General features: G+C 42.1%; 1 protein-coding gene across 5 annotated transcripts; it reads right to left on the bottom strand.

Annotated features, from left to right (window-relative positions):
* Positions 1-1,440: 1,440 nt before the first annotated feature.
* On the bottom strand, positions 1,441-42,621 carry LOC113011001 (junctophilin-1-like). 5 transcript variants are annotated; one of them, XR_003270412.1, is made up of 8 exons: positions 41,963-42,619; positions 25,475-26,234; positions 19,746-19,864; positions 10,268-10,510; positions 9,413-9,849; positions 6,117-6,213; positions 4,957-5,126; positions 1,441-2,725 (listed from the first exon to the last, which is right to left on the bottom strand). XR_003270412.1 is itself a non-coding variant. In XM_026150360.1 (7 exons), exons 1-6 carry the CDS (start codon positions 42,339-42,341, stop codon positions 6,133-6,135), a joined length of 2,019 nt encoding a protein of 672 aa, XP_026006145.1. In that variant the 5' UTR covers positions 42,342-42,619; the 3' UTR covers positions 1,441-2,725; positions 6,117-6,132. The 5 variants fall into 5 exon arrangements, 2 of the variants coding, with proteins under 2 accessions (XP_026006145.1, XP_026006147.1); XR_003270411.1 differs by having other exon boundaries at positions 4,957-6,213; XM_026150360.1 differs by lacking the exon at positions 4,957-5,126.
* Positions 42,622-60,948: the final 18,327 nt, after the last annotated feature.

Here is a 60,948-nt window from a genome sequence, read left to right as displayed (position 1 = left end):
ACGGCCTGAGAGCCATCGCCAGTCCCCTTCAAGGCCTTCCCCAAACCGCAGCACTAATCACACTCCCTCATCCCTCATTGCTCATCGTTACCAAGGGAGTGGACCCTGCTAGTGAAATACTCCCACATCGTTAGCGCCTCAGCCAATTCTTTCTGAACAATTTGTCCTTCAGGTAACCTGTAGGGCTGTGAGTGCACTGTCACACCAGGACACATTTCAAACTGGAGCTCTATCAGAGAGGTACGGCTGGGCATGGGGAGAACATCTGCAAAATGCTGTTGCAACGCAGCAACATTCACTCGCTCAGCCTGCGTGTGATCATAATGGAGGGAAGGAGGGCCCTCTGACCACCACCAGTAGGCAACGGGTGAAGTGTCTTGCCCAAGGACACAACGACGAGACTGTCCAAGCCGGGGCTCGAACCGGCAACCTTCCGATTACAAGGCGAACTCCCAACTCTTGAGCCACGATCGCCCCTGTGTGACCATGAAGGCTCCTTGCAACCTGCTGAGCAACTTTGAGATGAAAGAAGGGAGTAATGCAAGCACTTTGTCTCCCTCTAGCCGCTCTGCCATACAGGCACTCCTGAAGTTCCTGAGCCTGGAGACAATTTTCTCGTGATAACTTTCCCAGTGCGTGTCTTTGCTCTCAGGTCCAGAACATACTGAATATCATTCTTAGCTGGGCTTGGACCTTCCTCACAGTTTTCCTTAATCAAGCTTCTTGCCGAACAGCAGCTCAAAGAAAGAAAATCCCATGGAGGCCTGGGGCACCTCCCGCACTGCAAGCAACAAAGGTTCTAACCCGTGATCCTGATTGCTTTCATCCCCGTGAATAAACCTATGAATCATGGGCTTCAAAGTCTTATTCCGTCGCTCCACCAGCCAGTCCAGGATTCTGGGGGAAAATCCAGAATTTTAATAAGACTTTAAATTTTCCAAGATGGTTATGTTTGTTTGTCATGTTTGCATGTGTATGTATGTGTGTACCGTTCTGTCTGAAAATACAATAGCTAAAAAAGTGTTGAGCACATTTTGATAAAACGTTGTAGGGTCTAGAGTGGGGTCATGTTAAAGTTTGGGCTACATCCATCCAGGTCTTCAAGGTCAACTTAATGATTTATTGGTTGAAAATTGACAAAAAAACCTCAGAACTTAGAAAGCACAATGTGAAAGAGTGCATTGTCAAAAACTACCATATTTCGAATATAAGGTAATATTATTAAGGTAATATTATTAAGGTAATATTATGTCATATTTGACCTGTGACCTCTCCTTCAAGGTCAACAGAGTAATAGCCATCAAGTGAACCACACATTTAAACTCATTATACAATAAAATGAATGGTGCATGTTTCATATCCACATAAATACAAAATAATTATACTCAAAGTTCTGTCATTTATATTAAAATAGATTTTAACAAGGCAAACAAAAGCCTGCACTTTGCACTTCTTTTTACTGCACTATAAACTAAGGTTTAAAAAGAACAAAGAAAACAAATGGATACATACAAAATAAAATAATATTCCTTTAAAAGTAAATATCGTCCAAAGAGTGAGCTGCTTCGGTGGAGGTTCGAGTGCATTTTCAGCCCACTGGAAGACAGATTCATTTGTCAACTAAAATATTAACATTCAACATATACAGACTGGTATTCAGCCATCATAATGATCAAAACTATAAGTGCAATAAACCAGTTTTAAATGAAATAATGTGGACTGTGAATGAAAATATCGTCTATGGTTAAGTTTTAATAAAGTAAAAAAGCAGGCACTGAGACAGAATCAGATAAAAATGGATGTGAACAGATCACTAAACAGACCAATAGAAATAGAGCTGCTCTCCTAGGAGCTGGCACAGGGAAGCAGCTTGGTGCTTCACATTCCTGTCCAGCCATTCTTACCCACTACCATGTCACTCTGTAAAACGGTAAGGCAGCTGTTGGCTTCCATCAACTCAAAGTGCATCTCTGAACTTATCCAGCCCAACACCTGCCCATCCTCTCACACACAAACTGCTGAAGCACACACATATGTGATCAAATCTGTGCACAAGCTAGATCACAACAGTCTTATGAGAACTTACATGTGAGAGAAAAGGTGAGTTGTTCTTGCTGAACTGAAGCATCAGTGCAAAGTTATCTTCTAGACAATGTATGCTTGGTGCAAAGTAAATGACGGCTAACTAACTGAACAGAAGAGCAACATAACGACTGAATGTCCGTGCTATTGTTCACTGATCATATACAAAACAAATTCTTTACATCTCAGCTGGATAAGGAACAAACTTTTTATTGCAGCATTTCAAAACGTGAAAATTTACTCAGCAGTCAGACTGACTGCTAAACAGGCACATACTCCAGGTTTTTATGGGCAGTCTAGATGCTAGGCCCGACACTCAAATCCACTCTGCTCCCATTGGCTCATCTCGCTGAGGGTAAAGGCCTGGTTTCCAACTAGCTACTCCCAGCTTCAGCTTTCACTGCACTCTGAAGTCACACGTCATCAACAGTCCAATCAGGCTGGACTTGGGCACCAAAGACTTTCACACAGTCCAGGGGTGGTGATGGTTTCATCTTTCTCCCTTGCCACCCCCCTCATTCCTCCATGTGTTTTTATCCTCTCCTCCACCCGGCTATTTTCAGGCCTCCGTTTTGTCTGTGTCTGCTGTTCTGTCTGCTGTCGTTTTTTAAAAAGGCCCCTCTGACTAGTCTGGATGGATCCACTGCAAGGTCACAAAAGTAGCTGTTAGAGTAAAGTCATTCAGGAGTCCGGTCACTGCTGCAGAGAACAAGTTATCAAGTTTTATATGCAATGGATGTGAACAGATCAACAAACACACTCACTCTCCAAGGACCATAAAGAGTGTAAAGTCACTCCTTTTTAAAAATTACATTTACACACACACACACACACACACACACACACACACACACACACACACACACACACACACACACACACACACATATATGTAAATACAGTATATTAGGTTAAAAACAGAAAAAAATTCTAACAAGCTTAAAGTGACTTTTACTCAATACAGACTGAACTCTCTGAAGCACCTTTTGTTCCAGTCTCTGTCAGTGGGATTCACAGTTTTATAATGTTGAGGTCCAGACTGTGGGGAGGCTGGATGATGTCACAGTACTTCTCTTTGCTCATAATTCCATTAATACTGACGAGATCAATGACATCAGTGACTTCAGCCCCAAACTGTGGCAGAGCATCCACGGTGTTTTACAGATGGCTGTCAACACCCACCCCGGGGCCTTTATCTTACCCCCTCCTACAGATTGATGATACTTTGAACCAACAATTTAAAATGTTTCATTCTGAATCGAATTTTTAGTTTTATAAATGTGAAACTGTTTTATATTTGGCATTTTACCAAATTTTTTCATAAATTCAAGTAAAAAATTAGAAGCAAATCATGTTTTTTCCCCTCCAACATGCTGCTGCTAGCAAAGATACATTTTAAAACTGGTTCTTTGCTAAACTGTCTTATGTGTAGACACAGCACTGGTTTATACATATGTGCCTTCCTGGGTATCTCTGGACCACTTCCAGTACAACTGCTATTTTAGATGGCTCAGAGTTCCACTGAGACCACTTTTATGTGATCTCAAATTTGTGGAAGAAGCAAATCTTCTAATAAACTGAGCATTATCACAGGAGATTCATTCACTGCAAACAAGCTCTTGCATGCTGTTGTGTGCACATCCATGGGACCAACACAGCCTTTGCTGCCCCATCGTACTCCATTCATGTTCATCCCCATCCCCAAACAAAGTTCAAGTTAAAGTGTTGTCATCATTGTGACACACTGAATAATATACTGTTCACATCACAGTTTCATAAGCAGACAGAAAGTGGAGTGCTCTTAAAATAGCAGCAGAACTTGATGGTTAAGGTAAATCCATCATACAATAGACTCAAATGTACTTATTTTGCTTCCTGGAGCATCGACCTGCTACCAGCAAAGCTTTGTGATGTTTGTAGTTTTTATGTCTGTCCGGCTGGTGAGACAGAAGACTTCCTTCAACTGAATGCTATAATGTGTACTTGAATTAAGGTTTCCAATTTAAGCCACAAAAGAAAAGAAACCTGTGTATAAATCAGAGGGATCCCATGTCTGCTTTACAGAATGATTCTCACAACTTTCATGTGAACAATTAATTATTTCTACCAACACCTATTAGTTTATTAAAAGCACATAACAAAGCAACACCTGGTAAAGTCTCCTTTCTTTATGAACCATTTGAAAACTACAGTTTGTTTACAAACAGTTCATGAAATTAATAATATCCAAAGCTGCCCTCACAATTCTGAATACTCTAGCTGATACTAATATAGTTTGCTCTTGTGTGTCAGAAATACAGGACTGTCAGGACGTTTTACCTCACATCTTAAATTTCTCCTTAGCTTAAACCCCAAAAGGTTGATTCTGTTCATCTGGATGTAGCGGAATCACATAATTACGCTACATCCAGATTGATTTACTTACCTGGATGAGTGATCGAGACCTTCTTGGCCTAAAGTTTATAGGTCATGATTGTGGGCCAAGAAGCAAGCAAAGCAGCGTAAACAGGACTGTGTCTGAACATGACAACAGCTTTGGTCATCTGTAACTGTTAGACCAACTCTAGAACTCATTGTTTTAAAGGAACGCCACCCAGTGGGACAGTGTTCTGTTTTATGTTCTGTAAAAACGGGAGAAAAGGGCTACATCACCGTTAGTAGCTGTTTATCGTCCTTTTGTAGGACAATAGTAGTAGTAACAATTTTTAAAAAAAGACCAGTGTTGCCCTTTAAACAACCAACTAAGCTTCACTTTCCCTCAGTCTACTTAGGCACTCAGTTCCAGTTATTCACTTGGCTTTCCACAGCATCACAGTAACACTTGATGTGCAATACACTGAAACCTGAAAAAATACAATGATTGGAAAAAATTACTGAATTATTAATTTCTCTCTTCCTCGTAGTCCTTTCACCAGAGGATGAGGCAAGGATGGAGTCTCCATGGATACTCCATCGTGTCCTGTGCATCCGTCAGTGTCAAACATATATTCAAACCAGGCCCAGGGGTCAGTTTTGCTAATTGGAGCACAAACGTTCCAGGCTAACTGAAAACAGAAGAATTACCACAGCAGAACTGTAGAACCGTACCATTGTGAAGGTGCAATGCAGGGATAGAACAAAAATGTGTTAACAGTCATGTCAGTGGAGTGAATACAGTTTTGAATGTAATCAGCAGCCATGTTTGACTCGGACTGATGAGCCTTTAATCCAAAAATGTGTAAAATGCAATGCAATAATTTGCAAATGTTATAAAGCCATATTTTATTCACAACAGAAAATATCATGTTTACACCAACAAATTAAAAATGTGCAAGAACATCAGACGTCATATAGCTGGAACCACATATTAAACACTTTTAGCATTGATGATGGCGTTGCCAATTCCATAAGCACTAATGCATCCCATAGCATCAGATATGCAGACTTTTGAACTGAGCACAGGTAACAAAGCAAGATGGTCCTTCTTTAGATCGTTCGTGGAAAACATGTCTGGACTAAAGAGGGACTCGTGTTCCAAAAACAAGGACCACAGTAACTCAAAGCCCCCCAACCACACTCGGATCTAATTCTGGGAACAGTTTAAAGATGTGCACCTGATGACCTGAGAGGTCTGACACTGTAGTGGAGAGGGGACAAAGCAGGGAAAAGCATTGGGACCTGTATAAAGCAATAGAAGGATTTTAAAGATAACTCCTTTTTGATTACTTGTAAAATGATAATAATTAGTATGTATTAGTAAAATGTTCCTCTTTTTAGTACCACTTACAGTTTCCAGTCTTTTATTGCCACCGTCTTAACTTCTTTATAAAGTAATATTTTCTTAAAGGGGTACATTGTCTTATTGTAAACATTTGCTACTCTTTCTGTTTTCTGTTGTGAATAAATTATAGCTTTGCAGATCACTGCACTTCTGTTTTTATATACAGTTTGTATTGAGGTTGTATTCTAAATGACCGATCTTTCCTGAGTGCACGATAAACACAACAGCAAACCAGTTTCAGTTGTGAAATACTCATACAGCTGCAAATTCTTACCCGAGCCCATATTTGGTCAGGTGAGGAAATGGACAAAAATGATTGCTAGACCTACATTCAACAGCATCACAAGAACCACCAAGATAGAGTTAGGGCCCTGTGGAGACACACAAGAAAGCTCTTTAAGTTATTTCATTTATTTTGCAACATTATGATTACTGACGCTATCAAAATCAACAAGACAAGCAGTGGGCCCCACTGACAGCATGCAGTATGTAGTGGAAACTAGTAAAGATATCCTCTTGAATTCAGTTCAGTCAGATCAGAATACTTTATTAATCCCTCAGGAAATTGTGTGGATTACAGTTGCCCAAAGACAGTAACAGTAACAGACTAAACTATTTAAATAATACAATATGTTACAGAGTTTACCAATTTAAGAGCTGGCACAAATCGCTCAACTATAAGTATGAAGAGTATCACAGAGGTGAAATATATATGATTGACATTTAATTCTAACCTGTGAACTTTTTACTGTAGAGCGTGTGCAACAGTGTGGAACTATTGCAGTGTTTACAGCGTATTAGATGGAGGAGTTGTACAGGGTGATGGCCACAGAAAATAGTAGTTGTCCAAGACAGCTGTCTAGTTCAGAGTTCCCACTTTCTTCTTCTGCAGAAGGTCTTTGGTAACATTTGTTTGTCATCTTCTTATAATCCTTTTGTTGCTTCACCTTTTGCTCTTGTAGAGACTCATATCACCCTGTGTGTGTGTGTGTGTGTGCGTGTGTGTCGTTCTTTTCTTTTTTGCTCGTTTGCGTACAACCTTTATTATACCATTTATGAATTTTGTTAATAAATCTGAACTGCAAATTTTTATTTAAATTTTGCAAGACAAATACTTGTCAAACAGGCCACCACCTACTGAAGCCTACAGAACCACATCATCTGCAAAAAGCAGAGGTGAGATTCTGAAGCTACCAAACTGGAAGCCTTCAGGCACGAGGCTATGCCTAAAATTTCTGTTCATAAAGATAATGAGCAGGATTGGTGACTGAGTCCAACACCTACTGTGAATAAGTCCAACACTGACTGCTGGCAGTGTACAACTGTAGCTCTTGCAACAGTCCTCAATCTGAGATTTGATTAATGGATAAAGTTTCCTTTCCAGTACCCTGGTACAGTCTATCTTCCCAGTGAAGCTGAGTAGTGTGATCCCCCTATAACCTTCCAGAAACTCTTCTTAAAGATGGGAATCACCACTCCAGTCTACCAATCCAGAAGCACCTTGCCAGATCTTCAAGACAGACTTAGAACAACAAGAGCCTTAAGGAAGTCAGAGCAACTCATCCACCCCAGAGGCCCTGCTGCTACCAAGTAGTTGTTTAACTACTTTGTTGATCTTGCCCCTGGTGACAGGCAAATCGTGCCCCTCATCCACACACTCTGCGTCCTCTACAGAAGCAGGTCCTCAAAGTATTCTTCCTGCTGTCCGACTATATCCACAGTTGAAGTCAGCAGCACCCCACCCCCACTAAACCCTGTGTGAGAGAGCACTGCTCCTAAACGGTCTGAAGGCCACATCCGGCCTACGACATAATTTCATATGTCAATATTGTCGCAGATGCCAACAGACTTAATAAACTGATCCGTAAGGCCAGCAATGTTGTGGGGATGGAGCTGGACTCCCTCAAGGTGGTGTCGGAGAGGCGGATGCTGTCCAAGATAAAGACAATGTTGGATAACACCTCCCACCCACTCCATGACATGTTGGTCAGTCACAGGAGCTCGTTCAGTGAGAGACTGAGATTACCCATGATGCACCACTGAACGACACAGGAAATCTTTCCTGCCTGTGGCCATCTCCCTGTACAACGCATCCACTTAACACACTGTTTGCTGCTATAAACTACACATGTTTCTTGTTCAGCTATTTATTTATGAGTGACTTATGTATGTATGTATGTATATATATGTATATACTGTACTATTCTTAGTTAGCGTATTGTCTGTCTTGTCTTAATGTTGGTTTAAAATGGAGCACTGTAACAAAAAATAATTTCCCCCAGGGATCAATAAAGTATTCTGATTCTGATTCTGATTCTGATTAATGGCCTGTTGGTATGTGGCAGCTGAATCTTCAACCCTGCTGAGAATCCATGTAGGAAGGACTTTAATTTGATGGGCACACCATGCAGCAAATCACAAGACTGACTGTAATCATACTGTTATGTGAAAGAAGGGAGGGAGTTAGACGCTTTCAAGACAGCTAGTGTAGTGATACAGGCTAGCTACAGAAAGAGACGAGCGGGAATTAAATGCAATCGCGTAGCGAAAAAGTGAAAAGACAAGCAAAGCTGGGTGCCGAATCCATAAAATTAGGAGCTGCCTAAAGTGGTACCCATATTTATTTGTAACCATTTTCCAGGTTTCATCATCGTCCAGGCCTTAAACCTCATGTGTGTTCTCCCCAGTAGGAGTAAATTCATTAAAAAATGAAAACACTGAATAAAAAAATGCTTCCTTGAAAAAGTCCAAATTTACAGTTTATTACACATATTACACAAAATATACAAAAAGTATGCAGAAGTGTACCAGAGAACCACGGTCAGTGTCTGAGTGTCTAAATGAGTCTCACAGGCCTGGATGTGTGTTTGAAACCATTTATAATTGTTAACTTGTTTGATCTGCTGCTCACCGCAAACAAGTACAACCAGTAACTTTGGACTTTTAACTGGATTTTCACAAGTTTTACAGCATTTCCTTGCAACTTCATGCATGTCTTCCTCCTGTAAAAACAGCTGAATTTCTTCTCTGAGCTCAAAGATTCATTATTATCAGGAAGTCCTAAAAACTCACTGAAAAGCCTTCAGTTAATCCAAAATGCTGCAGCAAGAGTCCTGACAGGGACTAGAAAGAGAGAGCAGATTTCTCCTGTTTTGGCTTCCTGTTAAATCCAGACTCTAATTTAAATCCATCTCATCGCACACAACATCTGGAATAATCAGATCCCACTGAAGGCTGACATGTGGGCCTCACTGCTAAACATGTCTGTCTGTGTGTGTGTGCTAGGGAATGTAAATGTATAGCATTGTTATATCATTAATATCAAAATATGGCACTTTTATATGAGGTAAAAATGTATTGTGGTATTACCGTGGGCACCATGATATGGCAACAGCCCTAATTCTGGACATATATCCATATTCAGATTATAGTTATTGTAACATTGGTGGGAAATTCTAGAAAGTATAAGTCATGTCAGTACAATCTGAACACGCACACTCACTGTGCGTTCGATTCTCCCTGATTGTTAGAATACTATATTATAAAAATATGTGTGGCAACTCAACTCACCGATTTGTCCTCTACAATTTCAGGATCCATTTCCATACTGGCTTTCTTGGTTTCTGCAAGGCTCCTTGATTTGCTTGATTCCTTTTTTTGCGGTTCCTTGGGAGGCTCTTGTGCTTTGGTGCCATCTTTTGCTGGAACTTGTGAAGGGATAGGGGCTGGCAGGGGTTTTGGTGCTGGTGGTTGAATTTGTTTGACAGGTGATGGCAGCAAGTGTACAAGGTCAGATGGGTGAAGATCATCCACTACACCAATTGGTTCTTCAGGGGGTTGAATCTTAAGAGTTGCTTTAACATGGTAACCATGGAACTGGGAGTGAATCTGTCCATTGCTTGAGTAACTGCTGACTGTAGTGGTAGCAGACTGTTTGACTGCTGGAGAAGCCTCTTGTTGCCTTACTTGCTGTCTCAGAGAAAGTTTTGACGCTGCTTTTGTTATGCCTGTACAATGAAAAAAAGACAGGAGTAATGGAGACCACAGTTAACCAAATGACTAATGCGTATACAATATACTGGTTCAGGAGGTAGAATTTCAAGTTTTCAGTCAACCTTCACATCTCAGTTCAGCTTCACAGTATCTGCGGGATGCTGTTAATTTTCAGCAAGACAATAAGCAAAAAGACCCTCCAGCTTCCTAATTGGCAAACCATGGGTCTCTATAACCTAATCCAACCTAAACCCACCAAACACAGATGGTTCAGGATGAGATGAACTACAGAGTCAAAGAAAAAATAACAGCTTTCAGGAGAACTTCCTCCAGACTGTTGGGAAACCTCCTGTTGCAGTAAATATGTAGAAATTAGCTGTATTACTATTACAGCTAATATCTGATAGACAAACATGCAATAAAGTTGCTTACCTGCTGTCAAAGCCTCCGCTGCTGCATCAGAGGCAAGAGTTTTACTGCTGTAAAAAGCCTTTTTAGCAGCAGTAGGTGAAGGACTAGGGCTGGGACCTGGGCTTGCAGATGGAGACTGGGTTGGTGTTGTGCCTTTCCTGTAGAAATGTGGGCTCCCCGAAAGAGATTTCTCTTTTGTCTCCTCTCTGGGCTTCTCAGTTACATCTTGGGAGTCACTGTACTTCTGCAGTGTGTAGTCGGGTCCTAGAAACAAACACACACACACACACACACACACACACACACACACACACACACACACACACACACACACACACACACACACACACACACACACACACACACACACACACACACACACACACACACAGACAGACTTTTTGTTCTCTACACTTAGTTTGAAAGACAGATCAAAGTCAGATCGGACACAGCTGCCTTAAAAAACCCCCCCAAAAAACAAAAAATAATTACAGTTGGAACAGTTACAAATTTGGACACCATGTATCAACACCACTGTGGTGGAGGTGTGGTCTGTAGCTCCGCTGCAGAAGAGGGGTGGCACAGTGGGCTCAGAGCACAGTGCCAGAGAGGCTGGCAGTGCAGCTGGGGCCAGTCTGCTAATCAGGCTCTTCCTTTTTACTAACGCAGGGACCTGGCAGAGGGTTGTTGTTGCCAAGCTGAGACATGTCAGCTGCAAAGCTGCCACAACAAAACTCAAAGAAGTCTTTAAATAAATGGTCACTTACCTGAAAACGCTGTTTACTGGGTCTGTCTATCACAGTTGTCCCGAAAACGCAGGACGCATGTCAGATCCATAGCCTGTACAGCTGGCCCAGCTGCTGGGTCAGATGGCGGCAGAGCTCACAGCCGTGCACAAACAGTACATGGTGGTGCGTAAGGGGAAACTGAAGACACTCCTGGCCACAGCAGAGGGGTGTCAGTGGCCTATGGACGAGTGGTTGCTGCTGCTATGGAGGGAGGCTTAGATGGTGGCCCTGAGCTTGCTGCCGGCATCGCGGTGCTTTCCCAACATCTGCCGGGCCATGCTGGACCGCTGGCAATTCTGGAAAAGTGCAATGTCGGCAGAGTATTGGCCCTTCACTCAGCAGTTCATGGGCCCAGCGGTTCTCTGATGTGGTGGCTGCAGCCCGGGGGATCAGAGGGGGAAGCGTGGCAGTTTGAGCTGGTGGACCTTGAACAATTTGTGGAGGGGTTCCCTGGGAAGACAGCGCAATGGGTCCACTGCCCTCGACCAGCGAGCCTGGAGGTGGTAGTCATGCTGGCAGAGATCCACAAGCAGCATGGCTAGAGGAGACTGAGAGACGCGGCCGCCTAACGAGTGGGATGAGGCCAGTCTCAGCTCCGAGATGCTGGTTTCCCTTCTGTGCTGCAATCACATCTCCCTGTTCTGCCTTCCCAGGCACTGCACCAGGACCCACACGAGCTTGGGGCAGGAGTGTTGGAGGTGCACGTGATAAGGACACATCTGCTGGGAATGTCTATGGATGGAGGTCAGACAGGTGTTCCATGTTGCAGGCCCTCCAACACCCTCTATCCATCTGAGAGGGACGTACAGCACACCGGTAAGTTACCAAGGGGGTATACACAAGGCTATATGGTGGACTTGGGCTGCATCCAGAACCTGGTCCCCCAAACTCTGATCTAACCCAGGGTTGGAGTCAGAGTGGGTGAGTATCTCTTGAAAGCGATACTGACTGACTGACTAGTGCACATCGCTCATGTCTTTCACACTGAAAGAAATGTGCAAATTATTAGAGATTCAATTTATCTGGACCAGCATCTACCACTTTCAGACAGCCAGGTTGGTGGAGCATGTGGGCTTCATAGATAATTGGCAAACCTTCTGGAGGCAACCTGGTCTTGTTAGGAGAGTCGGCATCCATCCCACTTTGGATGGAGCAGCTCTCATTTCTAGAAATATGGACAAATTTATTAAACCCCCCAAAATATGACTATCCAGAGTTGGGACCAGGAAGCAGAGTTGCAGTCTTACATGCCTCTCTGCAGCTTCTCTCCTCCTGCTACTTCCCCAAAAACCCATCTCCATAGAGACTGTGTCAGCTTCCAAACAGACAAAAAACAAACTAAAAACCAGCAACAAACAACTTAAACATAAACAATTACAAAGAAAGAACAATACAGTATCCACATCTGAACCAAAGAGTAAAACAGTGAAATGTGGATTATTAAATATTAGGTCTCTCTCCTCCAAGTCTCTGTTAGTACATGACTTAATAATTGATCAACAAATCGATTTACTCTGCCTTACAGAAACCTGGTTGCAGCAGGATGATTATGTTAGTTTAAATGAATCAACACCCCCGAGTCATTCTAACTACCAGAAATCTCGAAGCACATGCCGAGGGGGCGGTGTGGCAGCAATTTTTCAATTCAATTCAATTCAATTTTATTTATATAGCGCCAAATCACAACAAAAGTCGCCTCAAAGCGCTTCATAGATACAGAGAAAAACCCAACAATCATATGACCCCCTATGAGCAAGCACTTTGGCGACAGTGGGAAGGAAAAACTCCCTTTTAACAGGAAGAAACCTCCAGCAGAACCACTCTCAGGGAGGGGCGGGGCCATCTGCTGCGACCGGTTGGGGTGAGAGAAGGAAGACAGGATAAAGACATGCTGTGGAAGAGAGACAGAGGTTAATAACAGATATGATTCAATGCAGAGAGGTCTGTTAACACATAGTGAGTGAGAAAGGTGACTGGAAAGGAAAAACTAAATGCATCATGGGAATCCCCCGGCAGCCTACGTCTATTGCAGGATAACTAAGGGAGGATTCAGGGTCACCTGGTCCAGCCCTAACTATATGCTTTAGCAAAAAGGAAAGTTTTAAGCCTAATCTTGAAAGTAGAGATAGTGTCTGTCTCCTGAATCCAAACTGAAGCTGGTTCCACAGAAGAGGGGCCTGAAAACTGAAGGCTCTGCCTCCCATTCTACTTTTAAATACTCTAGGAACAACAAGTAGGCCTGCAGAGCGAGAGCGAAGTGCTCTAATAGGGTGATATGGTACTACAAGGTCATTAAGATAAGATGGGGCCTGATTATTTAAGACCTTGTATGTGAGGAGCAGGATTTTGAATTCTGGATTTAACAGGAAGCCAAAACAGGAGAAATCTGCTCTCTCTTTCTAGTCCCTGTCAGGACTCTTGCTGCAGCATTTTGGATCAGCTGAAGGCTTTTCAGGGAGTTTTTAGGACTTCCTGATAATAATGAATTACAGTCGTCCAGCCTGGAAGTAATAAATGCATGAACTAGTTTTTCAGCGTCACTCTGAGACAGGATATTTCTAACATTAGAGATGTTGCACAAATGGAAGAATGCAGTCTTACATATTTGTTTAATATGTGCATTGAAGGACATGTCCTGGTCAAAAATGACTCCAAGGTTCCTCACAGTGTTACTGGAGGCCAAGGTAATGCCATCCAGAGTAAGAATCTGCTTAGATACCATATTTCTAAGCTTTTCAGGGCCGAGTACAATAACCTCAGTTTGATCTGAATTAAGAAGCAGAAAGTTAGCGGCCATCCAGGTCTTTATGTCTTTAAGACATTCCTGCAGTTTAACTCATTGGTGTGTGTTATCTGGCTTCATGGACAGATAGAGCTGGGTGTCATCAGCATAGCAGTGTAAATGTATGCTATGTCTTCTAATGATGCTGCCTAATGGAAGCATGTATAATGTAAACAGAATTGGTCCTAGCACTGAACCCTGTGGAACTCCATAATTAACCTCAGTGTGTGAAGAGGACTCTCCATTTACATGCACAAACTGGAGTCTATTAGATAGATATGATACAAACCACTGCAGTGCAGTACCTGTAATACCTACAGCATGTTCTAATCGCTCTAATAGGATATTATGGTCGACAGTATCGAAAGCTGCACAACGCTTTCACACCAGCCTATTAATCAACCAAAGACCCAGACAGACTTTTAATTCATTTGAAAGCCTGATGCTTAGCCTCGTCCACCCCAGATTTAAAACTCAGAAACCAGTCTTACTTGTTATCATCTATCGTCCACCTGGGCCTTACACAGAGTTTGTCTGATTTCTCAGACTTTTTATCTGATTTAGTTCTGAGCTCAGATAAAATAATTATATTGTACGACTCTGGATACTGTAGCTCCTGTGAAAACTAAGGTCTCTAATCAGAAGTATTTGACTCCGTGGAATAATTCTCAAACACGTACCCTAAAGCAGATGACTCGTAAGCTGGAGAGGAAATGGCGTGTCACAAATTTAGAGGATCATCATTTAGCCTGGAGAAATAGTTTGCTGCTTTATAAGAAAGCCCTCCGCAAAGCCAGAACATCTTACTATTCATCACTGATTGAAGAAAATAAGAACAACCCCAGGTTTCTCTTCAGCACTGTAGCCAGGCTGACAAACAGTCAGAGCTCTGTTGAGCCAACCATCCCTTTAACGTTAACCAGTAATGACTTCATGAACTTCTTCACAAATAACATTTTTTATCATTAGAGAAAAAATTACCAATAATCATCCCACAGATGTATTATTATCTACAGCTACTCTTAGTACCATTGATGTTAAGTTAGACTCTTTTTCTCCAATTGATCTTTCTGAGTTAGCTTCAATAATTACTTCCTCCAAACCATCAACGTGTCTTTTAGACCCCATTCCTACAAAACTGCTCAAAGAAGTCCTGCCATTAATTAATTATTCGATCTTAACCTCCTAGGACCTGGCGTCCACATATGTGGACATCACATTTTGGGTTATTTAGACCAAAATACTCAATTTTGCTCTACAAGAGCCTGATATCCACTCCACCGAGGACATTATACTGCTACTGTTCTATCGAAATTTTAAATGAATATCCTCATATGTGGCTCTCATTTTTCTCAGAAACAAAAATTAGGTAAAAAAAAAATCTGGCAAATCTTTGCTTTTACATTCATCAGGACCCAATCAGCCCAAATACCAAATAGAAATTAAAAATGCATGCCGTGGAAGAGTTCGGGTCTTAGGAGGTTAAATATGATCAACCTATCTCTAATGATCGGCTATGTACCACAGGCCTTCAAGCTGGCTGTAGTTAAACCTTTACTCAAAAAGCATCTCTAGACCCAGCAGTCTTAGCTAATTATAGGCCAATCTCCAACCTTCCTTTCATATCAAACATCCTTGAAAGAGTAGTTGTCAAACAGCTAACAGATCATCTGCAGAGGCTTATTTGAAGAGTTTCAGTCAGGTTTCAGAGCTCATCACAGCACAGAAACAGCTTTAGTGAAGGTTACAAATGATCTTCTTATGGCCTCTGACAGTGGACAACTTAGTGCATGCCATGTATACAGTACGTAGCATATAACTGTTTGAATATTCAGATGAGAAACTTCCATCAGGACACCGAGTTATGGAGAAAAAAAGTGGCCCTGTTGTTGCATTTCAGCACACATCCCTGGTAAAGTCAAAACAATCCAGACTACGATGGTGAGAGTGGACGAAGCTGTGAAAGGCTGGCCATTCCTGAGGCTCATGTGAGCAAACACGAGGCCAAAGCTAATACAACTTTGAATCTGTCACAGTCATACATAACAGAGAAGGAAGCTGGAGGAACTATATGAAGCTGAGCAGAAATGTCTAAAACAGGAAAATGAAGCATTTGATAGATTTTGAAAGCGCAGCAGAGGCAGAGAAAAGGAGATTCCAGTCTATGCAAGGCCAGCAACAAGCAAAACATCAAGTGTTCATGGAGATAATTGGTACTATCACCACCACTTGGTGTCCTGGTCAACAACAGCACCCACAGTCACCACACTGGATCTATCTAGTTCCTGTGGGGTCACCCACAGGTAGTGCCTGGCCTATCCACTACTCTCCTGTACCACAGCAGTCCATGTCACCCGTTGCCCAAAAGACTGATGTCTGTCCCTCTATCAAAGTCTCGACAATTCTTGACAATGCACTGAACATGAAGAGACTTCAAAACCAACAAATGTCTCAGGTGGAACCCACCTGTGTAATTAAAACATTAACCAGCAGGTGATGATAGTTTCTCCAATGAGCGTTTTTCCTTTTTTAGTGCAGTCAGCTAGAGAGCTGAGTGACGTGGGTGCTGAACCGAAAGCACTCTGTACACTTCCATTTAAGTCTCTTCAAGGCACTTTATTTTGTAAGGTACCCTACAGAGAAAAGATCAACAATCAGATGAACCCTAACAGAGGGGGTGTCAAACTCAAATACACAGTGGGTCAAAATTCAAAACTGGAACAAAGTCGCGGGCTAACGTTAATATTTACTGAAAAAAAAATCTTCCTCTAGATATAAGAATGAATCTTTTCTTATGGACTCAAGCACGTTTTGCTGAAAAACTGAATATAGAACAAGCAAAGCTTAATACTAAACAATATATATATTAGCTGTATAATACCAGTAGGCCAGCTCTAATAGTCATTTGGTATGGCTTCGCGGGCCAAATGTAATTAGGCTGCGGGCCAAATTTGGCCCGCGGGCCAAATTTGGCCCGCGGGCCAGAGTTTGACACCTATGCCTTACAGGGAGTGCAGAATTATTTATAGTTTTCACACATTAAGTTTTTTACTTCTCACTAAACTGTATCTTTGTATCTATCTACATTTTCTGTCATAATCTGATTTTACTTTCTATGCAAATATCAAAAAAGCTGTGTTTTTGTCTTTATTCAGTTCAATATAAATATCTGATATTACAGGGAGTGCAGAATTATTAGGCAAATGAGTATTTTGTCCACATCATCCTCTTCATGCATGTTGTCTTACTCCAAGCTGTATAAGCTCGAAAGCCTACTACCAATTAAGCATATTAGGTGATGTGCATCTCTGTAATGAGAAGGGGTGTGGTCTAATGACATCAACACCCTATATCAGGTGTGCATAATTATTAGGCAACGTCCTTTCCTTTGGCAAAATGGGTCAAAAGAAGTTTTTGACAGCTCAGAAAAGTCAAAAATAGTGAGATATCTTGCAGAGGGATGCAGCAGTCTCAAAATTGCAAAGCTTCTGAAGCGTGATCATCGACCAATCAAGCGTTTCATTCAAAATAGTCAACAGGGTCGCAAGAAGCGTGTGGAAAAACCAAGGCGCAAAATAACTGCCCATGAACTGAGAAAAGTCAAGCGTGCAGCTGCCAAGATGCCACTTGCCACCAGTTTGGCCATATTTCAGAGCTGCAACATCACTGGAGTGCCCAAAAGCACAAGGTGTGCAATACTCAGAGACATGGCCAAGGTAAGAAAGGCTGAAAGACGACCACCACTGAACAAGACACACAAGCTGAAACGTCAAGACTGGGCCAAGAAATATCTCAAGACTGGTTTTTCTAAGGTTTTATGGACTGATGAAATGAGAGTGAGTCTTGATGGGCCAGATGGATGGGCCCGTGGCTGGATTGGTAAAGGGCAGAGAGCTCCAGTCCCACTCAGACGCCAGCAAGGTGGAGGTGGAGTACTGGTTTGGGCTGGTATCATCAAAGATGAGCTTGTGGGGCCTTTTTGGGTTGAGGATGGAGTCAAGCTCAACTCCCAGTCCTACTGCCAGTTTCTGGAAGACACCTTCTTCAAGCAGTGGTACAGGAAGAAGTCTGCATCCTTCAAGAAAAACATGATTTTCATGCAGGACAATGCTCCATCACACGCGTCCAAGTACTCCACAGCGTGGCTGGCAAGAAAGGGTATAAAAGAAGAAAAACTAATGACATGGCCTCCTTGTTCACCTGATCTGAACCCCATTGAGAACCTGTGGTCCATCATCAAATGTGAGATTTACAAGGAGGGAAAACAGTACACCTCTCTGAACAGTGTCTGGGAGGCTGTGGTTGCTGCTGCACGCAATGTTGATGGTGAACAGATCAAAACACTGACAGAATCCATGGATGGCAGGCTTTTGAGTGTCCTTGCAAAGAAAGGTGGCTATATTGGTCGCTGATTTGTTTTTGTTTTGTTTTTGAATGTCAGAAATGTATATTTGTGAATGTGGAGATGTTATATTGGTTTCACTGGTAAAAATAAATAATTGAAATGGGTATATATTTGTTTTTTGTTAAGTTGCCTAATAATTATGCACAGTAATAGTCACCTGCACACACAGATATCCCCCTAAAATAGCTAAAACTAAAAACAAACTAAAAACTACTTCCAAAAACATTCAGCTTTGATATTAATGAGCTTTTTGGGTTCATTGAGAACATGGTTGTTGTTCAATAATAACATTATTCCTCAAAAATACAACTTGCCTAATAATTCTGCACTCCCTAAGTAAGCACTTGGCGACAGTAGGAAGAAAAAAAAAAACCTTTTAAGAGGAAGAAACCTCCTGCAGCACTAAGGTCAGGGAGGGGTGGTAATCTGGCACGAGGGGTTGGGTGAGTGGAGGAAGACGGAAAGAGATTAACAATAACTAACGATTAATTAAAACCAATGATTGAATCATTGTTGTATAAACACACTGTATAAAAAAAGAGGTGAGTGAAGAAGAAGTGCATCATGCAAACCCCCAGCAGCCTAGACCTATTGTAGCATAACTAAGGCTGTGTTCAGGGTCACCAGGTCCAGCCCTAAAGATCATTTAAAAATGGTAAATGGACTGATTCTTATATAGCAGTTCCTACTCTCCCAGAGTACTCAAAGCGCTCTACACAACATGCCACATTCAGCCAAGCACTATCTTCTATACTTTGAAGTGCTTACTAACTACCTACTAACTACTATGTACCAGAGAGCAACTTGGAGTTAATATCTTGCCCAAGGATATTTGGCATGCAGACTAGGGAGAGCCAGGGATTGAACCACCAACCTTTCAGTCAGTAGATGATCTGCTCTACTTCCTGCCACCCCGGTTCTTAATTTTTTAAAGAACACACCATGCCAAGATATGCCAAGGTTTCAACTAAAAGCTCTTTGGAAATCACTTTTCGATGTAAAAATACTCTTATGCCTGTCAAACTGTGTTATATTTGGCATTTATCATACAATCAAAATAGTTTTTTTTGTGCCTGAAGATACAATTTAAAATGTGTGCAGATACAACACTGTTTCACGCCTTTTTTTGTCTGAAGTTCACAGGTTAATGTTAACAAAAAACATTCCACTGAAAATGATCAGGTACAAAGACCGGACTGAAAATTTGTGGAAAAAGCAGCCGATATCCAAACCTTTGTAAGAACCTTCAGAAGGCATGGAAAACTATTGCTAAAGACCATTTAAAAAAAAAAACCATTGCAATATGATCTGGCTCCTTGGTAGCAAAATTTGAAGAAAATAGGGGAGGACCAAGACAACCTCAAAGGGTTTCAAACCCAACCTTCAAACAGTTGTTCTAAAACCTTTCATAACCTTTTAGGCATTTCAATCATACAGAAGGTCACAAATTAAACCTAACAACAGAAGTTCAACATCGCATGTTTACAAGCAGCAGCTCTACAACATGTGCAGGTGTTACAGTACCTGGCTGATGGAAAGATGGGGAGAGCTCCCTGGCCACAGCTCGGGCAATATCAGAATCCTGGCAGGCTGATTGTGAAGCCTGATCTGCACACTCTGCTTTGACCCGGGCATGGGACGTCCTGCAAGAATCCATATACTCATTAGTAACTAACATACTCAGCATAGTGTGCTCTGTCTGGTTTATTTGGAAGTGTTTCAATAGTTTCCATGGGGCTGCCATCTGGGGCTTCTAAAAAGCATTGATATGCAAGGCAGCTGTGAAGAAATGTGATGCACACAGCTTTTAGGTTTTTTTCTCTCCTTTGATATTGGCTGGACATTTCTCTTAATTGTAGACTTTGACAACGATAAGCCTTCGTCTTTGTGTGTTTTTGACTTGGCTAGTAACTGAAGAGTTTTTCTCTTAATCAAGGAAAGGATTTTGTAAATATCTACTTTCATTGCCTTGAGGGGTGTGATGGATGCATGCAACCACACAACTGAGATGCTTGGGTAATATTCATTTGGTCTTTTGTCTTATGTTTACGTTATGCTCTAAAGCTTCTGTGATCATAAGTTAATTAATTTGATATTTTGAGTTTACCTGTAATGCATGACAGCACTAAGCTATAGCCCAAATGGTGGCATAGACTTTCCTTTGCATTGTTTGTTATTTTATACAGGTATGTTATATTGATTATATTTCTGCTCTTTCTGAGTTACCTGACCTCCGCTCCAGTCCTTCCTGGTTTGGCTGAAAGAGGAGGCTGAGGGTGGAGCTGGTTCAAATGCAGAAGCCAATAAAGTGGAATGGACCATCTATTGTGATCATGCAGGGGGAATGGGGTTCTTCTTGAATGATGGTTATCTGTTATCTCTTTAGTTTTCACCTTTGGTGTATATAATGGTTTATTCATTTGCTATATAACTGGAGCTGTTTCTCATTTGGGCAGGTCAGTTTGTTGAGTTATGTTTTTGTTAAGTGATTTTTGAGTAGCGGTCTGTTAAGTTAACCTCTTTTATGGGCCCACTTGGTTCTTAAAGACTTTATTTTTTGTTATTTTGAATTTTTGTAATCATCTTGTCCTTTTTGGGGGTATAATAAAACCCATTTTTTGAAGTTTACATTTGTGCCTGTGTTCCTGCCTGCTTGGTTCATGACAAGGGGTCTTTCAGGGCTTTTAGTGTTGCTGAATTTATTTGATTTGATTTGATATTTTTCTAAAGGAATAAACTTCACTTCTTTTATCTCCTTAATGATGAAATAATGAGGAAACTAACACATATGTTTGTTTACCCCCCCCAAGAGCTTCCCAGATGTCTTAGGGATGGGGTATAAACCCCTAAGAGCTTTCTTGGTGCTGTACTGAGGAATGTGGTTTCTCTGTCAATCTAACAAAGTATTTCTGCCAAACTGGCTAAAGAGGTAAAAACCAAAGGGTGATTAAAATGGAACAGTATAGAAAAAGAAACATTAAAATTATGTAGAGGGTTACATGGGTATCACATTTGATTAGAAATATGCATCAATTTTTATGAACACTATTCAGCTCATCCAGACTTAAAATGGTGAATGGACTGATTCTTATATAGCGCACTTCTACTCTCCTGGAGCACTCACAGCACTTTAGATCACATTCACCCATTCACAGCCATGCACACAAGCACTTTCTTCTACACTTTAAGTGCATTCTATCTAAGCATTCACACACATGCATACGCTGATGGATGTATCGGAGAGCAACTTGGGGTTAGTATCTGAAGGTCAAAGTGATGCAACATTTGAATCCAACATTACATAAAATCCCTGCTGTGATCATTACTAAAACCAACCAGCTGATCTATACCACAGCAACAGTGATCCTTGAGATGCTTGGCTATAAGTTGACCAGCCACAAGTAGCAATACCCGCCATGCAGAAAGAGGCTGAGATCAAGGGAAAACTGCAGGAAGTTAGCAAAATATTTAAACTGCAGAAAGGTATGAGGAAGAATGGAGTGTAGAAGAAGTACAACAAGCTGCTAATTCTGAGGCCTTTGAAACAACCAAACAAATATACACAGTCTTGGCTAACCGCCTTAAGAGGTATACCAGAAGTAGAAACCATGAGAATAAACCAGATGTTCTCTACTAAACCATCAAAGATGCATTAATATAAGGCAGGAAAACAATATGAGAGCAGTCCCACCAAGGCTGGAGATGAAGCAACACTGGAATAGCATATGGGAGATGGATGCAACACAACAACAATACTCAGTGTTTAGTGGATCTAAGAGCACCCCATAGCAACCACTCTAAACTGCATGTCATGTGATGTGACCATCACATCCAAGAAAGAGTCTCAAGCATGAGTTCGCCAGCACCAGGCCCGCACATCATTCACACCTACTGCCTAAGAGCCTAACTGTATTCAGTGAGCACCTGGCAGAACAAATGAACCAGCTGCTAATGGATGCAACTGGAACAGCTAACTGAAGGCTGGACAGTCTTGATTACCAAGGACCCTTCGAAGGGACTGGTCCCATCTAACTAACGTCCAATAAACTGCCTAACACCACATGGAAGCCTCTGCCAATGTAATTGTAACCTCTCTGTAACCTACAGAGAAATAACATCGTGGAAGAGGCAAAAAAGTGAGCAAAAAATGTCCTAAATGCAGTTAGAATTTATTTAGAACTATAAATTAAATTTCTTTTAGCAATTATTGTTTTTTAATGTCACAATTCCAACCCTGCTCCTTTATCCGGGCTTGGACCGGTGTTCTGAGAAACCATCCTACTCTGACAAATCGTCCTACCCGTATTATAATTTGACGGTGACTTGTGACTAAACCTAACCCTACCCCTAACCATAACCCTAACCATAATGGATTGGATTTATATAGCGTTTTTCAAGGCACCCAAAGCGCCATAACCATAACCTTAAGTATTCCAGATGGGTGAGAGAAAAAGAAGTTAATTCGGCTTTGGTGTTGTGCACATGCGCCGCGTCTGCGCAGAAACATTGGGTAGGATGTTTTTTGAGGTAGGATGGATTCCCAGAACACCTGCAAAAGTGACCCGAAATTGGCACTCTGGTGGAGTTGCTGTGTGTGTGTGTGTGTGTGTGTGTGTGTGTGTGTGTGTGTGTGTGTGTGTGTGTGTGTGTGTGTGTGTGTGTGTGTTTGTTTATAAATAATTATATATAAATTATATATAATTATTATAATTATATATATATAAAATAATTTCCCCCAGGGATCAATAAAGTATTCTGATTCTGATTCTGATAAGTAGTTTTAAACCTTGTGATCCACAAAACAGCATAACAGTAAAAGAAGAACTGACTGCGTTACAGTCAGTGCGAGAGCAGCGGCTTCGCTCATGCGCGATTCATTTGCAGTTTGGACGCATAGGGGTCAACATCTCTGTGCCCTGATAGCAGATGGGGGAGGACCATCATCCGCCTGTGAGCACTTTGGCACGGGTGAGGTGCCCACGGCAGCACCGCTGCTTGTTGAGAGTAAGAGCAATATGCATTTTAACGTCAAAAAGTCGTCATAAATAAGTCTCCAATAATACCAGAAAAAGTCACCAGATTTGTCGCTAGTCGCTTTTTTAGAAAAAAAGTCTCTAAGGGGGTCTGAAAACTCGCTAAATATAGTGACAAAGTCGCTAAGTTGGCAACACTGGAAATAATTTAGACAGTTTGTAACTCTTAGTGATGCCGCAGTGTTCGTTTGACTTTGGGACCTGAAGAAGACGGAGTTTTGGACCCAGATCACTCCGCGGGGCTCCTGAATACGGCAGCCGTAATGCTCCGGCAATCCATCAAGCGGTGTGGCTTCATAGCTTACCAAAGTTGTACTGAAACATTTTTGACAGATTTCTGCGCGCCATGTACCACATAAAATTGGTTCGAGGTCAGTAAGTACAACCAGAATTCACACATAAGGCGCACTAACGATTTTTGAGAAAATTAAAGGATTTTAAGTGCGCCTTATAGTGTGTAAAATACGTGATACAGAAGAAAAGAATATATCGCGATATATATCGTTACCGCACTTGCTTCAAATTATACCGTGATATGGATTTTTAGGCCATATCGCCCAGCGATAAAGCCCTACCCTGTCCCCACTGCTGTTCTACGTAAGCCTGAACAACAAAAAGATGGAAAGTAGTCAGAACTGAGCAGGCTGCAATATCAAAATGCAATATTCCAGATATTGAGGATAGCTAGAATTACATGGGAATACAAGAGGTGAACTGAACAATGAAGAGGCCACTAGAGAAGCTGCCTTCGCCAAAGAGCAAGGCAAATCCTGAGGAGTCTGCTGAATGGGAAGAACAAGCTCTAGGTAATCAACACCTATGCCCTGCCAGATACCCTGCTGGAATAATAAGCTAGCCAAGGGAGGAGATAGAAACCACTGACATTAAAAAAAGAAAAGCCTTTACCACGTATCGAAGGTTTCATGCCAAATCCTGGCCAACGAATAGTGAGTGTAGAATTACTATCCAGGATGTAAGAACAACAACAACAATCCATCAGTACATCAGAAAGATGGCCAGGAATGATCATGTGCTTGGTGATACCTCAGGCAGCAGAAACCCAAGAGAAAAAAGGAGCAAGAACAGCAAAGATCATAAATACTAGTTGGCAGATCATACATGGAAAGCTATAATGAAGTGGATGGCATAGTATGCAGGAACACCGTTGCCGAGTAAGGCCTGGAAGTGCTAAGGCTAACCAGCCAGTAGTTGGGTCCAAGCAGAGGAGGAAGGCTGTAGTGATAAGATGTAGCAATAGCAACATCAGGAAATAGGAACAAGATACCTGAGAAATAACAAGGGCTGAGAGAGGAGATAGAAAATACGTGGAAGCTGAAGGCAACTGTTGTCCCTGTAGTAATCAGAATACTTGGGTCACTGTGCCCAAAATTGAGTGAGTGGCTCCAGTAGATTCTAGGTATGGCATCTAAAATGGGTTTCTGGGGCTGAGATGCATGCCGGCAGAGGAGATTGAGGTGGAAGTGATGCTGGTGTTGGCTTGACTGGTGGGGACTTCGGGGTTGGTTAGGAGTACAGGTGAATATGCAGGTGTCACAGGAGGTCAGATCAGTGAGGCAGTGGGAGGAGGGCATCTAGGGGTGCTGATGATATTTGAGATGGGGGATGTGCAGTTAAAACAGTTGAAAAACAGGCTTGAAATGGTGTGTTAGTTTTACACCAGATGTAACCAGACTCAACCCTTTAAAAAAGTTTAGACAGAATATTTTTCCAAAGGTTTTGGGGATTTAACGGTTACTTTTTCACATAGAGCAGGTAGGGTTGGATAGCTTTTTTTTTCTTTTAATAAACTAAATGAGCATTTACATACTGGGTTATCTTTGTCCAGTTTTAAAATATATTTGATCATCTGAAACATGTGACACATATGAAAGACAATCCCAAACTAACAAGCAGCAAATATTTTTTCATTCCACAGAATACTAAGTACCATATGCTTACTATGAAGTTTCAATTACATTTGTAAGCCAGTGTGTCAAAATGAGCAATAAAATGTCTTTGTGTCAAGCCAAAATATGCAGAGTAGTATTAAGAGTATTACTAATAGTATTTAATAATGAGCAGTATATGCTCTGACAATAGTATAGATAAAATATGGATAAAACTTTGGATAGTATATACTACCCAATATACTTCCAATGTAGTAAAGAAAAAGGTGGTAAAAGTAGTTGTAACTTCCTTATGGTTCTCAGGATATTTTACCTGGAGATGGCAATCTCAACTTTGGTTCTGGCGATGGCTGCTGCTCTCACTGCTCCTTCAATGGCACGATCCACTTTTTGTTTGGTCTTGGTATTCTTTAGTGGGAACAGCTGCTTCCTGATACCCCGGATCAGCATATTGTTCTTGTACTTCCCTTCTTCCTTCGTCCCATTAGGAAAGATGGTGCAGCCATAGCCATGGCGTTTATTATTCAACCACTCGCCTTCATATTTCATGCCATTAGACCGCTCAGAGATACCAAAGCCACTGCGTTTGTCATTTTTCCACTCGCCCACATACGACTCGGTGGTGGTAGCATCCACACTGTCCTCAAGAGGCAGGTAGTCATCGCCAGGGTCTCCATCTCCAAAGCTAATGGTAGAGATGGCGTCACTTGAACTGATGCGGCTCATAGTAGTGTCACTGTGTGCTGAACTGCGCTTACTAGAAATTGATGAGCGTGAATCAGATTTGCGTAGTCGCTGAAGGCTACCAAAAAAGGAGCCACGGCGAAAAAGACCCTTTCTCTTCTCTGAACCCTCTCCATCTGATTGGAAGTTGAGCACAAAACCACCACGTGTGCCAGCAGGGCTATCGGATAGGCTGTCACGCAGTACTGTACCATTACTCTGCTCACTGCGGAGTGAAGACAGCGAAGTTCGTAGAGGTGAGCGGATGACAGAAGCCATGCCATAAGGAACACTTTGACGTACTCCATAGCCGTGACGCATGCCACCACTCCACTGACCCTGATACGTGCCTACAGCAGTAGCAGAGAGACACACAGAGAGAAGACAGACTGTGAGTAAAGCATAAAAAAATAAGCAGAGACAGAATAAAAAGCATATACAGAATAATGTAGAATACAAAGTGAGTGATAGAGGCTACCAAAGTAAATAAAAAAGATCAAGAATGCAAAGAAGGATGCAACTAGAGCTCCAACAATGAATCAATGAACCAACTACTTTCTATAGTCGAATGAAAGTCATTTTAATCAACCTTTTGGCCATGCATCATTATAGCAAGACAAATATCGTACCACACCACATTACTTTATGACAGCGTAGGATACTAAGCTAAAAAAAACAAACAAAAACAAAGTCACTGCAGAGGTAGAGTAAAAATATAATTTTATTTTATCAACAACTTAGGTGACATTCCTAGCCAACAGAAATGTTAGCAATGTGTCAGGAGACTGTACAAACTTCAACTGCCATAAACAGGCTGCCCATCTACAAAGTCGTTATCATATAATTGTGTAAATGTATCAGTGATTATAACTATATCCAAAAGTGTTCAACAGATGTGCTTAAGCATGACATATCCAGGACACGTGTGAAGTGTAAAACACTGTGAGGCAGACTCCATGTTTAAGTAAAGGGTGGGCCATTTATATGGATACACTGTAATAACATGGGAATGGTTGGTGATATTAAAGTCCTGTTTGTGGCACATTAGTATATGTGAGGGGCAAACTCCTCAAGATGGGTGGTGACCATGGTGGCCATTTACAAGTCGGCCATCTTGGATACAACTTTTGTTTTTTTCAATAGGAAGAGGGCCATGTGACACATCAAACTTATTGGTAATGTCACAAGAAAAAGCCTTTGTTTAAAAAAAAATATACAATAAGACGTGATGAGGAGGGTCAAATATGATTGAAATGCACTCTCACTGGCTAACTACACGTGACTGACAGTTTCTCAGTGAATAGGCATCATACGGCTCTACTGTAACTTGGAAAGTAAACGAATATACAGGAAACAAAATAACACACTGACTAGACAGTTAATGAAGTTAAGCTAGCTGATGGACTGTAATGATGGTGGCTGGTGGCTAGCTACAGAGCCGTGGTTTTGCTAATATAATCACAGTAGCACAGGGAAGATGTAAGAAGAGGGTTGGTTTGATCTCAATAAAAGGTCACGGCCTGGGGGATCACCAGGGCGCTGATAAACTGTTTCTCTCTCGCTCTCCGGGGTGGAACTCATTCTCAACTCATCTTGTCCTCGGCCCACGCCCCTCAGAGGAGGAAGCACCTGAGATTCATTAACGCAACCAGTATTTAAGCCAGGCGATGACTGCTGTTCTTCGCTGGATCGTTGTGTTTGACTCGTGTTAGTGTCGTCAAGTTGCCAGCTAAGTTTCCCCTTTGTGTTTCTGAGCATTGAACTAACAAACATTTCCCTGTGTACAGACTCCCTTGACCTTTTCCCCGTTTCCTGTGTGGTGATAGTTGGAGAAAGAGAGCCTGATCATGTGTGTGGATTAATGGAAGAGGAGCGAGAGTCTGTTTCCCTGGATTTCCCTGGAGCCCCGTCCCCCCACTTTTGTACGTAGCACTATTTCTGCACATTTGTATATACATTCAGTGAACTGTGTAAATAAATTGCTTGTGAAGCTTCCTATCGCTGAGTTTTGCATGTGAGTTCTCACGACAAACCGTAACAGTAATGATCCAGCCAACCATGGACTCAGCAGACTCAACCCCCACCCTGCAGCCTGTCCTCACCCCGGAAGCAATTCTGGAATGCCACAAATGCTACAGCACACTAACTAGCAACTGGCTACGCTCACCCAAGCCCTCGCTCAACGCCCATCCACGCCTCCTCTGCATGTCTCTCCACAGTTACCGGCTTCCGAAACTCTGGCGCCCGTACCATCTACCTCTTCCGCACCGGCTCACCCAGAACCCCCGGAGCAATCTTTACCTGCTATGGAATCTTACTCGGGTGAGTTTCATAAGTGTGCAGGATTTTTGACCCAGATCACAGACCTATGAGACTGATGGGGCCAAAATTGCCTATATTGTTCAGCTGTTACAGGCAGGTATTGAACTGGGCACAAGCCAAGCTAAGAACTGACCCTGAGATCACTTAGCAGGACTTTCTCGTTAAATTTAAAAGTGGTTTTGAAAGAGGCACCGGAGCTGAGGTGGCTGCTCTTTGATTGTTGAACTTAAAGCAGGGGAGACGGAGTATAGCGGAATACTCAGTCGAGTTTTGGACTTTGGCTGAAGAGACCGGGTGGGGGCAGTCGGCATTGATAAGTACCTCACTGAATAATGTTTGTGATGAATTGAAAAATGAACTGGTAATGAGGGACTTACCTTTGACTCTCTCTGATGTGATTACACTGTGTATGAAGGTAGACGAGCATTTAAGAGCGAGCCGGGGAACCGGAAACTATATTACCCAGAGGCATCTGGGACACACGGAAATGGCGCTGGGCGGAGGCGCGACCAGTGGCGGAGGCAATCAGGTGTCAGACAGTATGGAAGAGGGTGAACAACCCATGCAATTGGGGCGCTCCAGACTAATGCCTGAGGAGCGACATTGACGGTGGAGGGCCGGTGAGTGTTTTTACTGCAGTTGCAAAGGCCATATCGCCAACGCTTGTCCGGCTTGGCCAAAAGACCGCCCGCCAGTAGAGAGGAGAGTATGGGTGGATGAGGTCTCCTGTTCACGGTCTCCTCCACGTCTCATGATTGCAGCAAAATGAACTGTGCAACTCAAGACTCATTCTCTTAGGGCTCCGATTGACTCTGGGGCAAACAGAACTTTATTGACGCTTCGCTGGCGCATAAGCTAAAACTAAGCACTGAAACACTACCACACTCTCTTCAAGTTACAGCCCTTAGTGGTCAGCGTCTCCCAGACATCACCCACATTACAGAGCCCATTTCTTTAACCCTTTCTGGAAATCATTCTGAAACCTTGCAGTTTTCAAAGCCCCCCTCACACCGCTAGTCTTAGGCTACCCCTGGCTGCGTCAACATAACCCAGTCCTTGATTGGAGAAAGGAGAGTAACCTGGGGTGGGGGGAGGAGTGACCTCAAACTGGTTTTTTTTTGCAAAGATAGAGCGTGCTCGCTGCCTCCTTACCAGCCGTACGATTGCGGGATTGACCTTCTCCCGGGCGCACCGCTCCCTACCAGCTGTTTATACAGCCTTTCACAGCCTGAATGTGAAAGCATGGAAAAGTACATTAACGAGTCACTTGCTGCAGGTTTAATTCGCCCCTCATCTTCCCCAGTAGCCACTGGCTTCTTTTTTGTGACCAGGAAAGACAAGAGTTTATGGCCCTGCATTGGTTATCGAGGCCTCAACAACATTACGGTTAAAAACAAATATCCTCTCCCGCTGTTGAATTCCGCTTTCGAGCTTCTCCAGGGGGCCACAATCTTCACTAAGACCTGCAAAATGCAAATATCCTGGTCAGGAAAAGTGAGGGGGATGAGTGGAAAACGGCCTTTAACACCCATCTTGGCCATTTTAATATCTTGTCATGCCGTTTGGTCTCACCAATGCTCCAGCTGTTTTTCAGGCTCTGGTAAACGACGTGCTCCGGGACTTCATCAACCACTTTGTCTTTTTTACCTGGATGATATCCTCATCTTCTCACGCTCCGTCACCGAACACGAACGCCATGTCAGACAGGTCTTACAACATCTCCTTGTGGACCATCTCTTTGTTAAGGAAGAGAAGTGTGAGTTCCACGTAACTACAGTTTCCTTTCTGGGCTACATCATTGAGCAAGGTAACCTCAGAGCCGACCCAGCTAAGGTTAAAGCCGCCATTAACTGGCCAACCCCTTCTAACCGCAAGCAACTCCAAAGCTTTCTGGGTTTTGCTAACTTTTACCTTCGTTTCATTCGTGACTACAGTAAGCTTGCTTTGCCAATAACTCGTCTCAACTCACCCAAGGTTCCTGTCAGCTGGGATGAGCCTTCTCTCATCTGAAGCTACGTTTCGCCTCGGCGCCCATCCTTTTCCAACCAGATCTCAGTCTACAGTTTGTCGTGGAGGTGGACGCTTCGGACGCCGGAGTGGGGGCCGTGCTCTCCCAGCAACAAAGTGGTAAGCTTCACTCTTGTGCTTAGTTCTCTCGCCGTCTCTCCCCCGCAGAAGGAAATTATGACGTGGGAGACCGCGAACTGCTAGCCATCAAGCTCGCCCTGGAGGAGTGGCGTCACTGGCTGGAGAACGCTGCCCAGCCATTCGTGGTGTGGATGGACCACAAGAATTTGGAGTATATTCGGTCAGCTAAACGGCCAAATGCCAGGCCAGCCAGGTGGGCCCTGTTTTTCACCAGATTCCAGCTCTCGATCACCTACAGACCTGGCTCTCATAACGTCAAACCCGGCACTCTCTCACGCCGATTCACTGCCTCAGAAGATACAGCTCAGGACTCCCCCATTCTCCCTCCCACGTGTGTTATTGGGACCCTGACCTGGGAGATCAAATTTGCCATTAGGGAGGGTCATTGAACAGAACCGGGCCCCTGAACGGGCCCTCCAGGTTTACTCTTTGTAGAACTCGTGACCTCTGTTAGGTCACGAGTGCTACATTGGGCTCACCTGTCACCCGGGGGTCCACCGCACCATTACCTTCCTTCAGCGCTTCGCCTGGTGGCCCTCTCTTGCAGAAGATGATTGTGAATGCATTGCCACTTGTCCAATTTGTGCCCAAAACAACAACGTCCATCAGCCATCTTCCGGCCTACTCCAACCACTGCCTACGCCAAGCCGCCCCTGGTCGCACATTGCTATCCACTTCATCACCGTTCAGCCACCTTCATCAGGTAACTCAGTCATTCTCACAATCATCGATCGCTTTTCTAAAGCTGCTCATTTTGTTGCCCTCCCCAAGCTCCCCTCTGCTCTAGAGACCACCCAGCTCCTGACTGACCACGTTTTACACCTCCATGGAATCCCCACGGACATAGTTTCAGACAAGGGTCCACAGTTTACGTTGCGCGTCTGGAAGGAATTCTGTAACGTCGTCAGAGCTCAGGTCAGTCTCTCCTCCAGTTTCCATCCGCAGACAAATGGCCAAACGGAGTGGGCCAATCAGGAGCTCGAAGCGGCACTCCAATGCTTGACATCCACCAACCAGACGAATAACTCCCATGGATCGAGTACGCTCACAACAGCCTCACCTCCCCTGCCACCGGAGTGTCCCCCTTCGAGGCGTCCCTAGGTTACCAACCACCTCCGTTTCCTGCCGTTGAAGGTGAGCACTTTGTGCCCTCTTTCCAGCAGCATCGCCAGAGGAGTCGGCGCGCCAGGAGAGCCACTGAAGCCGCCCTTCTCTGCACGGCCGAGCGCTTGGCGTACTGTCACTGGACCCCGGCACCACCTTACGCGCCCGGACAGAAGGTTTGGCTGTCTGCCAGGTTCATCCTACTCAGGTCTGAATCCAAAAAACTATCTCCCACCTTCATCTGCCCTTTTGAAATTGACACCCTGATTAACCCTGTTTCTGTCCATCTAAGACTGCCCCGGAATACGCGGATTCACAATGTCTTCCATGTGTCACAAATGTAACCTGGTCTCTCTAGCCTGATCGTGTTTGTGGATTATTGGAAGAGGAGCGAGAGTCTGTTTCCCTGGATTTCCCTGGAGCCCCGTCCCCCCACTTTTATATATAGCAGTATTTCTGCACATTTGTATATACATTTGGTGAACTGTGTAAATAAATTGCTTGTGAAGCTTCCTATCACGGAGTCCTGCGTGTGAGTCCTCATGACAAACCGTAACAAAAAGTTAATAACAATGCCTCAGTTAGCACAGCAGAGGCTTGGACCTGAAAATTCAGATTCAGAAGACTTTATTTATTCCCAAGGGGCAATTACGAGACTGACCTTGCCGACCGTACATACAATACACAAACATCACATTGGAGAGACCGGTCAGGCTAGGTAGCTGGCCGGTCAGCCGCACGAGCAGACTGAGCTCAGACTTATCTGAGTTGATAAGTCATCACTTAACAACAAGATTGCCTATTTATAACCACAAATATTGTCATCTTTAGTAATCAAGTAATCTATTGATTATTCCATGACTTAATCAAGTAAAATACCATGGATAATAAATACTTTTGTCTTATTAATGAATAGTAATGAATATTCAAAAGAGAAAAAACAGGTTTTTCAAAATGAACTGCTCACTAGTGTCCATTTTAGAAATTACAACGTTTTAAAGTTTAACTGCAAAAAACATCTCTTAACAAAACAAAAACCTGTGATAGTATTTATGTGCCGTGCTAAAATGTTATGTTTTCTTAAATGCAAAAAATATATAAATAATTTTAGTCAAAGTGAAATAACTAAGGCATGAAAAAAAAAAAGTACCTTTACTCTTTTTCTTGGAAGATTTTTCGCGGTGTAAAACAAACGGTGGTGGATTGTAGCTGCTCAAAGTCTTCATGTCCGAGTTTGTTGATGGTTGCTATGATGAAAGACGCCCAACAGCTTTTTCACAGTAAAGGTTTTAATGGTGATTACAGAAACAGTGCTGCTGTCTTGGACGCTAGAAACATGTTGTGTTTTTTTACTGAACTTGAGCTCGCCATGTCACTAATGGCTCCACATTAAACTGTGCCAGCGTCATCATCAGTGCAGCTGTTGTGTTAGCGATGTTTAAAACTGGGTGCTGGGCTTAATGTTGTTGAGTTTTTATTCAAACACATGGTTGTATTGTAGGTCTCTTTTTACTCCGAAATGAAAATATTTTTTCACTCACAAGACAATAAAAATATCCCAATTTTTGGGAAATAACAAAAATATTTGAAATGGATGGTTTTATTAATGCAACAGTCAATTAGAAATTTGTGTATCTCTATGTTAAGCTTTATTTCATGTTCAGAATCACTGGGGCAAATGCTGATAGAGATTTCTGGGGTGTGGGTGTGAGTATTAACAGTATATAAACTGGGGATGTTCCTGGAAACGAATTTCTTAGTTGACTGAATGAGGGTAAAAATGAGACTAGCTGAGTAGTCTAAAACTAAGAAACACTCAGACATTAAGTTAAATTTGACAACTGTTTAGTGGACAATGTCAAAGACTGTAAGGCATTTGAAACCATTAATCACATTTTTCAGTCGCTTAACTGTGCAGCATCACGCATCATCAATATTACAGGTTATACTCCAGACAAAGAAGAAGAAAAACACTTAAACTGAATATGATGTGATAAACATGTAAATGAAAACATGTTGCTACAAAAGACGTTCACATATTACTAAAATATGACAAATCAACATCCAAAAAACTGAACAGCAAGTAAAAAGTGTAGCACATTGAGCCATGCTTTATGAATGATGTACGAAACTTCATTAAAACCACTTCAGTGAAAGTTAAAATCTGAAATAACAGATCAATAAATCATTCAGGGTTTTCCTCCAGTTATCTGATGTCAGGCTGCTGGGAAGCAGCCGAAGGAGGAAAGTTCAGGCCTCCCTCTCACCCACCTCCTTCAGCTTATCCGAGGAAATCCTGAGCCTTTCCCAGGTCAGTTGATTGATGCAATCTCTTCAGTGTGTTCTGGGTCCAACTGGCATGCCCGGCTGAAACACTGTGCCCACGAGGCAACAGCCTTAGCTGGCTCGTTTGGGTGTGGAGGAGTACGGGCTCCACTCTGAACCTCTCCCGAATGACTGAACTCCTCACTGTGTCGCTGAGGGACAGCCCACCCACCCTTCGGAGAAAGCTAAATTGCTCTTTCATTCTAATAGTGTTCATGTCTAAATTAGCAGATTTATGTTTGTAAACAACAGTGCTCCATCTGAAGGCAAATGGCCCCATAACATTTAGGATGCAACAATTTATCAGTATTGGACATCAATTTAAATTCCCTAATCTACACTGGACTTATAGTCAAGACCGCCTAATCCGAGACCAAGACAAGACCAAGACCAGAGGGTATCGAGACCAAGACAAGACCAAGACCAAGTTGAGACGAGACCGAGACCGAGACGAGACCAAGACCAAGACCGAGACAAAAAAAGTCTTTAAACTGCAGCCAGATGCTATTATATATACATATGCAGGACACCTTAAACTAGTTTTTTAATTAAGCAGCGAGGCAGAACAAAGTCAGGGCTGTATCAAGACACGAGGACTAAACCCCAATTCAACCAGACCCAGAACTGATCCGGAATTAAAACAGGACTACAACAGTTCAAAATCAGGACTACTGAGGACTTAACCAAGACAGAACCAGAATCAGAACTAGATGATAGTAGCACTAAAAATCATCATAGACCTGCACTACACTTATTTTTTAATTCTACCAAAGTCCACTATTTAGATTGAGAAACGTTTATATAATTATTTAGCCTTGTTGTGCAAACAAGCCTGCATAACTTAATAAATACAGAATTTGAAAAGTAACAAACCTAAAAAGAAACACTAGGTACGAGATACATGTTCTGATGAGTTTTGGCAAACAACCATTTGACTAACATGTGTGTCTCACCTGCTCTTATTCATCTCTGTTCTGTCCTCATCCTCTCTCTCCCTCTCTCTCCCTCTCTCTCTGTTCCTCTTTGTGCTGGCAATCAAGCCAAACACCAACATCATCAAATATACAGTTGAAACCAGATATTTAAACACTCTTCAGATCAAAACACAAACACTTTTTTAATTGTAACATCAAATCAGACTAAATGTTTATTTTTTTAGATTGATAAATATAAAAAACACATTTGTTAACTTTAAGAGTAAAGAGATAAACTATCTGTATTTCTTAATTGTAAACGGCACCAAATTGTATTCAAACTGAGCCACACTTATGGAGCTCCACAGTTCTCTTCCTGGTGTTTTGGTTGACATCTCTTGATGTTCCCATGTCACAGAAACAGCCTCTGTGTTTTGCCTTATATGCATCCACAGCTGTGCCACCAATTTACTCACATGGACTTTACTAACCAATCAGAAGCTTCTTCAGCTCAGAATGGAATCGTCTGCAGTTTTCTTATTAATTAACAATAAACTTAGTGTATATGTACTCCTACATTTGATGAAAGTGATAAAAATAGAAGCTCTGTCTCTCTTTATTCTGACATTTAACTAATTCAAAAGATATTTCAATATTTATTTATCTAAAACAAAACAAGTTTACTCTAAATTGATGTTTAACAGTAAAAAAAAGTTTTTATGTTTTCTCCATAAAGTGTATGTAAATATCTGGTTTCAACTGTGAATATCCTGCTGTGTATTGAAATTCCTCTTGTTTTGCATAGATATACTAAACAACATCCAAAGCATAATATATAAAATAACATCTACCTGAGTTTTTTCTTTGAAAGAAGCTCCTTATGTCCATTGTTGTGTACATCAGTACATGACTGAAACCGATTTAGAGAGTTTGTTTAGCCATGGAGGGAAACAACTGAAAATATGAAGTGTAAGCTAAGACTCTCTAAAAAATCAGCATTGCTGTTCGGCTTTTTATTTGTCCATTTGTTGATTCACTCGAAGAGCAAGTAACGCAACCAAGTGATCAGTTTGATATCAATCTTTTGTGATGCACCGTCATATTTACATTATTAGTTCAGTACGAATGATTTGCTTTGATACCTGGTCAAACTTAAGCTCTCCTCTGTCTGCAGCAAACTCGCAGGCAGCAGCTTCTCCCCCCTCGCTCACATGGGTGCTGTGCTCAGTCGCCTAGTGCCTGAGCTCGGATCATACCAAAATTAGGGGGAATTTACGACGGTGCGCTCTGTGCTTCGTGTGTTGTTTTTGTTTTATACAGTTGTCAGTCAGGCATCTAGCTAACAAATTACACTCCAAAAGACCCCATGCTTCTGAAAAAATGACCCGGGCTTAAGCCCAGTAAGCCACCCCCCCGCTCCGCTGATGGTTGACTCCAAATCTCCCGAACACTATGTCGATTTGAGAACGCAGGACCGAAACAGCGAGACCAAGACAAAAGTCCGTCGAGACCAAGACAAGACCAAGACCACGTAAAAGTGGTCTCGAGACCACGACTGGTCTCGAGACATCCAACTCTAATCTACACTATATTCTGCAGAAGAATTTCCTTGTTGGCCTTCACACATATGAACCTGAGCGACAACCCATTCTTAATCCAGATGATTTAATAGGATGTCGGCCCACCCTTTGCAGGTAGAACAGCTTTCATGTGGCCTAACACTTTATGGCTGAGTTGCTGTTGTTGCCAGTCGCTTCCACTTTATTTGTTAATTGCACCTTTGCTTTGAATGACGGTGGCAAAACAGAAAAACACTGAACCAAAAAAGAAAACACACACACCAATCTGTATTCTTGAAAAAGTCTTCTCCAGAAAAAAAAAAAGGTGAAGCACAAAGAAAATGTTCAAGTCAATTAAAAATCGAATAAAACAAAACTACACAGTTTGCAAACAATAACTAAACTGAGAGGTTTGTGTAGGTTCACAGTCACCCAGGTCGTGGTGGTCCGAGAAGCTTGGAAAGAAAATGGTGGTAAAAACTGACACGATTGTAGTCGTGTCTTCGGCTTACTGCGGTGGATGCAGCACAAAGACCCGGGTTACAGAAAGCGAGCGGAGCGTGATCCGCCGATGCACCACAAGGATTGTGGGCGACACATGTGAGGTCAAAATCATCACGACACACCCATGACACAGTGAGCATAATGCCCCCATTAGACTGCTCAAGAAGTAAATCTCTTGCAGCATCTCTTGGTGTCTTTCTACCAGAACTCCACTGAGGTGTCTGCACTTATGCCATTCTGTTATAGTAAGGGAGCAGCTCTGCAGCACACAAAAAGACAAACAAACCAGCTGCCTGTCCTGGAAGACATCTTCATCTCCCGCTGTTAGAAAAAAGATTTGTTGTCAACTTCAGGACAACATCGATTAGAACATGCACCAGACGATTCACCAACAGTCTTTACCTTAAAGTCACTACCATCATGAACAGTGAACTGAAAGCACACCTCATATACTAAACATGCAGTAATTACAGGAATAAATCAAAATATGCATTTTGGTGGGCTTGTGTTGTTTTCCATGTTTAATGTGCGTGAATGAAAGAAATATATTTATATTATAACATATTTTTATATTCATTGTTAAGTGCAACCTAATTCCATTTTAGATTTCTTTACAATCATAATAAAGAAAAAAAGTTAACCACTGTGCTGCCCTGCATTTACCGAGTATAGTGTGCTATTGTGCTGCATGTATTAACTGTCTATGAGTTCCAATACATGCTGATTTTCAATCCTCTGCTCCGTTTCCAAATCCTACACCCTGTGCAATGTTTGGAGCTTGTCTTGAAGTCAAAAAATGAACAATAAGCACAACTGGAGACAAATAACTGTATGTTTCTCTTAACATGTTTGAGTCTAAGAAAAGATTTTGACAGTTGGGAGTTTTTGCGATTCTAAAACTACGACCAGTGTCTGACATTAAGTGAAAAAAACTGTTAGCTATGTAGCCTGATTAGGAGAGCTGTGGCACTGGTACTTTCAGCTGTAGAATGTCAGGATGTTCTATTTTAAAAGACTGAAGTAACTTGAGACACTGAGAAGTCTGTTGGATGGCCAAACATAACTCCAAGCAGCTACTTTGCAATGAGGCATAAGCCTCCAGAGTCCGACTGAAAACACCAGACTAGACTGGTTTCTGTAAGATCTATGAATAACTGTATACATAACTATAAAACTGTTATGATTTCTGTCATTTAGGTCTATTGAGCCAGTCTTTCATTATATTCCTTTCATAATACCACCTACATCCGCTTTACAGAAAAAACTATCATAATCTAGAAGCAGAAGGCCTTCTGAAATATCAAAGTGCCATATAAGAATTACAAATTGAGCTGACAAATTATACTGATTTGATTTCAGTTGCATATGTAGGCGATTTATCACCAATGCCCATTCAAGCAATAAAATTAAGCAACAACATTAATGGATTTCCAACTCTCGTTTTGTGGCATGATGGTGTCAGAAGTGGACACAAAAATCAAGCTTTTTAATTTTATCAGTTTTAACACACAGCTTTAGCATTAAACAGCAACACCAAGATTGCAGCAAGCACTTAATCAATTTAATCTTTCTGTGCAGCTGTGATGATTACACACACATGCATTATATATGCACAATATATGTACATATGTAGATATATACTAATTACATCAAATATATCAAGCAACATGTATGGAATTATGTAGCAAAAAAAGAAAAGATAAATAACTCGAAATATGTTTTAGAATTTAGATTCAAGAAAGAAGCCACCCAGCTGCAAACCCTCGGCCTTCTCTCAGCTTCATGATGTCGTCACCTGAAATGGTTTCGCCTCACAGGTGAGCCTGTCAGGGTTCATTGGTGGTGTTGGGACCATCAGTCGTGTTGTGCAGAAGTCAGGTTGGTGCACAGCTGACAGCCCTATTTGACAGCTGTTAGAGTTCATATTATGGCAAGAACCAATCAGCTAAGTAAAGGCCATATCGCGCCATCGACCCCTCTATATGGCAGCCTCGCTTCTGTCTGTCTGCCCCAGGGCAGCTGTGGCTACAACCATAGCTTGCCTCCACCAGTGTGTGAATGTGAGAGTGAATGAATAGTGGTATTGAAAAGCGCTATATAAATCCAATCCATTATTATTAATATTATTAAAGAGAAACAACAGCCCATCATTACTGTAAGAACTGAAGGTCAGTCAGTCCAGAAAACTGCTAAAACTTTGAATGTGTCCCCAAGTGCAGTCAGAAAAACCATCAACACTACGATGAAACTGTCTGACATGAGGACGCCCCAGGAAAGGAAGACCAGGAGTCCCTCTGCTGCTGAGGATACAATCATCCGAGTCACCAGCCTCAGAAATCACAAGTTAACAGCAGCTCAGATTAGAGCCCAGATAAATGTCACACAGAGCTCCAGTAGCAGACACATCTCTACATGTTCAGAGCAGACTGTGGGAATCAGGCCTTTATGGTCAAATAGCTGCTGAGAAACCACGACTAAGGAAAAGCAACAAGCAGAGATTTGTTTGGGCCAAGAAACACAAGATGAGTCCAAATTGGAGAACTTTGGTTCCACCCGCCGTGTCTTTGTGAACGATGGTCTCTACATGCATGGTTCCCACCATGAAGCATGGAGTTGATGGTTTGCTGGTGTGGGGGGCTTTACTGGTGACACTGTTGGGGATTTATTTAAAACTGAAGGCACACTGACCCAGCATGGCTACCACAGCATCCTGCAGCAACATGCCATCCCATCATGTATTGTTCAACAGGACAATGACCCCAAACACACCTGCAGGCTGTGTGAGGGCTGTTTGACCAAGAAGGAGAGTGATGGAGTGCTGCACCAGATGGTCTGGCCTCCACAGTCACCTGACATAAACCCAGTGGAGATGGTTTGGGATGAGATGGAGCGCAGAGTGAAGGCAAAGGACCAACAAGTGCTCAGCACCTCTGAACTCCTTCAAGACTGTTGGAAACTATTTGAGGTGACATGAAGCTCATGGAGAGAACGCCAAGAGTGAGCAAAGCAGGAATCAAAGCAAAGGGCGGCTGTTAGGAAGGATCTAACATATAAAACATGTTTTGAGTTGTTTCACACTTTTGTTTACTACATAATTTAAGTGAGAATCTACAATGTAAATAGTCATGAAACAGAAGCCAAGCCATGTATTTAGGCTGGTAGACTAAATAATGCAAGGGTGACTAGAAACTAGAAACTAGGGCTGGGTATCGTCACTGATTTCTTGAATCGATTCGATCCATGATTCGATTCAATTCGGGGAAATTTTGCCTCAGACAGTCAGAAATAGTATAATTCAGATCACGTATCAGTACATTTCCATATTTTTATATCTATAAAAAGAAAACTGACACTTGCGAGACTTTACCAAAGGTGTGAGCATCACAGCAGAGGCCTTTGTGTCAAAGTAACTGAGAATAAAACATAGAAAAACATGAAGGTGATTTTCCTGTTCTGGGATTTTATAAAAATATTCAGCAGTACATCAAAAACGAAAGAAAACCATTAATCAACATATGAACGTTACCTGATGCTGCTGAAGTGAAGCAAAGTTACAGAGGTTTTATTAGAGACACAGCTGAGAGTTTTTCAATTTTAAAAAGTTTAAATTTGTTCAGTGTTGAACAGCAGAAATGAGGCTTCTTTGTAAGTAAGTAAGTAAAAGGAAAAAAAACCAGCGGCCGACAGCCTGTAAACTACGGTAGACTGGTGCGTAGTAAGCAAGCGAATAATGCAGAAAACAGATTTTTAGAGAGCTGTGCATGAAGTAAAATAAATTTATATTAAAAAAATCAATTCAGGATTTTAATGAATCGTTATCCAAGCTAGAAGTGATTTTAATTGATAAATCGATAATCAAAACCCACCCCTACTATATGTGTTCATTCACAGTTTTGAAGCCTTCAGTGAGAATCTACAATGTAAATAGACATGAAAGTAAAAAAAAAAACATTAAATGAGAAGGTGTGGTATAGGGATAATTTTCTTCAGATAAGCAGAAGAAAATGGCAGGATGATTTATTGCGTTGTCATGGATTTTCAAACATCGTCCATCATTCATAATGCATGGCACACTTTTCCGTCACAATTTATGAGTTTTTCAGTGGTTAATTTGTCATATTTTAGTAATACGTGAACATCTTCTGTAGTAACATGTTTTCATATTTAACATCTGTTTGTTTTAAGTGTTTTTCTTCTTCATCGTCTGGAGTATAACATGTAACCTAAGGAGCTTGGAAAGAAAAGCGTCTGGACTTCTCTAAGTTGCTTGAAGACGTTTCACTTCTCATCCGAGAAGCTTCTTCAGATCTAGGGTCAAATGGTGGAGAGTCCCAGATTTAAGCCCTGTGGGAGGGACAATGGACCCCCTAATGTCTTCAAGCAATTTAAAGAAGTCCAGAAGTCCAGAAGTCTCTCCAAGCTCCTTAGACTACGATGACCTGGATGACTGAGAACCTTCACAGAAATATAACATGTAACGTTGATAAGGCACAGCATGATTCATTATTGAAGAACGTGATCAGTGATTTAAAACGGCTTTGTTATCAGTTTTTGACATATTCTATTAAACAGCTTTCACATTTAACTCACTGAGTGTTCCTTAGTTTTACACTGGTAGGTTAGTCAACAAAGAAATTAGTGGCTAGGAACATCACTAGTAAGCACAAGCATTTTAGTTGATGGTGACAAAAACATTATGTGTGACCTGATGTCCCCTCGCAATCCTTTAATCACCCTTTGATTTGGGTTAGAATGAAACAACTGCCACCATTTAAAATCCCCATTTTCAGAGCAGCCGCAAAACATCCATGATGGGCTCAGGGACACATGGGCCACTTCTGTTTTACATGCATGTGAGTAGTTCTATCACAGAGGACACATTATGGCCACATTAACAATTAAATATTAGCATTTTAGTTGTTTTTTATGTTCAACGTGAGGGCTGGTTGGTGTATCTTTGATCAGGCCAGGTGGGGGTTTCCAGAGTGTGCTGTCACATCACATCACATCACTCACACACACACACACACACACACACACACACACACACACACACACACACACACACACACACACACACACACACACAAATTCGTTATCATAGTGTGTAAGATAAACTACTGTACAGAAGAAAAGGGTGCTCTGGTTATTCTGGGAGTTTGGTTGAAGAACAGTCAACACCTGTGCACCGTTTTATCTTACCTCCATCACCATACGTCTCCACGCCATACCCGTCCTGCAGGCCGTTACTCCAGGTACCCTCGTACCTGGCCGGCGTGTTTACGCTTTGCCTGACTCCGTAACGGCCCTTTAACCCATGAGTCCACTCTCCTCGGTAAATCCACCTCCCTTTGGTTTCAATCCCGAGCCCGTGTCTCTTCCCCTGCGCCCAGTAACCCTGATACGTGTTCCCACTGGGCCAGGTGTAGACGCCAACTACCTCGAAACCGTTCGACCAGGAGCCAGAGTACTCTCCCTGGCCCTTGGGTCCGGTGCACACACCGTGGCCGTGGGCTTTGCCATCCTCCCACCCTCCGCAGTAGGTCCCCCCATCATCAAAGTCGAATCGACCGCCCGTCATTCAGAACTTGAGGGTAAGTGTTACTCTGTAGCTTCCAGTGACGTTCCGATTTTGCGAATTGCTGTTAAAAGTGATGTAAGACTGACAGTGTAGTCCAGGTCAGAACAGGAGTTCTAGGCGGAGATATGAAGGAGCGGCGTGTACCGGCAGCGGTGTGCCGGGATTTGAAAGAGGGACGTGGAAGGATGGGAAGCAGTCGCCACTGCTGCCACAGCCGCTTCCATACCGCGTACTGGAAACTCCCCCACTCGTCTCTCACAAGTCATTTAGCTCAAAGCTGTCAGTGATCAAATAGTACTTTGCTTCCTGTTTGACTTTTCAAAATAATACCACAACCTGTTGCGTGGGTCGAATCTGATTACACGAGGTAAAATTAATTGGGACGCTTCAATATTCATAAACATTCAGGAATGCCTTCATAGTTTTCAAGTTGTACATCGTTACATTATTAATGTCTAGTTATATATAATTATAGTAACATAACTTACGCTATAAACAATGTGAAACAAAAGGCAGCATATTCCCTAAATATCGTATTTTGTTTCTTCCCAAGTCAAAAACAGTATTCGTTTTCATTCCTCAGTTTTATTTTTGTGTCACTTAGTTCAGATAGCTTGTGATCTAGTAAAGGGCTAACACGAAAGGATGAAATCCTGGTAACAAAGGCTGCAGTAAAATTACAAATGAACACTGATCATACAGAACCTTAAGCATACACTTAATATAGATGATAATCTTGAGCTGATGCAGTGCTCTGCATTCTTCTGCTCAGAGGGAGCTGAGAAGCTACTCAAATGGATGGATAGATGCATGTGTTTGTGGACCTGGAGTTTCTCACGTGACTAAATAGAGTACTGTGACAAACTATTACATTCCATAACTCAGTGACTTCTAGAACCAGCAATAACTTGAAGTAATTGTTTGCTGTCTGACTTCATCTTTCACACTGTTGTTGAGGAACATAAGTATTTTTCAGTACATTGTAGTCTGGGGGGGCATTCGTTTATGCACAGCTTTTCAAGGTCCTGCAACAACACTTCAGTTAGGTTGAGGTATGGACTTTGACTGGGCCATTGTGACACCATGATTATTTTTCAGCTAATCTGGTTGAGATAAGCTGGTTTTCTTGGGATCATCGTCCCGTTGGCCCAGTCTTCAGCTGTCAGACAGGCCTCACATTCATGGATCCTTTTGTCCAAATAGAATTCATACTCAAATAAATAAGATGGTGCCCAAGCCCTGTGACAGTAAATCAAACCAAATGATCACCCCTCCACCACCATGCTTGAGAGGTGCTATGACGTGTTTAAGTTAATGTACTCCAAGTGTGGTGCTGTGCATTATGACCAAACTATGACCAGAAGTGGTTGCTGTTTCTCCACATGCAACTTTAGAGAAATGTAAGCTGTGCTGTCATGTTCTTTTTCGAAAGATGAGGCTTTCTTCTCACAACACTTCCAAGCAAGCCATACTTATTCAGTGTTTTTCTGATTGCACTGTCATAACTCTGCACATTTATCATGGTAACTAAAACCCGTAGAGTCTGAGATTTAGCTGCCCCCCCCCCCCCTTTTTTAATGTATTTTTTCTAAGCATTGCTTGATCTGAACTTGGGGTAAACTTTCTAGGATGTCCACTCCTGGAGAAAATCTGGCATTGCATTCACAACACATACCTGAATGCAGCAGACCAGCAAGAAAGTCTGCTTTTATAAAGGTGGTCACACTTGCAGAGGATACATGATTCAAGTCTATTTAATTATCATTCGGCACCTGGCTGCTACTTTTCCTTTTAATTCCTAAAGCACTGACTTTGGAATACATTTTTCACAGAACTTTGGTCCTAAACTACTTGAATGCTAACGTCATGTTCCTCCTTCTTCATTGAAAATGATTGATGTGTGTGACTGTATTACTAGTACAGTCACACACATCAATGTGACTGTGATGTCTTGATTTTTCAAGGCCAATTAACTCTTTGCTATCTCGTTTAAAACAAAACTGTTGCAAAAATAGAGTGTTGTCCCAGGTTATTTCAGAATAAAAGTCGGTAAACAATTTGCATTTATAAACTCAAACATGTGCGATAAAGCAGCAACACTATGCTTCATTTTACCTGTTGTGTATCCGAAGTCATCTCAATGAACTCCCATATTCATGCTCTGTCAAACAGCGCCATCTTCTGGAAATCATAGTTGTTACAGTTCAGCGACCACGAACAGAAAACACACACCCAGAAGCAAAGCAGCTCTTTCAGACTTTCTCTCTTTCATATATACATACAAAAATTAAGCATATCTGATTCAACTCAATTTTATTTTACTTATACAGCACCAAATCACAACAGCAGTCGCCTCAAGGTGCTTTATATTGTACAGATGACCCTGCAATAATACATACAGAAAAAAACCCAAGAATCATATGACCCCCTATGAGCAGCACTTTGGCGACAGTGGGAAGGAAAAACTCCCTTTTAACAGGAAGAAACCTCCGGCAGAACCAGGCTCGGGGAGGGGCGGGGCCATCTGCTGTGATTGGTTGGGGTGAGAGAAGGAAGACAGGATAAAAGACATGCTGTGGAAGAGAGACAGAGGTTAATAACAGATATGATTCAATGCAGTGTGATGTTTAAACACAACACGTCTTGGGTATCCCGCAGCAGGCTACACCAGCGGTCCCAAACCTTTTTTGTGCCATGGACCAGTGTCGCAGATAAATACAACAAAATAAAACTAGTACCGGTACCCAAAAAAAGTATTTATTCATAACACATGGGAAAAGACTCAGGGAAACAGAGTTAACGATAAAAAAGGCAAAAACAATAATGATAAAAAAATGATTGAAAACCCTGAAAACCATAAATTTCACCCCTGAGCCTCAACACTTGCGGCCTCCTACCAAACGACTCACAGACTGGTACCAGTCTGTGGCCCGGGGATTGGGGACTGCTGTTCTACATCTGTTGCAGCATAACTAGGGGAGGATTCAGGGTCACCTGGTCCAGCCCTAACTATATGCTTTAGCAAAAAGGAAAGTTTGAAGCCTAATCTTGAAAGTAGAGATAGTGTCTGTCTCCTGAATCCAAACTGGAAGCTGGTTCCACAGAAGAGGGGCCTGAAAACTGAAGGCTCTGCCTCCCATTCTACTTTTAAATACTCTAGGAACAACAAGTAGGCCTGCAGAGCGAGAGCGAAGTGCTCTAATAGGGTGATATGGTACTACAAGGTCATTAAGATAAGATGGGGCCTGATTATTTAAGACTCTCTCTCACCTCCTGGCAATACAAAACGCAGCAGCCAGACTTCTAACTCGTTCTACCAAGCGTGTTCACATTACTCCCATCTTATATTCTTTACATTGGCTCTCAATAGAGTTTAGAATTCGCTTTAAAATTCATGTTTTAACATACAGAGCACCAAATGGCCCCAGATTATTTATCCCAGCTTCTTATAAAATACTCTGCTGCTCGCCGTCTCCGCTCACAGACTCCGAGTCTGTTGGTTGTTCCCCATACACGACTGAAGACAAAAGGGGCGGAGCCTTTCAGTCTGTTGCACCAAGGCTGTGGAATAGTTTACCACTACAATTACGTTTGCTTGACTCTGTGGATTCTTTTAAAAAGCAGTTAAAAACTTTTCTGTTCAAACAAGCCTTTTGTTGATCTATGTATTTTATATTCTTTGCATTATTTGCATTTGATCCTTTACATTGTGTATAATGTCTATTGATTGTATTGTTTATTTTAATATTTGTGTACAGTGCTTTGTGACTGCCTGTCTGTGAAAAGCGCTTAATAAATAAACTTTACTTACTTACTTACCTTGTATGTGAGGAGCAGGATTTTGAATTCTGGATTTAACAGGAAGTCAAAACAGGAGAAATCTGCTCTCTCTTTCTAGTCCCTGTCAGGACTCTTGCTGCAGCATTTTGGATTAGCTGAAGGCTTTTCAGGGAGTTTTTAGGACTTCCTGATAATAATGAAAGAAGTAATAATGAACTAGTTTCACTCTGAGACAGGATGTTTCTAATTTTAGAGATGTTGCACAAATGGAAGAAAGCAGTCTTACATATTTGTTTAATATGTGCGTTGAAGGACATGTCCTGGTCAAAAATGACTCCAAGGTTCCTCACAGTGTTACTGGAGGCCAAGGTAATGCCATCCAGAGGAAGAATCTGCTTAGATACCATATTTCTAAGTCAGAAAGACATCTACTGTGATGAACTCTGCCCCCCACTGCTGTGTAATCCATCCATCCGCTTCCGCTGATCCTTTTCAGGGCAAGGTACACCCTGGACAGGTCGCCTGTTGCAGGGCTAACACACAGGGACAGACAACTATTCGCACTCACATTCACTCCCGCATACAATTTAGATTTTTCAATTAACCCTATCCGCGAGTGCACGTCTTTGGGAGGAAGCTGGAGTACCCGGGTAGAACCCGGGCAAACATGGGAGAACATGCAAACTCAACACAGAAAGACCCCAGCCTGATGGTGGAATTGAATTCAGGACCTTCTTGCCGTGAGGCAATAGTGCTAACCACCGTGTCACCGTGCTGCCCGTTCCCTGCCCAGTGTAATCAATTACCCACTACAGTTCGCTTACCGTCCAAATCGTTCCACAGACGATGCCATCTCTCATCTCCTCCACACATCACTCACCCACTTGGACACTAGAAGGGGGAATTATGTTAAAATGCTCTTCATAGACTACAGCTCTGCATTTAACACCATAATTCCCTCCACACTCACCACCAAGCTGGAGCATCTGGGACTCAGCTCATCTATGTGTCAGTGGATCTCCAACTTCCTAACTGGCAGACCACAGGCAGTAAGGATGGGTGGACATGTCTCAGCCTCCACCACTCTCAGCACTGGAGCCCCCCAGGGATGTGTTCTGAGCCCCCTGCTGTACTCTTTGTACACATATGACTGTGTGGCCACTACCAGCTCCACCACCATCATCAAGTTTGCTGACGACACCGTCGTGGTGGGCCTGATCTCTGATAACAACGAGACGGCCTACCTGAAGGAGATTAGGAATCTGGAGAACTGGTGCCAGAGGAACAACCTCCTTCTAAACGTCAGTAAGACAAAGGAGCTGATAGTGGACTTCAGCACTAAGCAGGAGAGGAACTACCAGACCCCCGTCATCAACGAGTGCCCAGTGGAGAGAGTGGACAGCTTCAAATACCTCGGAGTTCACATCACGCAGGACCTGTCATGGTCCTGTCACATCAACACCGTGGTGAAAAAGGCCCGTCAGCGTCTCTACCACCTCAGACGCTTGAGAGACTTCCAACTGCCCTCCAAGGTGCTCAGGAACTTTTACTCGTGCACCATAGAGAGCATCCTGGCGGGAAACATCTTAACCTGGTTCGGGAACAGCACCATGCAGGACAGACGAGCTCTACAGAGGGTTGTGCGGTCAGCTGAGCGCACCATCCGCTCCGAGCTCCCTGACCTGCACTCAATCTACAGCAGGCGGTGCTGGACCAAGGCCAGGAAGATCGTGAAGGACCTCAGCCATCCCAACAACAGACTGTTCTCTCTGCTGAGGTCAGGAAAGCGATTCCGCTCCCTGAAGACCAACACAGAGAGACTGAGGAGGAGCTTCTTCCCGCAGGCGATACGGTCTCTCAATCACACCACCACACAGTACTGACCCACACATATGGTTCTTACACACACACTGGACTTTCTGGACTTTGGTTTTGCACAACACTGGTCACTATATTCTTCATTTCCGGTTAATACTTGTACAGCTGCTGTTATTGTGTATATATTTATTTATATTTAGATTTCTTCATACATTCTTATATAGTTCTATATTGTGTATTTTGTTGTACAGTTATTTTATTTTCAACTTTAATTTATATATTTTATCTTATTCTTTCCCAGTTAAATTTACCCTTCATTCTAATTTGTGTTGTACAGTTATTTCATTTTTAACCTTAATTTATATTTTATTCCTTCCTAGTTAAATTTACCCTTTTTAATTTTTCATATTTATTTCCTATCTTATTCATAGCCTTTTCCTTTTTTGTTTTCTTTAGGTCACGAGCAGTTGTCCAAGCATTTCACTACATATCGTACTGTGTATGACTGTGTACGTGACAAATAAAATTTGAATAAAATTTGAATTTGAATTTATATTGTAAATGTAAATGTAATCAGGAAATGAGATTACCTTTGATTACTGTTACGCCCCACTTAAAAATGAAGTGTTGACTGGGGTGAGGGGTAACACAAAGTGAAAGAGAACACATGAACTACCGGAGAATAGATGTCATTAAACATGATTTATTGCCCAAAACTACTACAGTAAAAATAAACACAGGGAAGCTCTTTTCTTCAGGGTCTCCAAGGCCAAAACAACAAACAAAACACCCCCTTTAGCTAGAAATCAAACCAAGTACTCACTAACCAAAACAAAATACAATGGCTGAGCTCCCTGTCTAACAGAAACAGGAGAAAACAGTTGAAACAAAAATGGCAGAGAACCCCTACCTGCTTCCACAACGATGAACTAATTAACACAGTAAGGGCACACCTTTGCTTACAATAAAAGAGAAGCAAACCAAAGTTTCACAGAGTTCACCTTCTCTCTCTCTCTCTCTCTCTCTCTCTCACTCACTCACTCACTCACTCACACACACACACACACACACACACACACACACACACACACACACACACACACACACACACACACACACACACACACACACACACACACACACACACACACACACACACACACACACACACCTGCTGCTCAAAACACTACAGCTCACAGCTCTGGCAAAAATGGGGGACGTGGCAGACTATATGCCGTGGCTGATGAGCTGGAGCACACCTCAGCTGTGGCTCATGAGGCAGGACTGCAACACAAGAAAAGGAGAAAAAAACTCCTACACAGAGCCACTAGAGGTCAGCGACCGTAACAATTACACTTTGAGATTACCTCAAATTAGAGGGTTTTCAGGAAACACTGTTAAATGTTCAGTTTCTATGCCATATGTTAAAACAAGATCTAGAGTGTGATTAAAGTGGTGGGTGGGTTCTTTCACATTTTGACAGAAGCCAATTGAGTCTAATAACAGATTAAATGCCATGTTGAGGCTGTCATTTTCAGCATCTACATGGATGTTAAAATCACCCACAATAATTATTTTATCTGAGCTGAGCACTAAATCAGACAGAAACTCTGTTTGAGGCTATATAAGAGGCTGACATTGGACACTTGTTAATTTTAGGGGCTTGTTAATCGTCTGTCCTGTTTTGTTTCACCAGCTAAGTTTTCCTGAACAAAAAATGCAACACTAAGCAAACCTGTTCATGCTCTTGGTCACTGGACTTGAATTAACCCAGACAGCGGTTTCTCTAAGGTCTGTGCTATATTTATTTTCATTGATCTAATGCTGTCGGGATTCCAACAGGAAAATCAGAATATTAAAAATAGTTTGGATTCAACCACATTCAGAGATATATGAGAAACAATATCAGATTTATAATCACTTTGAGATGACCTAATCTTCTGTGGGACTGCAGAATCCAAACCAAATAACTTTCCACTGTATCTACTGTTTTTTTTAATTTGACATTTTTATGTACGTGTAACCTTTTGTATTGTTTATATTGTTGATTTTGTTACTTAACATTCTGGTTATGTTACCCTTTCTGTGCAGACTGCCTGTCTATGAAAAGCACTTATTAAATAGACTTTACTTACTGTCTGAGCTCAATAACAACGAACTAGTGAAAAAAAACTAACAAAAAACAAAAGAAATGAACTGGGAGGATCAATTTTCACTGGAAATGCTGGAAAGACACAAACGCCTGCTCCCCATAACAAGCTCCTATTTTTTTTCCTTTTTCCTGCTACGTTTTCTATTTACTGTTATCCATCGTACTGACATCGTACGGCACAAACATGCATATCAGACTTTCATCAAATGTTCCTGTCTGTTACATTTTTGAGCCAGAATATCTGCAGGGTTGGAAAGTTGGCAAAAACCCCCCAAAACAAAACATTCAAGTGAGTGTAATTCTGTAACAACAAACACATCTGAATGACTCATGTGAATACAGAGACTCTGTGTTCAGACTAAGTCTACTGCGCTACTTTCAAGCACTTTGCAACCTGTCCTCTAATGTGTGCCTTACTGTATTGTGCCTTCCTCTTCCCATCAGTGGGCTTACTGAGTGTATCAGTGACTACATAGCCTTCTGCACCGACTCCATTGTCCCAACTCAGACTGTCCATTGTTACTCAAAAAACAAGCTGTGGGTGAGTGACATCGAAGCTTCTCTGAATGACAAGAAGAAGGCCTTCAGAGTGGGCAATAAAGAGGAGGTGAGAATGATTTAGGTGTTATTGAAGGGCAAGATCAGAGAGGCTAAGGACAATTACAGGAGAATAACCTCTCTCTTCCCTTGGAGTGGAAACTCCAGCAAAAGCGAGAGTGGTGTGGAGTGGCATGAAGACAATCAGTGGATTCAGGTCATCCATCAGCAGAGGAGCTGGGGGGTGTTGAGGACAGAGTTAATAAGTTGAATGTGTTTTTTAACAGCTTCGACACTGCAGTGAATGCTCACCCCCGTGCAGACTGACCTGTAGTCAGCCTGCAGTCCGCAGCCACACCACTCCTAACCCTAACCCCCACCTGTCACTTTCACTCATGACCAGGTTCAAAGACAAATGAGGAGACTCCACTCAGGTAAGTCTGCTGGACCAGACGGAGTGAGTCCCCGCGTCCTCAAGGCCTGTGCCCCCCAGCTTTGTGGAGTCTTTCATAAACTGTTCATGCTGAGTCTGAGTCTGCAGAGGGTCCCAGTGCTGTGGAACACATCATGCCTCGTCCCTGTACCAAAGACGCCACGTCCCAGTGGCCCCCAGGATTACAGTTCTGTGGCACTGACATCCCACATCATGAAGACCCTGGAAAGACATCCTGGACCAGCTCGGACCCATAGTAAGACCACATCAGGATCCCCTTCAATTTGCTTACCAACCACATCTTGGAGCTGAGGATGCCATCATCTATCTGCTCAATCATGCCTACACTCATCTGGACCAGATTACTGAGGGTCATGTTTTTGAAGTTTCCAGTGCATTCAGCACCATCAGGCCGACCCTCCTGGGTGATAAGCTAACAGCGATGCAGGTGGATGCTTCTCTGGTGTCCTGGATTGTTGATTACCTGACAAGAAGACCACAGTATGTGCGTCTTCAACATTGTGCGTCTGAAAAGGTGATCAGCAACCAGTGATGTGAATACAGGTGTTACAAATAACGGCGTTACTAACGGTGTTATTTTTTTCAGTAACAAGTAATCGAACTAATTACTATTCCTATCGTTACAACGCCGTTACCGTTACTAACAGGAAAATGCGGTGTGGTCACATTACTATTTTTCAACAAACAAATGGTTGAAGCTGTGTTCAGCTTACCGCACCTTACATCAGTTGCACGGAAGTAGCTGTAAGTAATCTGGGCGCTACAGCTTTAAGCACCTCCACACGCTCCCACGGGCGGTAAACACTTTCTGGTAGACGATCACTTTTTGGCACAACACCTGGAGCTCAGGGGGCAAAACAATCACATGAGTGCTGCTGTTTGACTGAGGAAGAATAAAGTAGTCAGGGTAACCCAATCACATGACCACTTCTAACTCCGTTGAACTTAATAAATTCTGTTTTCATGGATGCCTGGATGTTAAACTTAATTGTTACACCTGGTGAACCACCAACGCTGATCATTTTATTAAAAATGAAAGAATTTAGAAAGTTTGTAACTCTCAGTGATGTTACAGTGTTTGTTTGACTTTGGGACCTGAAGAAGACGGAGTTTAGGACCCAGATTACTCCGTGAAGCTCCTGATTACGGTAGCCGTAATGCTCCGACAATCCATCAAGCAGTGCGGCTTCATAGCTTACCAAAGTTGTACTGAAACATTTTGACAGATTTCTGCGCGCCGCATACCACATAAAATCGATTCGAGGAGAGTAAGCACAACCAGAATTCATACATAAGGCACAGTGTCGATTTTTGAGAAAATTAAAGGATTTTAAGTGAAATATATTGCAATATATATCGTTACCACAAATGCTTCAAATTATACCCATGATATGGATTTTAGGCCATATCGCCCAGCCCTATCTGGGATGCACCCTGGACCCAGTGCAGGTGGTGGAGACAGAAGGACTTTGGCCAAAATAACATCTCTGATGGACAGAGTCTCCCACCCTATGCATGTAAATATTACTGAACTGCAGAGCTCCTTCAGTGACAGACTGCTGCATCCTCGATGCATGAAGGAGCATTTCTGCAGGTCCTTCCTCCCTGCAGCTGTCAGACTGTACAATCAGACCTGCTCCCAACAAACACAGATGTTTACATCAGCGCTGTAACTTGCACTACTCAACCGAAAAACTTCTGTCATAACTTGCACATTACTTTTCTCAATGTATATACACTGACTTATTGGACGTTGTCTACTTTGGAGTCTTCTCTCACCCCCATTCTCTGCGGCCTGCTGGAGCGGGGGGGCTAGTAGGAGGAGTTGACTGTCTGACTGCGGTCTGGAGTGTGGGGCCTACCTGCTGCTGCGGAGTCGGGGCGGTCTGCCTCCCCCCACCGCAGGTAAAAGGGTAACACCACCTGGGTCTGGGTGCAGTTCCCCCCTCCAAGGGCAAGGGTACCTAGACCCGGTTCGTAGAGTACGCTTGGGGAGTGTGATCGTGTGTACAGCGTCTCTTTATGTCTGTCTCCACGTTGGTTGAGTGTGGAGTAAGTGCATATGAGAGCATGAGGGTGGGAATGGATGTTTGTGTCTGTGTGTGCCTGTATGTCTGTGTCTATATGTCAGGTTGGGTGTCAGGCGCCACCTCTCTGGGGACATCTCAGGCCCTCCAAGGTTTGGAGGCCTATCTCCACCCACCACCACTTCCCCTGCCAGTGGCGGACTCCCTCAGGTGTCGGTGCGTTGGTGGTTCTTTGTGTCCGGGGATGGGCGTCCAGGTACACACCGGCTCACTCCTTGGCGGGCCTGGAGCCTGGGGCTCGCTCGAGTCATTTCGGAGGTGGGGTGCCCCCGGCCTCTCGGCCTGGGGCTCGGTCACTCAGGCACGGCTGGCTGCCGGCGGAGCTCACGGGCGCGTCACTGCAACTCCCCCTGGCTTCTGCTCCGCGGCTGCTGAGTGAGCCCTCATCTGGGACTCTCCTCAGCTCTTTCTGGGACAGTGGCGCGGCTGCCCCTCTGTTGGTCTTCCTTGGTCTCTTGTGTTCTGGGGGCCTCTGGATGTCTGGAGTTTTGATCTCCTCCATACCTGTGGCCCCCCCACACCCTCTAGCAGATTATTACATGAAGGAACCTTTTAAAAACAAGCGCGTCCATGCTCACAGGTGTACACACGGGTGATCACACCCACAAACTACACCCTTTTTGGCTCCTACCTCAAAGCACACTGTGTTCTGTTGATCTTATGTGCTGCACAATAATGTTTAATATTTAGTATTTACTGTCATATTCCCATATATCATTGTGATGTTGTTTATTCTATTGCTCTTGTTCTCTTCTGCTTGTTTTCTTTTTTCTTTCTCAGCAGGTGATCCAGGTGATTGATATATGCATTTTTTATTTCTTTTTTTTCTGCTCATTCTGTTGGTTTTTGTTCTTTGCCCTTCTCCCCATCCCTCTTCTCAGCTGTTTCTCTTTCCCTCTTTCTTTCTCCCCTTCTTTCCCCCAGTCAAGTCTGTCCCGTATTCAGTAAGTGAAAATAAAATAAACAATAAAAGGTGAATCAAATGGACCATTACGGCAAGGCTGGGACGGTCAATTTGGTAAAGTAAATCCGTTGGGCATCTTTCTTTGCCTTTAGACAACAATTCTGATGCAAAAGAGCCAAACGGGACAGGCAAAAAAAAAAAAAAAAAGGAAGTTGTCTACTTTTTAATGCACAGGTACAATACACAGTCTGTACACAGCAAATCCAGCATGTCCAAATTAACACTGTCGGATTTGATTTCAACACTATTAAAGTGTCTATATGGGTCCACACCAGAGAGTGTTAATTTAACTCTTTTTGGAGAGTTGGTACGTTAACTCTGATTTAGTGTTAAACACCAAATCTGTCTGGAGTTGATAATTTAACACTTGGTGTTAAGAGTTTATATATTAACTCTCAAAGAGTATTTTAGTTTAACTACGTAAGAGTTATCTTCTAATTCATTCTAAAAAGCGGGAATTTTACTGTTCTGAACTTCTAGAAATTTCTTTTGGAAATAAACATTTACTAAAAAGATGCAATGGTTTTTGAAAAACATTTATTCTGAACTGTGCACCACAATTTCAAAACATTTTCTGAAAGATGTAACAGTGTAGGGGAGACCGGGGATAGTTGTAACATTTTTCACATTTCTGTCTGTAAATTGGAGCTCTTTTAAGGTAGTGGATTCAAAATGTAATGCAAAGTATTTACATGTCTCTGCTATTAAATAGTGCAGCTATTTTCTCTGCAGCACAATTACCCAGTGCATGGTATGGCCTCAAACACAAAGAGTGAAATGTTACAATTAACCCCATAGTCTGGGTTAGTTGTAACATATCCTGGGGTGAAATGTAACACAATGAAATAAGGGTACTAACAAAATATTAACATGTAATCTTTGTTTATTCAACACATTAATGCACTTACATCCATTTATGTAGCTGTGTGTGTGTGTGACAGAATGCAGAAATCTAGCTTTTGAACATATTCCAACCCCCAAAAAAAGACAAATTATGGAAATTTCTGCAACTGAATATTTCATTAATTTTGGTTGGTCTTCCTTGAGTTTGGCCTCATTGGCTCAGTGGGCATTATAACTTACAACTCTTGCACCAATTTTGAACATAACAATGAAGCTGAAAAAATGTAGTTGTTCACCAGCATCGCAATTCCATTACTTTTTATCATGGCTTACCTTGGTGTGGTTTGCAAAGTGCTTCAGAAAGATGAGGGAATCTGTTTCTTGCACCCATCCTGATTTATTTCCACTACCAGTACTTCCTACTGGCCCATCTCTGACACAGAGGTCTGCATAATGTGGGAACACAAACAGTGGAGGAATTGTGTTGCCAATGGCATTAACCGCATATACAAATGCGACCAGTGAACCTCTCTCTGCTGATGTCGTTGCCCCAACTTGTTTAATATAAGTTAAAGTAATAGTGTGGCAAGTTGTAACATCTGCATTATTGTTACAACTAACCCAGACTGTTGCTGTTACAACTAACCCAGACTGTTGCTGTTACAACTGACCCAGACTCCTATAGCCATGAACTAGCTAACATTACAGCCAACGGCTAAAACATTAGCACTAAAGACCTACACAGAATATATCCCCATAGACATACAAATAACATAATTTAAGTTTGATGAGTTTAACTGCAAAGCAGATAATGCTATCACAAATTGAAATAAAGTAGAAAAATTTACTTTTTGGCATACAAATTACTTTTTTCCATGTTAAATTGTCTGTGTTTGACAAAATGTGCTGATTTTTCACGTGTGATAGCAGAACTGAATTGGGCATGCACAGGATGAGTCACATCATTTGAAACTTAGCCCTGATTGGAGAAATTGGAAGTGTTACAACTGACCCACGTTACAACTATCCCCGGTCTCCCCTACATGTTCTCACTTTCATTAGAATTTTGTTTATCAAAAGGTCTGACATGGTAAATGCAAATAACAGCATCTCATCACTTATTTCTTCAATACAATATGCATGTCCTTCATTCATCCCTTTGTGGAACTTCAACGCACTTCTGCTCTCCCCCATATTCCATCTTCACAAGCATATCCTGTGCGGAGATTGAATAAAAATTAGTTGACACTAATTAATGGCACAAATAATCCAGTAAACAATTGCAGCACAGTAAAAAAAAAAGGAATCCTCTTTGAGCCATTACTTGTGTAAAGTATTTTCCCAAAAGACAAGGACACAGGCAACAGGTAATACTGAACTAAATGTAAAACCTCAACCTTTTTCATTTTTACCTAAACCGTGTGCACAAAACTCTGGAGGGATCTATGCTAACGTAGAATCCAGTCAGGACGTCAGCTACTGCTGTTTGCTCGTTTTTTTTATGGGCGATCGTTTTCAGGCTTCAAGCAGCACCATTATACCAACATTTCACATTCTACACATTGTTTTAGGCGTATTTGACCAAAAGTTTGACTGAAAATTCACATGCAAGCTTTTTTTCAAGGCTGTGGTATTTGCCCGCAAACAATACCTTTCAGCTAGCTAAAACAGAATATTATGCTATCACCGAGCAACATGGCTAATGCCTTTCACACAGCTTTGTCTCAACTCCAAAGAGCCACAGAAGTAAAAGCTCATAATAACAATTGAAACAATCTTTGAAAAAATGACTTACCAAGCATGGCAAACAACTCAAATATGTAGAGCAAAATGTTCTGAAACGGCTTCACTTCAGCTTCGATTGGAGCCGTGCTGGGGGCGGAGTCTGTGAATTTACTCTGTTGGTGTCATAGCCCCTGTAGGAGTTCAGAGTTAAGAGGTCAAGAGTTAATGTTTCCATTGTAACACCTCCAGATTTGACAGAGAAACACTCATTTTTAACACTCGATTTTAACTACTATCATTTTACACCTCAGTTACATTAAAAGAATGTGACTCTGCTTAGAGTAAAATTAACTCTACTTTTGCAAGGAGACTATTAACACCAAAACATTTAACACTTTTGAATTTGCTGTGTACTTTTCTAATTATTCTAAGTATTCTTAACTATTTAAACATCTTTCAGTATCATACTCTACACACAGGCATACTCACACACTATAACCTGGGTTCTTCTGCCTCCCTGGCTGCTGTGTCAGTGGGGATGGTGTTTGCTCTGTGTTGTAGCGTCCTGATGACACCCAGTTTGTGCTCCAGTGGAGGATGAGAGTCAAACCTTAGATACTGATCCGTATGTGTAGGTTTACGGTACACGTCAGCTTTTAGATGTCCTCCATTACTGATGGAAATCTCATAGTCTAAGAAGGCTAACCTGCCACTGTTCATATCCTCCCTGGTGAATTTGATGTGTCGGTCCACCGAGTTAATGTGATCCGTGAGTTGTGGTACGTCCTGAGATTTGATTTTCACCCAGGTGTCATCCACATACCTGAACCAATGACTAAGTGGTGTTCCAGGGTAGGATAGCAAAGCCCTTTTTTCCACTTCTTCCATGTGCAAATTGGCCACGATGGGTGAAACTGGGGAAACCATGGTGCACCCATGTTTCTGCCTGTAGAACTGACCCTTGTATGTGAAATAGCATTGTCTTGTTCTAACTGCTTCAATGCTAACTGCTTTTTATATATTTTATTTATTGTTGACTCTATTTAATTTGTAAAATATGTGTACACACACACACACACACACACACATAGAAAAATATTTAGTATACACATCCAGAAATGCATATACTATTATATATTGTACATGTATTTATTAGTTTCAGATTTAGCCATTCTTGTATTTTGCTTGTTTACATTATTGTATTTTGCACAACTCTGTTGCTTGTGAAGCTCGCACACAAGAATTTCACTCACATGTGCTGTACCAATGTACCTGCACATGTGATGTGACAATAAAAGTGATTTGATTTGATTTGATTCAATGTCTGTCACCCTCTTCCTGTAACCACTGCTTTTAGAATTAACCAGTGTATATTACATTTGTGGTAGAATGCATAAAATGAGGAAAGGGACTGATCAATATAAATGTAGTTTAATTGCTGGAAACATTTTATTGGGGTCAATAAACTCATATTTACAGTAGCAAAGTATCTTCAGGATGCATAATGATTGTTATGGCATTGCTGTTAAAAAATGTTTAATATGGACATTTCAGGTAAACACTGCTTCAACCATTTGAATCAACACAAATTACACTGTGTAATGTTAATGAACCAAGGTCTTCATCATGTACTTAAGTCATGAAATATGCATGTAGAAAATGTAGTGCTTGTATGTATTTATACATTTATACTGAAGAGAACGTCACGGTTCTTAAGGTATACCACTAGATGGCTGTAATAAACCATCTTGTTTCAAACAAAATAACTGCATATACAGAAGAGGGACAGCTGTGTGAAATGAATTGGGCAGCTTGAGAAATGTTAAAGATAGAAACATTAGGAAAACAAAAAATGAGATGTTATGGCAGTTTTTTTAACCAAAGACGGTGGTGGTTCAAGATCGTGTTCTGAATAGTTTGGGGGCATTTTAATGAAGCTAAAGTTGAATGAATGTCTAAATGTGACATTTACACCTGCAGCAGGTGTTTACTGGCGTTTTCTTTTACATCTTCTAGAGAGACTAGCCAAGATGTGAACACATCTGAGGTGGTTGGACAGCCACAGGGCAAGTAAGACAAACAAAGGTGAATAGTTTCATGACTATAACATGAATATTCTAAATTGAACTTTACAAAGAGAGACCAATGTTTGTTTGTTTTTTTACATCTCCTTGAAGCATCAATACATGTTCAACTGCTTCACAGGGAGTGAGGTAGAGGCTCTAATATTGTTTAGAAGTCTGAGGAGAGAACAAATGTGACCTTTGTATTTACAGCATGTCACTAAACTGACTGCATTGTACAACTTCAGAATTCCTCTTGATCACAGGTGTTTGCACTGTTTTATGATCACCCAGAAGGTGAAGTGGAGGAGGCTTCTGGTTCTTATTGCTTTTGTTAAAATTTTTTAAATTCTATTGTTATAACTCATTCATGTTAAACCACAAGAAAACCTAAGCTGGCTAACTGAACTTTGCATATTACTTGAGAGATATTCTGCAGGCCACTGTTGTGCTGCAACGTCACAGAGTTTGGATTCAGCTAAATATTGACTGGACAGTATTATACAGTCAGACAGACACTAATCCTATAGTCCTGTAAACTACATTAGTTGAAGACTCAAGCATTACTTTCCCCCGATGCTGCTTCTTGACTGCTGAGATGGTGCTGAACAGCAAACTTGGTTAGCTTTTGATAACCCCAAAGAAATTTGGGAAAGATCTCCTGATTAGTTAACAAGTGGCAACAGACTTTATCCACAGTGATAATTATCAGTGATTAAGTGTATGAATAAACTTTATAGTGTGCATTATGACTAAGCAGGAAATAGAAAATAATAAGGTTTTGATAATAAAATTTCAAAATTACAAAAATAACTTACAGCAAAATAACATGATCTCTCTCCATTTGTCTCCATCTTATTTTTTTCCAACTATTAGTATGGATAGTATTATCTATAATCTATTAACACTGTGAGGAACCTTGGAGTCCTTTCTGACCAGGACAGGTCCTTCAACGCACATATTAAACAAATATGTCAGACTGCGTTCTTCCATTTGTGCAACATCTCTAAAGTTAGAAATATCCTGTCTCAGAGTGACGCTGAAAAACTAGTTCATGCATTTATTACTTCCAGGCTGGACGACTGTAATTCATTATTATCAGGAAGTCCTAAAAACTCCTAAAAAAAGCCTTCAGCTAATCCAAAATGCTGCAGCAAGAGTCCTGACAGGGACTAGAAAGAGAGAGCAGGTTTCTCCTGTTTTGGCTTCCCTTCATTAAGTCAATACAGGAGGCTGTCTGTATGTTAAATTCCTGCTCTTGCTCTTGACGAAGGCGGTCGCACTTTTCTCCTCTCCCTTATCTTCCCTGCTTAGCCTCTTGTGTCCTTGTCTAGTCTCGTGTTTTTTGTATTACTTTTCCCTGGAACACTCTCTCACAGTCTGTTCTCTAAAACCTAAAAGAGGAATTATGGTTTTGATCAACTGGTCCCTAAATGCAATTGACACCCCTTTCTCAACGAGAAGTCTGGGCTCGGGTGAGCCTGAGTGCTGAAGATATCTACCTATTCGGAACCATGGTAACAGGGTTCTGGTTGATCGGAGCTGGCTTGGCCCTGACTTATCGAAGAATTAAGGAAGCGGAACCGGCTGTTCAAACCCCCACAAGGCTGCCCGCTGGGATTGGAACAATCTGAAGAGGCGTGAGTTTCTCAAAATGGGCTGATTGAACGCAGCACGGAGAAGATCTTGGAGAGGCTACGGCTGCTGTGAATACTCAGAATAAGATCTCTGACTGCAGACTGGATACATCTAAGAAGGGCTCGCTCGGAATAACATCTCTGGGCGCAAATTGGATGACATCTTGGGGAGGCACACTGCTGCGAGTTCTCAGAATCGGCTCCTTGAGCACAAGAAATGACAACATCACAGAGCGCAAGTATGGCAAAGCTCACGGCTCTCCAACGGGAGATTGAGAGACCAGTGTTGGACTGTAGAACAGCTTTGAAATTCATATGAGCTGTTTGCACTAAAGTAAAAACCACCATCACTTCATGCGGATACCCCTTTGGCACCAGCTGCGGCCTCAAGGCTGGAGCTGAACAACAACACCCTGATAACGACTGTGTTTAGTATGTTCTTCCCATTCCATGCAAGGCCACCTGGGTTGGCTGGAAGACTGTTTACTTAGGCTAGCTTGCCTTGCCTTTCTTTGCAAGGACACTCAAAAGCCTGCCATCCATGGAT

Source organism: Astatotilapia calliptera, chromosome 18, assembly GCF_900246225.1.
Source record: "Astatotilapia calliptera chromosome 18, fAstCal1.2, whole genome shotgun sequence".
NCBI classification, from domain to species: domain Eukaryota; kingdom Metazoa; phylum Chordata; class Actinopteri; order Cichliformes; family Cichlidae; genus Astatotilapia; species Astatotilapia calliptera.
The sequence above is the reverse complement of the archived record's forward strand: the minus strand, read 5'-3'. Positions and strand labels throughout refer to the sequence as shown.

Excerpts from the sequence above, each read along its gene's own strand:
- LOC113011001 (XM_026150360.1), bottom strand. The coding sequence starts at position 42,341 with ATGACGGGCGGTCGATTCGACTTTGATGATGGGGGGACCTACTGCGGA. Across the intron at positions 9,850-10,267 it reads AGCGGAGGCTTTGACAGCAG|GCATAACAAAAGCAGCGTCA; the intron begins GTAAGCAACTTT and ends TTCATTGTACAG. Across the intron at positions 6,214-9,412 it reads AAATTGTAGAGGACAAATCG|GGCCCTAACTCTATCTTGGT; the intron begins GTGAGTTGAGTT and ends GTGTCTCCACAG.